Genomic DNA, 72,089 nt, shown 5'->3' on the forward strand with positions numbered 1-72,089 from the left:
CTGAATAAATTGTGGTATATGAATATTATGGAATATTATTGTTCTGTAAGAAATGACCAACAGGATGATTTCAGAAAGGCCTGGAGAGACTTACATGAACTGATACTGAGTGAAATGAGCAGAATCAGATCATTATATACTTCAACAACAATACTTTATGATGATCAATTCTGATGGACGTGGCTCTCTCCAACAATGAGATGAACCAAATTAGTTCCAATAGAGCAGTAATGAACTGAACCAGCTACACCCAGCAAAAGAACTCTGGGAGATGACTATGAACCACTACATAGAATTTCCAATCCCTCTAATTTTGTCCGCCTGCATTTTGGATTTCCTTCACAGGCTAAATGTACACTATTTCAAAGTCCAATTCTTTTTGTTCAGCAAAACAACTGTTTTGTTATGTATACATATAATGTATTTAATTTATACTCTAACATATTTAACATGTATTGGTCGACCTGCCATCTGGGTGGGGGGGAAGAGGGGAAAAATTGGAACAAATGGTTTGGCAATTGTCAATGTTGTAAAATTACCCATGCAAATATTTGGTAAATAAAAACTATTAAAAAAATAAAAATAAAGTATACCTTTATCTATCTCAGGACATATTAGGACCAAATGAGATCATTTGTGTAAAGTTCTTTGTTAACTGCATAGTAGTATGTAAGTGGGAGATATTTTTTAGAAATCTAATCTAAAAGAACCTGCCAAAATCATGGTATTAGAAGATCTTAAGTTGGAAAGAACTTTAGGATTCTCTAGTCAAGAGATGTCAAAAATGTGGCCCCAAATACTCACCAGGGCAGCTGAACCAGATCAAAATGTACTTCCTATCTCATGTTAATGTATGATGTATTCATGGAAAATAAATATACAAACATTTGATTCTACTTATGAACAATTAGTGGGCTCCATTTCTATTTCAGATAGACACCACTAGTTTAGCTCAATCTCTTCATTTTATAAATAAGGAATCAGAAGTCCAGTGTGAATAAGTGATTTGCTCTAAGTCATTCAGTTAGTAAGATCTGGGATTCAAAAGAAGATCTTCCCACTGCCAATTCCAAGTCTGTTTCCAATGTGGCACTCCAGGATTTACAGTGGAAAGAGACCTTAAATTATGACCTCTTCCTATTACTTCATTTCACAGTTGACACTGAAATTTAAAATAGATTGAGGTTTAAAATATATTATCAGATGATTTCCTTTACATTTTAAAAAAGAAAAAAACATAGCAATAGGTAAGCAGTCAGAGGAGTCGTTGCCTAGTTGTATCCAACTCCTTGTGAGTATGAACCATATTACTGAGAAGGTAAGGATACTGGAATGGTTTGCCATTTTCTTCTCCAAGGTCACACAACTAGTTAAATGTCTGGGACTAGATTTGAACTCAAGTTCTCCTTACTCCTAGCCCAGTTCTCCATTCACTGAGTCTATAAAGGAGAGATACCAACAAATATTTCCCAAAGAAAGAATTGTAAATCATTAGAATGCTCAAATTCAATTTTAAGGGAAATACAAATCAAAAAAGCCCTGACCCTTCATCCCCCACCCAACAAATTGCCAAAGATTATAAAAGATGAGAATAGTCAATGTTGGGGAAGTTATGGTAGAACTCTGAGTTGACCCAACTATTCCAAAAAAAGCTATTTGAAATTATGCTAAGATTATGATTAAAATGTCCATAACTTTGGATCCCAAGGATTCCACTTCTGAACATACACCCCCCTAAAAGATCAATGACAAAAAAGAAAATCTTCCAATACACCTAAATATTTAGAATTGCACTTTATAACAAAGAATTGTAAACAAAGTATATGGCCATTGATTGTGGAATGATTAAACAAATTGGTTACTTAAATGTATGGAATATTTCTGCTATATAAGAAATGATAACATGGTGAATACAATATACATGGAAAGACAAAATTATTTAAAGTAAAATAAGCAGAGCCTGGAAAAACAATATGCACAATAACTATATAAATGTAAATGGAAAGAATACCATGAAGTAATCAAAACAATAATGAGAAATAATAAAGAACAAGCTTAAGAAGAAATATGAGAATGTACCTTCCCCACTCTTTCTCTTCTCTGCAGATGTGCAAGGCTGAAAGAGAGATCCACAGGTATGAAACATTGTGTATGCTTTTCAAATTTTCCCAGTATACTGATTTTCCTGATTTTTTTTCTCTCTTTTTTTAAAATTTCTTTTTTATAAGGAACGGCTTTCTGGAAGGAAGTAAATAGATACAGAATATGGGGGAAATCTAAGTGATGTAAACACCAAAGATATCAATAAAAAAGCTGTTTTTAAAAGACATTATAATTATGATATTGGTTGATTAGATGTTATCCTTCATTCTAGAAGAGGACCAATATGACATCACTATAATGGGGTCAAGGTATAATGTGTTTAACTGTGGCAGACCAAATCAATTATGAGTTTGAAAGTCTGTACCACAGGTCCAATATTTGAAGTAGAGAAGTCTAAATTTGTGTATCCCATGTTTCTTTTGAGCTACTGCAATTGTGCTTTACTCAAAAAAAAAAAATAGCACCTTCTTTGATGTGAGCACTCCAGCAATCCTGGGCCAGTGGGACATCTCCTATGTCTCACAATTGATTTCAGAGTTCTTCAGCAAGACTTTAAGAGTGTCCTTGTATCACTTTTTTCTAACCTCCACCATATGAGTACTTGCTTTGTGAGAATTCTCCATAAAATAGTCTTTTAGGCAAATATACATTTGGCATTTGAACAACACAGCCAACCATTTGAAGTTGTACTCTCTGCAGTAGAATTTGAATCTTGGCAGTTCAGCTTGAGAAAAACCTCAATGAAAATACCTCGTCTTGCCAGGTGTTCTTCAGAATCTTCCTAAGACAATTCAAATGGAAGCAATTGAGTTTTCTGGCATGGCACTCGCACGCTATCCAGGTTTCATAGGCATATAACATGGTCAGCACACTGCTTCTGAAGACCTTCAGTTTGTAGGCAGTCTAATTAATATCTCTTCTTTCTCATACTTTCCTTGAGAACACTCCAAATACTGAACTAATTCTGACAATGCATACATCAACTTCAGCATCTATATATATGTGCCTAGAGAATATGCTGCCAAGGTAAGTAAATTTATCCACAGCATTAAAAATTTGTCCATTTGCCATTTCTCCATTCACCATCCATATTATGGATGGTGCATTGCTGGTTGGTGAATAATATTTTCTTGGTGTGGTCAAGCCAAAATTATCACAATGACAGAGAATTGATCCATATCTCTGTTGTGTCTCAGCCTCAGAGGCTCCATTGACTGCACAATCATCTGCAAAAAAAAAAAAAAATTCAAATGCTAACTCTCTTGGTCTTGCTTGTAGTCTTTCCAAGTTAAACAATTTGCAGTAGCTGACCTTGATGTGGTTTTCATCTTTACTGAAGGCAGATCTGACAGCATCACTGAAGACATCATGCTAAACAGCATGGGAACAAGCACACAGCCCTGATTCATTTCATTGATGACTGGGAAAGCACAAGAGAATTGTCCATTGTAGAGCACCCATGCAAGCATGCCATCATGAAATTGACATACAATACTGATGAACTTTTTGAAGCAACTAGAAAAGCATGGAAAGAAGTTACAAAGCAAAGTAAACAAAACAAGGAAAATGATGTATAATGACAATGTAATGCAAATGGGGAAAATTAATACTGAAATGTGAAATTATAATCACCAAACTTAGCTATAAAGAATTCAACAATAAGCATTTAATCACCTAAGTATCAGGCAGTGTTGCTAAAAGCTAAATTGAGATAACAAAGAAAAGCAAAAAAAAAAAAAAAAAAAAAAAAAAGTCCCTGGTTCAGTAGGGAAGGGGAATTAATACCCAAACAATTAACTCTATACAAACAAGATACACATAAGATAAATTGGGGATAATTAATAGAGGAAAGGCACTAGGCATTAAGGAGGATCAGGAAAGACATGATGTAGAAGGTGGGAGTTTAGTCAGTACTTGAAGGAAGCCAGAGAGACCAGGAGTTGAAGGAATACAAGCAATGGAGGAGAAAAAAAGATGAGAGCTTATCTTTTCATTTCTTTTGTATGAATATTATGATTATCAGACTTTTGTGATACATTGACTAGTTTTTACTGAATTTTATTTTCCCCCTTTTTTTTTCTTTATTATGTGTATGGGATAGGTGTATGGACAATACAATAGGAAAATGAAAAAAAAAATCAGTTGTTAAAAGGCAGGATTGGGGGTGGAAATCTGCAGATAGACGTAGCTAAATGTTGCAGTGGATAAAGCACTAGACTGGAGTCTGAGTTCAAATTCCATCTTAGACACTTATTAGCTGTGTGACCTGAGCAAGTCACAACCACTTAACCCTAGCATCTTTGCCAAGAAAACCCCAAATGAGGTCATAGAGTATCTGCAGATACATTTACCTCTTTGAGATGAAAGCAACAGAGTTAGAATAGATCTCTAAGGTTACTTCCAGCTCTATCATGAGTGAAATATTTGAAAAAAAATTAAGATTCCATGATTCTACCTTCATCAATTTATCCATATGTTACTTCCAAGCTGTTTTTTTTTTTTTCTTTTGGGGGGATCTTAAGACCTTTCTGAAATCAGAGGGAAAGTTTAAAATATAGAGTCTGCTGAAGTGAAAGAGGGGAAATTGAGGATGAGTTCTCTGAAACATAATAGTAATTGTTTTCTATTTTGCTATTCATTGTCCTGATTGTAACTAACTGATCTGTCCTATAATCCTTCTAACAATTTCACCTGCTTCCCTCTAGTGAGGGGAGGAAGGGACTGCAGGCACTTTTCAAAAATACATTCCAAAAATATTCTTCCCCAGATTCTACTGTACAATGTGATCATTTCTAATGATACATAGAAGCCTAAGCTATTTCCTTGAAATGAATCACATAATAGTATCTAAGGCTGATTTATTTTGGTGCTCAAAGTCGGATGAAGAAGTGTCATAAGGGGAACAATTTTTGGTAGGAAGAGCATTACACTTGATGTCAGAATGCAAGTTCATATATTCATATCCTGCTTTATACTAGCCCTGATATTCACCAAATGTGGCAGAGGGTACATTTCTGAACCTTTCTAGGTCTCCCTTTCTTCATCTGTAAAATAAGAGAAATAAGTTATACATTTTAAAACTCAGATTTGTTTTAATTATAGTTAGGGAGGCAATCCAATTGAGAGGATGGAATTTGGAGAGATGGGATCTGGATATTATAATTCTGCAATTACTACCTTTTTGAATTGAACTAGTTTTGCTGGGTCCTCGCTTCTTCATATGTAAAATGAAGAGAGACTAGATAACCTTGAAATTCAATCAGTCCACAACATTTATGATGGAGTTACTGTGTATCCAGACAGGAAAGGAAAATGCCCAGGCCCTTAAGAAGTTCAGATTTTAAATGGGAAAACAAGAAGCAACCATGTGCACACAAGATATTTACAATGCAAATTGGAATTTTAATGAATGGAACTGGGTAAGAGGGAGATGGAGAAGTGAGCAGAAAACTTCTTGAGAAAGTAGGAGGTGAACATAGAGGAAAGCATTCCACACAGTGTGTCAACAGATTTATGGAATACAAGGAACTGCAAAAAGGTCAGTTTCACTGTAGACTTCAAAGAAGGGAGAAATGTGTAAGAGTAAAAAAATCAGTGTGTACTTCAATGCTGTATGAAAAGGTATTCTGATGGAAGTGGATATCTTCAACATAAAGAAGATCCAACTCACTTCCAGTTGATCAATGATGGACAGAAATAACTACACCCAGAGAAGGAACACTGGGAAGTGAATGTAAATGGTTAGCACTACTGTCTATCTACCCAGGTTACTTATACCTTCGGAATCTAATACTTAATGTGCAACAAGAAAATGGTATTTACACACATATATTGTATCTAGGTTATATTGTAACACATGTAAAATGTATGGGATTACCTGTCATGGGGGGGAGTGGAGAGGATAATTTGGAAAAATGAATACAAGGGATAATATTATAAAAAAAATTACTCATGCATATATACTGTCCAAAAAAAATGTATCATTATAAAATTAATAAAAAAAAAATCAGTGTGTGAAGGATTTTACAAGCCAAATTGAAATATATTTGAACCTAGGGGCAGCTAGGTGGTGCAGTGGATATTGCACCAGCCTTGAATTTAGGAGGACCCGAGTTCAAATGTGATCTCAGACACTTAACACTTAAGTCACTTAACCCCAGGCTCAAAAAAAAAAAAAAAATAGAAATACTATATTTGAACCTGGAGATAAGGAGCCATTATGATAGTAATATAATGATACCTGGTGTTTTAGGAAAATCATTTTGGCAGCTGGAAGGAAGACAGCCTATAGTGGGGAAGGCAGGGAGACCAATCCAATATCTCAATACTTCACACATTAGGGCCTGCATCAGGGTAGTAGTTGCATGAGTGGTAAGAAGGGAATATATACATACATACATATGCAGATATGTATGTATTGTGATGTTATTATAAAGGTAGAAATAAGATTTGGGGAAAAGACTAGATATATTGGATGTATGGGAGAGGAATCAAGGATGACATCCATATTTTGACCTTGGGTAATGAGGAAGATGGTGGTATCTTAGTAATTCAATATATTGGATTACTTGCCATCTAGGGGAAGAGGTGGGGGGGAAAAGAGGGGGAAAACCTGGAACACAAGGTTTTGCAAGGGTGAATATTGAAAATTATCTATGCATGTTTTTAAAATAAAAAAGCTTTAATTAAAAAAAAGAAAATATTAGAAGTTCAGAAGAGGGCAAGGTTTGAGTAGAAAGATGATAAGCTTGATTTTGCGCATATTGAATTTTAAAGTGTCTGAAATGGTCTCCTTTTATCCAGGGAGGATAACTAGATAATAGCTATAATAGCTAACAGGGACAGTTGAATCAAGTGAGGGGTTTTTAAGAATGAGGGACATAGGGATGTATGTATATGTGTATGTGTTTAGATAAGAAGGAAGCAGCTAATTGACAAGGAGAAACTGAAGATTAGTGAAAGTTAGGGATAATAAAGGGATCTGTTAAGAGAAAATATGGGATTGGCCCAAAGATACAAGTAGAAGGGTTTTCTCTTGGCAGGCAAAAGGCAACTTTTTTATGGGAGACAGAGAAGATAGTGTCAGAAGACATTTTAATGATATGAGAAAGAAGGGAGTTCTTGATAAATGAACTATTTTTTGGTAAAATGTGAAGGTTCTCAGCTGAGAAAATGGAGTAGTACCATAGGAAGTTTGAAGGAGTATTAAAAAAAAATGTTTGCAAAAGATGCTATGGTGAATTGAATAGTGAAATATTAGGGTAGTATAAAATGATTGCTTTACTACAATGAGGGCCCAGTTGAGTATGAGTTAACACCATTTGTAGTAGGATCTAGGGAGCATGGTTTTATGAGTTCCCCCAATTCTATTCATCAGAACAGCAGATGATGGATAATACAAAGTTGGGGTTGGCAAGGCATGACTGGTGATAAAAAAAACAAACAAAAAAAAAAAAAAAAAACAGGACAAGGGACTTGAATATAGTGAATGGCAGAGAATTGAAGTGGGTATTACAAGGGGTCAAGCTTAGAAAAAGTGGAAAGTATGAAACTAGTACAGGATGATGATGTGGAAAAAACTAAAGAGTAGAAAGATGGAGGTCATAGTGAGATATAGAGCATAAAATTTTTAAGGCAAAGGGCAAGACAGAATGATAAAAGAATTTCAGATATCATGAATATGAAAGTGGAAACTTTTAGATAACATCCACAATCAAGGGAAGATTATGGGAAGTAATTGAATTAAGGACTGTCTTTTCCAACTCTTAAATCTGTGAGTCTAATTTACTTTACCATCAGTTCTCTTGTCTATAAAGTGGGAATGACATGAATCAACAAGTTATAGTGAAAAAAAGCAATGAATTTAGAACAAAGGACTTAATGTCACATTCCAGCTGTAATATTTTCCTTACCTTTATACTTAAGTTCTCTGGGACTCAGTTTCTTCAACTGTAAAAAAAAATTTTGGATGAGATGATCTCTCAAAAGTTCTTCCTACTCATGATATTCTATAATCCCAAACCATCTCCTGTAACATCATTTCCTATTTTAGATTCACGGATTCATTCACTAAAAGAATACTAGTTCAAAACAACTGAATTTTCTACCATTTTTCATAATGAAAAAAAGAAACTCATTTGATTTTAATGACTCTGACAAATGTAGAGAATATAATCAAAACTGTTTCCAAAAGTGTCGGTTTAATTTATGAGGAGACATTTTTGTAGGTACAATAAATCTGAATGATTTTATTACACATCTCATTTTAGAATCACTTTTACATTCCTAGACAAAGAAAGAAGTGATACAAATAAATATCAGCTGTAAAACCTAGAGTTCTAACTATTGACATATTCTTTGTCTAAAGGTAGCCAAAGAGAAGATTTAAGATCAGTATTAACTCCAAGGAGCCATAAGATTTCCCCAAGACAGTTCTCCTGTATGAAAGCAACTTTGATAGCATCTCTTTCTAGATCCATGAGACGTCTGGGACCAGGCTGAGAGGGAAGAGAAGGGCTGCTCTTCTTAAGACAGTACCAGCTGCCAGCCCTTGCAGAGTGCAGAAGAGCCAGGTCCAACCGTTTCTGTCCAGTTCCAAACATTTCTTTATGATTTTTACAAGTTGTAATAACCCATTTTGTGGGGGTTTTCCTATTATAAATGCTGAAAAGTTAAAAGTCACTGTTTAGGTTAAGTCTCTGCTTCACAAATGGAATCCTGGGGCAGGAAGGGATTCCCGAGTCAACAAAGAATCAACACTTCTCAGAAACTTGGCAACAAATCTACATTCAGTACAAGGATTAGAAAAGAAAGTGACAAGAACCTAAAGCTTGGTTTGTATGACACTCTAGTTCAACTGATTGTGGAAGGATGACTGATGAAATTCAAGCAGCATGCAGACATTTAAATAGAGAGTAATCCAATTAGATATAAGCATCCTTATGAAAGTGCTTCATTCCTTGATTTGTGATTTTGGGTTATGCATCCAAGGTGTCTAACATATAATTTACAAAATGAAAGCAGATAACAGACCATAACAAAAGATGGAAGATGTTAAACCATTCTGATGAATATGATGGATATGTGAACAGCTCAAATGTGTCTACCTACTCAGTAAAGAGTTTTCTTTAGAGCTTGGTAGATTCATTTCTAAATGGCTCTGGCTAGAAGATAATCCATATGATTCAGAATATGATATGCATGCCTGTCAGGCAAGCAGGCTGGCAGAGTTACCCATAGGTGTATTAGGAATGTGTCATAAGACCTTAAGTATTTTGGTCTAATTCAGAACAAAGCCCCTCAGCACACTAGCATCCTTAAAGACAGACTGTACTATCAATTTTGAGAGAAGAAAAGCACCAGAGGGAGGTTGCCTTAATGGCAACATTCACCTGCCAAACAAGTTTCTTTTTATTTCAATTATTTCCCTAATTCCATATGAGATAAGTGGAACTCAAAGCAATCAAGGCAAGACTCCATGTTCAGTTTCTGGGTCGTTTGTTTACATATTGGTCAAGAGTTCTGGGATTCACTTGTCAGCTCTTGGTCAGGTTGGTCATTTCAGTATAAATTACAAACTATAGCTTGTTCTGCAGTTTCCAATTCATATAATATTCCTGTCATAGGATATTTTCGGCTTAAATATCTTGACAAACTCAAGGAAAGTAGAGTAGAAGAAACAGACATATACAGCTGTAACCATCTCAGGCTGTACAACAACCTCATCATTTGGTTTCTATTTAAACAATAAAATCCTCTTTTGAGGCTTGGAAAATGGTTTAATTCCCAGAAAAGAGGCAGAAAGGCATAACTCAATAATGCTACTGAAGCTGATGAAAGAAAGAGCTCTTGGTCAAGGAATAATTGTTTCTGCAAAGTAGAAGGGAGATGTTATATACAGGTCTCTGTTTTTCAGAATGACAGACATTGCACATGGTTCCTCACTTTTTCAGAGATAAACAAAGATAGTCTTGTGGTTCTGATCCAGAAACATGCAATGGGAACTGAGCAGCAGAGTTAGAACATAACCCAAGGTCTGCTTGAGCAGCCATCTCATTGAGGCACCATTGCCAGCAAGGTACTCCAGCACAGCTGACCCAGAGACTACTGTCCCCCTTGCTTATGGAGTCAGATACCTACATTGTAGAGCTTTTCCAGCCTGAACAAAGTTACTTAGTGAGCATTTCATAAAGACAAAAGCAACACTCATACATTAGTGTATTTCTAGAAATGGGCAAATTTTCACATATAACAGAGATATAGGTGCATGTGTACGTATACACACACCCACACACACACACCCACACACACACACCCACACACACACACTTTTTGAGTGGAAGGAACAAAGTAACATTCATATGATGACCAAAATAAAACATAGCTCCAAATTTCAATGTACAACAAACTAAAACTTACAAATCAAACTAGTATTTGCAAACAGGTATTCTTCTGAGTATAGGCAGGTTATACATAGCAGTTCATCTACTTTAAACTCAGGCCTGGCCTGAGGAGTGAGCCTGCAATTCTGCTGTATAATAATGGTGGTCTGCCACTGCCCCAAACAATTTTGAAAAGATTATTTAGAGGCATAGTTCCTTTGCCCTAAGCTAGTTCCCAATGCCACAGCATGAAGTCTCATTATTCGTATAAGTCAGCCTGATTCTGTTCTCCTGTGGGGTTAGTAAAGAGTTAATGAATCTGTTCCATTATGGAAGAGAATGAGGCACAAAACCCCAGTACCCATCTCAATGAATTACTTTCCTTGGTCTTCAGGTGAACTCTAAATGTCTATTTTTTTCATTCCTTTATCCCTAATCCCATCACTGTTAGCAAAGGCAAAGTAAGGCATTCTTCCTCAAACAGAGAGGCCCAGACTCAGAGAAGGATCAGCTGTGTGTGGCAACATGATAGTGAATGAAGAGAAACTAAGGGACACTATTTGAAACTTTCATCAGTTTGTGAACTTATTCTTTGACAGTGACAACTGAGGTCTGAAAGAAGCTATTTCCTAAACCTACCAAGTAGGCAAAGGATATCTATCAATTTCTATTATTTCCATTGTCATATCTTTCAGGAGCAGAAATACATAAGACCCTAAGACACCACCCCCTTTTATCCAGCAGCTCTCAAGGGAGGCAAATATTTCTTAATGGGGATGGGGAAAGATCTATATTCCTGCCTATCTGGAATTTAAACCCAAATAAAGTTTTGGATTTCTCTAAACAGGGCATGCATTTAATCACATTTTTAAGTCTTATGCTTTTCAAACTCCCCTGTCATTTAGCCCTAACGGCTCCGGAGAGCTGATCCAGCTATATAGCAACTTCAACTCTGCTCCTTCTGTCCAACAGTAAAAGGAGCTCAGTGCAATAAATAGGTTGAAATTGAAGGAGAAGGGACCATCTCATTGCCACTAACAACTTTACTGTAACCCACATGCATTTCTGATTTACTAACTAAAATAATTTCCCCCAGCAGGCCGAATGTCAAATTATAAATCTCTTCCTCCCATGTTTCAGAACCCCCAGGACCAGCGCACTTGGACACAAGTCAGTTATTCAGCAAAGAGGCCCTCATAATTCCCTAGAAAGAAGGGGTTCTTGGTTTGGTCTAAAGGCGTCTCTGCAAGTTTTTTTCTGGTTTCTTCTCTCAGAAGGTAGCAGGGGCTTGCTCACACTTCGAGAGGAGTTACTGGTGTTACTTTGGAACCAGCCCCCGGGACTGTGGATAAAGCTGAGATGCAGGAGTTCCAGAGGAAGATGAAGAGGATCCTGACTTTCTTCCACTTTTAGGTCTGAAGAAAAAAAGAACAAGTACATTTTCATGTTCAAAGCTTTGTTCAGTATTAAATAAGCCCTTCTTTCTTTGTACACCATGTCAATTACAATCATCTTGATTATTCTCCAATAACCCCATTATAGTTTTCAAATTATTTTTTGAAGTAGTTGCCTAAGTGATAGGAACTATATGAACTTTGTAGCAGAATGACCTGCTTCAGCAGATCAGGAAAGATAATACATTCTTACAGCACTAGATTTAAGAGAATACCTAGGTTTGTTTCTCTGTGATGTGACCCCAAACAAATCATTTAACCCTGAGTCTCAAATGTCCTCCTTTGTAAAACAGGATCATGGGATTTAGACCTAAAGAACCTTATATGTTTTCTAGTCTATCTTTGCTCCTTTATTTTATAAATGAGGAGGCCCAAAGAGGTTATGAAGATAAGTACCCAAGATCACATAGATAAGAAATGGCAGAAGAGAGTTTCAAAACCAGGTCTTCTGCCTCTTTGGCTCTTTTCATTACAATATATTTCTACAATCTACTTCATAAGATTGTTACCAAAAAAGCCATTTTATAAAGGCTACACAAATGTGAGTTTTATTTAGGTACATGAAATATAACTGTGATCATAGGTATATTTTTACATGTTATCCTTATTCACTCTTGTCTAGATACTAAAGATTCAATAAATATCACTTACCTAGCCTTGGATTTTTTATTTGATGTGCTTTCAAAGGATGAGGCATCCACCTGTATTTCATCTTCATCCTGTAGAGCAGCCTCCAAAGCAGCTTGGACTTTGGGAGCTATAGCTGGACCCTCATAGTCTCTGGTTGTCCGGCTAGGCATATCCAGTTCTAGTAATACAATATTCTCTGCCTGGAAATGCACAGATAATGCCTAATTAGCTGACATAAAGAAATCACCCCAAACAAGAAGGAAGCTGGGATATGGTGGTGAACGCTGTCTACTTCCTAGATGGGGTCCCTAAAGGGGAAGTGGCAATGGGAAAGAGGCCCTACCACTTACAGTACATTTACAGTATAGAATAAAGAAAAATTCCATTTGGACAGGGAATGCAAAAAGTACTGAACTGGCTGTCAGGAGACCAGTGTTCTAGTATTGCCTTAAAAACTAACTTACTATGAGACCTTGAGCAAGTCCCTTCCCACCTCATAGCCTCAATTTCCCCATCTGAAAATGGCCTAGATGATTTATACTTAATTTTTTAATGAATGTTTAAAATAAATCAATTTTTAAAAAAAGAAATAAGAAAATTGACTGGATGGTCTATAAGGCTGCTTCTAACTCAATAGACCTAATGAGTTGGTTCTTTGTAGACAGTGAAACACTTCTTGCTCTCAATTTATAGTTCAGCACATGAGGATTTCTAAAGAATCAAACTCCTCTGATGGGGAGAGAAAAACAACAGTTCCTACCCTATAGCGTGCCTCTGGACGAATCATCATGGACATCCTCGCATGTTGGCTAAGTGGTCTCTTATAACCCACAGCTGAAACAGGCCGTTTCATCATCTGCTGATTACTGGTGGGAAAGAAATCAGTCACATCCTAGAAGTGGACCAAAAACCCTCTATGATGCCTAGAAATCAGGATGAAGTCTATTCAAATATCTATGCCTTCTCCAGACTGCTGTTATGAACTAGATCATGGGCAAATTTTATACTACTACATATAAAACCAGAACACAAGCAATTTCTTGGTTCCACTACTTCACCTGTATAGGTGCAAATTATTTAACACCACCAAACCTCATTTTCCTCATTTGTAAAATGGGGATACTTAAGACTATCTACCTCATGATGCTATTGAGAGGACAATGTTTTATAAACTGTAAAGCACTAAATGGAGGCAGAACTGCTTAATTTAACAGAGTTATTGAAAAAGGACTCGGGAAATATGGTTGCCAGTCATACCTCTGGTATGAATACTTTTGGCAAGTCACTTTCCCCACCTGCACCTTAGTTTAATCATCTGTAAAATAAGAGGGTTAGACTGATTCCCGAGACCCATTACAACTTTGCCTTTCTGTGAAACTTCTCTATGAATACAGTACTCTGGTTTTGTGATACTTAAGACAGAAATATATTTTGTCCAGAGATGAAATGAAGTAGGCTTTGTTCTTACTAGGTTTCTTCTTACCAAATTCCAATTCATTCAGATCACTCAAATTACTCTCTAAGAAAGGTGAATGGTAACTTACTCCAGTCGGGTTATGGGATGTAATTTCCAATGATCTTCCTCTTCATCAAAGAAGGATCTATTCATGATTTTGCCTTTCTCTTCCAGAGGAATGAAGTTTTCTATAATAAGATGCCTGTAAGAACACAGCCACATTTGAGTTATTTTCCTCAATAAAAAGAGAAGAATTTTCTAAGTCAGTCTTACATATATGCTTCTTACATGCAGCTAGTTTCTAGCTGTTAGGGTAGATTTTTTGCCGAACTAAATCTTTTGGCTGACAATACTGTTAATGCTAATTTGAATTACTAATTTTTAAGAGAGAGAGATTTCCTGAAATTTAGTTTACTCAACACAATTCACCTCTGGTATTATAAAACCTTTATTTTTTGAAGCCTTATTAATCTTCCCAACTCCCCTTTCTTTCTCAGGTGAAGAGCCATTCAATATGAGCAACTGCTTCTCCCATTCTCTTCATCTTAAAATCATTTTCCATCTTATCATTCATTTTCCCTTGTCCTTACCCGCCCCCCCCCCAATCATTCCCTCCAAGTCTCCTTTCTCTCTCTTGCCCTCATTTCCCTTCCTCTGGCTCACCCTCTCCTTTGACCCTCTCTTTCTTTCTTCAATACACTATCCTAATGTTGGAGGGGATGTGGGAAAAATGGGACACTGATACATTGTTGGTGGAATTGTGAATACATCCAAACATTCTGGAGAGCGATTTGGAACTATGTTCAAAAAGTTATCAAACTGTGCATACCCTTTGATCCAGCAGTGTTACTACTGGGCTTATATCCCAAAGAGATTTTAAAGAAGGGAAAGGGAGCTGTATGTGCAAGAATGTTTGTGGCAGCCCTCTTTGTAGTGGCCAGAAACTGGAAACTGAGTGGATGCCCATCAATTGGAAAATGGCTGAATAAATTGTGGTATATGAATATTACGGAATATTATTGTTCTGTAAGAAATGACCAACAAGATGATTTCAGAAAGGCCTGAAGTGACTCACATGAACTGATGCTGAGTGAAATGAGCAGGACTAGGAGATCATTATATATTTCAACAACAATACTATATGATGATCAATTGTGATGGTCATGGCTCTCTTCAACAATGAGATGAACCAAATCAGTTCCAAAAGAGCAGTAATGAATTGAACCAGCTACACCCAGCAAAAGAACTCTGGGAGATGACTATGAACCACTACATTGAATTCTCAATCTCTCTATTTTTTGTCTGCCTGCATTTTTTATTTCCTTCACAGGCTAAGTGTACACTATTTCAAAGTCTGATTCTTTTTGTACAGCAAAATAATTGTATGGACATGTACAGGTATATTGTATTTAACTTATGTGTCAACCTGCCATCTGTGGGAGGGAGTAGGGGAAGGAGGGAAAAAGTTGGAACAAAAGGTTTTGCAATTGTCAATGATAAAAAGTTACCCATGCATATATCTAGTAAATTAAAAGCTATATCATAATTTTTAAAAATAAATAAACCATCCTATACTTTTCTTCCCTTTCTCAACCAAATTTCTGGGATCAAGCTGCCTGTATTTGTTACCTTCATTTCCTCTCCTCACTCTTTCCTCAACTCCTTTGTCTTCTGGTTTCTGATTTCATGTCTCAACTGAAACTGTTCTCTCCAGTTAACAATTTTCTCTTAATTGACAAAACTGATGGTCTTTTCTCTGCCCTTATCTTTCTCAATATAATTGCTGCTCCTGACATTGTTAATCTCCTTCTCTTGGATATTCATTTCCTCTCTAATACATTGTTAGTGGAATTGGAAACCAATCCAACCATTCTGGAGAGCAAGTTGGAACTATGCCCAAAAAGGCTATCAAATTATGCATATCCTTTGATCCAGCAGTATCTCTACTGGGCCTATATCCCAAAGTGATAATTAAAGGGGAAAAGGACCCACATGTACAAAAATATTTGTAGCAGCCCTTTTTGCAGTGGCAAGGAACTGGAAACTGAGTGGATGCCCATCAGTTGGAGAATGGCTGAATAAGGTATGGTATATGAATATAATGGAATATTACTGTTCAATAAGAAATGATAAGCAGGCTGATTTCAGAAAAGCCTGGAAAGACTTACATAAACTGATGGTGAGTAAAGTGAGCAGAACCAAGAGAACAGTGTACATAGTAACAGCAAGATTATGTAATGATCAACTGTGATGGACTTAGCTCTTTTCAACAATAATTTCAAAAGACTTCTTTTTTCATGTTTTTTTTTGTTTCCCTTTTGATCTGATTTTTCTAGCTCAACAAGACAAACATGGATATGCTTAGAAGAATTGCACATTGTTTAATCTATACTAGATTGCTAGCTGTCTAGGAGAGGCAAGAGGGAGGAAAGGAAGGAGAAAAATTTGGAACAAAAGGTTCTGCAAAGGTGAATGTTGAAAACTATCTTTGCATGTATTTGGAAAAATAAAAAGCTATTATTAAAAAAAAATTAGTCATCATCTTTCACCTAGTTTATTGCAGTGCCCTCCTACTTGGTCTCTACTTTAAGATTCTCCCACTTCCAGTCCATCCACCACATATTGCCTAAGTGATCTTCTTTAACCACAGTAAACTTGAAATGACCCCTTAGTGCCTTCTGGATCAAATATAAACTCTTCTGTTTAGCTTAGAAAGCCCTTTACCATCTGGTCCCAAACTGCCTTCTTGTCCTGATTATATATTACTCACCCTCCCATACTCTGTAATCCCAGCAAACTGACCCTTTCCCTCTTCCTCACATACATAATCCATTTCCCATCTCCAAAACTTTACAATGGCTATCTTCTATTCTGAGATGCATCCTCACTTCCTCCTCAGAAAATCCCTTTCTTTTCCTTCCAAGATCTACTTTAAGCAAAATCTTCTCCCTGAAACCACTTTTTTTTTTTTTTTTTTTTGGCAAAGCAATTGCTCAGAATCACACAGCTCCTAAGTATTAAGTGTCTAAGGCCAGATTTGAACTAAAGTCCTTCTGACTACAGGGCAGTGCTCTATCCATTGTGTGACTTAGCAGGCCTAAAAAGCCTTTCTTGACTCTCCAACTGCTAGTGTATTCCCTCCCAAATTATCTTGTATCTAAATGTTTTATTTTTTATTCTATTTATGTTTACAAAGATGATTATTATCTCTTATTCTAGAAAATTCCCTGTAAATAGTTTGTTTAATTCATTATATATGCCCTCAGCAAAGTCCTGGCATATAGCAGGTAATTAAAAAATGCTTGCTGATAGACTGACTGTTTTGGTCATCCTTGCAAATTTTCTCTAGCGCTTCAAATTGGTTTTTATTTACTTAAATGTGTCAGTCTTTAATACTCCCAGAGGAAGAACAGGTTTTTGAGGGTAGGATTATTTCATTTTAATCTTTGTAACTGCAGTACCTAGGTACAACAACATGCACATAGTAAGAACTTAATAAACATCTGATTAATTCAATCAAATCAAATAAATAAGTGTCCTTAACCATGTTCAGAACCCCACGATGGGCACTGGGGAAGAAACAAAGGTTATTTAAGACACAAAAGCTGTCCTTATGAAATATTCATAAACCTCCAAATAATAATTTTTTTAAAGTTTAGTAGTGTGCTTTATGGTCTAGTTCTTAATATCTATTACCTCACTTCCCCACAATCACTTGGTATCCCCCATGTTGAACCTCCATTTTACAGATGTAGAAATTGGAGATCAGATAAATGATTTCTCCAAAGTTATGCAAATATTGTAACAAATTCAACAAATATTTAGTATGTATCTACTATGAGCACACCAAGGAGAACTAAGTGTTAAACCCAGAACTTCTAATTCCATTGCCAGTCAGTGCTCTTTTGACAATAGCTGAGATACTTTTATATAATCAAAAAGACTTGAGTAATTACCTAAATAGATAATTACTCAAGACTAAAAATGCAAGATTTCTATTTTGGTTTGTTTTTTCAAATAATATATTTAACTGACAGGATAGCAAAGTAACTCAAAGTAAAATCAATACAGAAAAGAGGCATTCTCATTTCCCCAATCTTATTCCCAAAAAAGAAGAAATTTTCTAGAGGTGTCTATGGAAAAATACATGTTTCCAGGGAACCTCATCTAGAGATGAAATGACCATCCTTTCAATGGAATTACAAGATTTCCCATCTATTTGGGTCATGTGTGGTTTTCTCTGATTTGCTTTTCACATTTATGTTTTGGCAATGGGTTGTACTAATTTTTTAAATGAAGGTAAAGGCAAGAGGCAGCTGTCACTATGGAGATTAGGTTTTTATTTTAATATGTATTTGACTATTAAATTAAGTAAAAAACTCCTTAAAAAAATCACGTAAGGCCCTCTACCATCTGGTATCTTTGTCTTGAAATTACTTCCTCTCAAGTAACCTGCATCCTAGCCATGCTAGCTCATTGGATGGCTCCCTATATCACTAACATGCTTTCCCACCCTAGGACCTAAGTTTAGACTAGTCTTCTATCTGGAACTCAACTTCCTCCACAGTCCCCACCTCAATCTATACAAATCCTGCCCAGTTCAAAGGTCCCCGAAGAGAAGTTGGATTTGTTTTAAGTAATTTAATTTGTGCGTAGTTGTGAAGAGGCTACATGGTTACTACTATTGGACAGTCTTCAAAAAAAGCAAGAGACCCAACCAACTCTCAGAAGCCCCAGCTCCACAAGTACATGAACATGTGCATAATAAGAAACATAACCTGTTTAAAAAAAAAAAAAAAACAAAAAAACAAATTTCTATTAGTATCACTGTCACTTCAATCCTGCTGCAAAAAGTAAGGAACTCAAAGTCTGAAAAGACCTTCAGTCTCCCTCTGAAGTAGAAACTTGTATTCAAGAGTCTCATACACCCTTCCTAATAGCTTTTTAATAGCTATGTGACTCAACAAATTATATTCTTGGAGCTTTAATTTCTACCACTCTAAAATGGTGATAATAATACTGTCTTCTTTATTAAAATTTAGGAAAAAGAACCACTAATCTCTGGATACTAGTTACAAATGACATTTCAACAGCTCTTTTACATGTTGTTTAATTTAATCTTCTCAACAACCTCTTAAGTGAAGGAAGGCAGTTATTATTTCTAATATATATGTAGATTAGGAAATTGAAAATCAGAGAATAAAGCTTTCTTGAAGCTCCACAACCAGTCAATAATCAATAAACATTTACTAAGTGCCTACTTTGTACTAAGTTAAACAGAGATATAAACAAAAGCAAAAGCTTGTCTCTGCCTTCAAGGAACCCACAATCTGATAGTGAAAACAACAATCAAACAACTATGTACAAATAAGTTGTACAAAGAATAATAAGGAAATAATAGAAAGAAGCCACTAAAATTAAGGGGGAGATATTGTGGAATAACAAACTTACTTGAGTTTCAATTCCCTGGTGAGTTCATTTTGAGTCTGTTCCAGCTCCTGACGCTCTTTGATATGCTCTTCTTGAAGGTCATGAATTTCTGCCTTTACAGCCTGGAGCTTAGAAAACAACTGGAACCAAAAAAAGAAATCAAAGTTAAAAGGAACATTTCTCTCATTCTTGAAAAATTTCAAACTTTTCTACTTTTCTCTCAACCTTTTTTAGCTTCTTGGTCTTGATGTCCACTTCTTGCTGTAAAGAGCTATAAGTCTCCTTCAGTTCCAATGTTTCTTCATCCCGACTTTCCATCTGTTGTTGAATTTCACGTTCTCGACGTTTCTAAGAAATAATACAAAAAAGATACTCTAAGCTCAGCTTCTTAAACTGTGGTTCACAACCTCCTATGGGGTCTTGTAACTAAATATGGAAGTCACAAAATTATGATTTATTACTAGTAAATGTTTGATTTGTATATCTATTTGATATACCTATATATCTAGCATCATATAAAAATTTCTACAATGAAAAAGGGTTGCAAACGGAAAAAATTGAAGCAACTCTGGTCTAGAGAATGGTTCTACTTATAGGATTCAGCTATAGATTACAACATACATCTCACATCTCTTGATGTAAATATCCAGAAAACAAGCCAAACCAAATGCAAAGTATACATTTTTTTCAACTAATAAGCATTTATTCTTTCTCCCTTTTATCTTTCCCTACTGGAAAATTAAAAACAACTTTTCCCCTCCTTCCTCCCACCTCCTTCCCTAGATGGCAGGTAGAACCATACATGTTAAATATGTTAAAGTATATATTAAATACAATATATGTATACAAAGTGATATACTTCTAATTTTAATTTCCTCTGGAAGAATTCAACATAAAAGATATTTGTTATATGCCTCAAACCAAGAAACAAATGTTTTAAATTACTACTTTTTTTCTTCAAATTTGTAATTACTTGCTCTGCAATTTCCTGTCGCTTCTGCTCAAGTATTTTTTGTTGTTCATTGGTATGGTCAACTATATTTTTTCCTCCAACGAGCAGCTTACTTTCCATGGCCTGAAAAAGAAATAGAAAGGCAAGGAAGAATTAGTCCTGCAAGTGACTTGAGAAAAATATTCTTCCTCCAATATATACTATTGAAATCTCTTCAAGTTAATCTCAACAATGGCTTATTAAATACTACATGTATAAAAAGCCTAATGCTAGATGCAGAGGTAAGTACAAAAATTAATTGATATATTGTGCCTGCTTTTATATATACCAGTATATTTATTATGGTTAATGTTTGGCTCTCCCTAAGCAGCACAAGATACAAGGTCAGCCTTAAGGGATGGAGGTCTTGGGGCATATTATTATTATTTTCAATCTCCATCCCATCACAACCATCCTAAAATTATGAGAAAGGTAGTTTCAGTTTTATTTTGGTGATAAGTGCTGGGGGAAAGAGGTTTTCTGATTTATAAATTGATGGCATATGTGTGAGACTCAAGCATTTGGGGCCTTTTTCTTTTCTTTTTTTCCTTTGCCAGCTAGGGAAACCACTTCTTTCTTCACAACCTGCTGTATCCCTGAATCACTGTCTACCTATATAAACAGTGAGAAGGCCTCAAAAACTAAGAATGATTCATATATTGTACCACATATATACTTTAATTATAGCCAATTATTTAACTATTTGGTGAAATGTTCCCTCGTATCTTAAGCTTTTCTTTTTTTTCCCCCCAAGCTAATGTTTTTCTTCATTCTTCATTTTAAAATTTGTCCCAACATTGTGATCTCAGAAGAGTAAAAGAGAGGTTTTCACACCTTATTCACTAAATTACAGGATCAATCTGGCAGTGACTTAAAGTTAGGAAAAACATATGTTGCATGGACAATAGCTTAGAGTTCCCATACCATCTGTAATGGTAACATAAATGTAATGTAACAGTACAAATATAGTAATGTAATAGTAAAATATATAGTAATGTAAATGTACCATCAGTCACACGTCATCACAAGTGCTCTGTATAAAGGATGTGCTACTGAAAAATTGTGTGGAAGCCATAATTATTAAAATCAAATAGGATTTGAAATGCTGAGATTATTTAGATACATCCTTTGGAGAATTACTTTGTAAAGTCAATAATCTTCCCTCCCCCAATTTAATTTTTCCATAAATTCAGATTTTCATTTTAAATTTAAAAACATAGTAGTTTAAAAAAGCTAGACATAGACCCTAAAGACACCCTAGTCTAGCCACATTTTACTTCTAGGTGAGGAAATGGAGATACCAATTAGTTAAATGACTGACCTAAGATCACACAAGTAACTTAGTGACAAAGGCAAGAACCCAGTTCTCTTTTATATATATATATATATATATATATATATATATATATATATATATATATAGTCTTCTGAAAATACATTCTTAATAAAGGCTATGTATCCTTTCATTAAGCAAATTTTTTAAAAACTCTGATCCATACCCCCTTTCCTAAAATCATCTAAGATATTTATTTTCTGGCACTTCTCCCTCTTTTTGGGGGAGGAGGAAGGGGAGAGAACCAGAGCAGGCTGTATTCAAACTACATGTCTAAATCAAACAGTGAATTTTGGAAAAAGTCCTTTGGGACAGTACCAGACCTTGATCTTGGCACCCAGCATTTCTGCAGCATCTTTCTCCCTTCTCAGATCCTCCATCTTTTTCTCCTTCTCCTTTAATAATCTCATCTTGTCTTCAGCTACCAAGGTGTGATCCTCTACAATGGCCTTCTTTTCAATCTCCAGTTTCTCTTGCTGCTCCCTCCAGTAGTCATCCTTATCCTCACCTTCATCCTCACCTTCTTCATCCTCTCCCTCTTCTTCCTCTTCTTCTTCCTCTCTGCCTCCAACCCCCTCTTGGCGTTTTTCTCTCTTTTTTCTTTTGCCAATGGAACGTTTTTCCAGCTGAGCCTTAAGCCGAGCAATCTCTTCTTGAAATTCTCGAAGAAGAGCATCCTTAGGATCCTCATTAACTCTTGGTTTATTCTTAATATTTTTGGCACGGTTGGCATATCTCAGTGTGGTGAGTGTTTCTTCTACATTATAAGAGGCAGGCCCAACATTGGCTACCATCACAGTTTTAGCATTGCCACCTAAGGAGTCTTGTAAGAGCCTTGTAAGTTTTGAGTCCCGATATGGAATGTGAGTGCTTTTGCCATCTACAAGAGCAGATATGACATTACCCAAAGCTGAAAGGGACAGGTTAATCTTGGTGGCTTCCTTCAACCTTTCCCCCTGAGCTCCCGTCTTGGCTTGGCGTTCACTGCCTGCAAGATCTACTAGATTCAGCTTCCCCACACGGATATGATTTTCTCCATCAAGCCCTACTTCACTGCACTCAATAGTGATAACAAAGATGGCATGGGATCGAGAACTGTGTTCATTCATGTTGGTAGCACCAACTGAACGGTTCTGATTTCCTACATTCATGACATGTTCTATTTCCTTGACACTCTTTGTAACAAAGGAAGATAGATCCTTCACATAGACACCAGTGTCTGGCCTCTCTTTTAATTCAAGCCTTTTTGTCTGGTCCTTTGATAGCAGATCTCGGATTTCTTCTTGATAAATTTCTAGGTAAGAGGCTCTGACAAGGTATTGCTGATTCTGAGATCTAGAAATGTGAGTAAAGATATGATCAAAGGAGTTAGGGATGACACCTCTTTTCTCAGGGTCACCACGAACTCCTTCCATCGTATAGGTTTTCCCAGTCCCTGTTTGGCCATAAGCAAAGATGGTTCCATTAAAACCCTGAAGGACAGAGTCTACCAGAGGTCTGAAAGTCTCATCATAAAGCTCAAACTGCTTGGAATTCCAGTCATAGACAGCATCAAATGTAAAAGTCTTGGGCATCTCATGGGTTGTTCCCCTGGGATTCTTGACTGACACCTGCCCTAGCTTCACATCCACATCAACAACTTTATCATATGAAGCAGCTTTTTCTTTGCCATTCAAAGGACGACATCGTACCACCACCCTGACTGACTCTGAGCTCTTCAACTTAGACATGGTGACAGGTCAGTGCGGGATGAATTTTAATGCCTGCTGATCCAATGTGGCTCAGGATGCTAAAATCCTAGGGGGAAAAAAAGAAAGCAGTTCTTAAGTTGCAGTTTCAATAAGTAATTGCATGTCACAAATCTGACAACTTTTCACTTCACAAAGCCATTGTAAATTAAATTTGATATCTTTAGAACTATATACATATATATATATACATAGATATATCTATATATATTAATATATAGATATATCTATATATATATATCTATATATCTATATCTATATCTATATGCATATATATATATATATATATATATATATATATATATATATATATATATATATATATATATTACGCCCAGGATATTAAATCTTCAGAGCAAAATATTAATGACAATTCATTTATTTTAAAGTTTGCAAAGCACTTTTTTCATAAGTCTGTAAGGTATAAGTAATATAAAAGAGGAGGAAACTAAGTCTTAGGAAGGATAATTTACCCATATTTATAGTTAAGTGACTGTTAAGTGACAGATTCAAAACCAGGTTTCTACTCTACAATTTACTTTCAACTACACCATGCTCTCTCTTCCACCAACATTATTAGTCAGTCGATCAACAAATATTTTTAAGTGCATACCATATGGACAAGTACTATGCTAAATGCTGGAGACACAAAAAGACAATTTCTATTCTCAATGAATTTACTTTCTAATATGAGAGACATATATAAGTATATTTTAAAATAAATATAATCCATAAAAATAAGCATAAAGAAATTAAGTACAGAGTAATTTGGGAGAGAGGATACCAACAGTTGGGAGAATTAGGAAAGGCTTCATTGTAAAAGGTGATGCTTACTGCTGGTGAAACTCTGAACTGATCTAGCCATTCTAGGAAAAAATATGGAACTATGCCCCCAAAATTATTACACTGTGTATGGTCTTTGACCTAGCACTACCACTACTAGGTCTATATTCCAAAGAGATCAGTAGAAAAGGACTCTACATGTACAAAATTATTTATAACAGTTCTCTTTATAGTAGCAAAGAATTGGAAACCAAGATGCACATCAACTGGGAAATAGCAGAACAAGTTATGATATATTACTGTGATGGAATATTACTGTGCAATAAGAAATTATGAAGGGAATAGTATCAAAGAAACCTGAGAAGACCTGTATGAATTGATACAGAATGAAGTGTATAGAACCAGAAAAAAACAATTTATATAGTAACAACCATCAACTCTGAAATTTAGGAATTCTTAATATACTACTGAAAAAAAATCACTCTATATCTATCTCTCTCCTTATTTCATGAATAAACTACTGGGGAAAAAACACATCTACAATCAGTGCTTCCATTTCTTTTACTCTTTTCTAATACTTATACAGTTTGTCCTTAGACCTTATATCACTCAAATGAAACTATTCTTTCAAAAGTTAGAAATGATTTCTTAACTGACAAATTTATTGGATTTTTTCTCAGTCCTCATCCTTCTTGTTCTTTCTGCAACTTTTGCCACTGTTGGTTACCCTTTTTGGATTCTCTCTCCTCTCTAAGTTTTTATAACATTGTTCTCTCCTAGCTGTCCTCCTACCTGTCTGGCCATTCCTTCTCAGTCTCCTTTGCTGGATCTTCTTCCAGGTCATACTACTAACTGTGGGTGTTCCCCAAGGCTCTGTACTAGTGTCTTTCTCTCTATACTATCTTACTTGATGATTTCATCATTTTCTATGTATTCAATTATCATCTCTGATTCCCAGATCTATTTATTCAGGTCTACCCTTTTTTTTTTTTTTACTTCTAGTCTCATATTAGCAACTATCTATCGGATATCTCAAACTGGATCTCACAGATATCACACACTAAACTGTCCAAAAGAGAACTCCTTATCTTTTTCCCTCAAATTCTTCTATCTTCCTGATCTCTCTAATGCTGTTGAGGTGTCATCCTTGACTCCTCACTTAAACTCACCCCATTTGTATAATCTGTTGCCAAATCTTATTGATTCCTACTTTCACAATACCCATCCTAATCCAACCACTTATCACCTAATGCCTGGATTTTTACAATGGCTGGCTGGTTGGTTCCAGTTTTAAATCTCTTCAGACTCTAGGTCATTTCCACCCAACTTCAAAGTGATATTTAAAGCATATGCCTGACCTTGTCATTCCCTTACTGGATAAAATCAGTGGCTCTCAATTAAGTACAGAATCAAATATAAAATGATCTGACTCACTTTTAAAGCTCTTCCTACCTTTCTACTATTCTTATCTTTTATTCCCTTCTTTGGACTCTGTGATCCAGTGACACAGGCCTTCTCCTTCATCCTCACAAGTGATATTCCATCTCTGAACTCTTGAGAATTTTTATTGCTCTCTTTCATGCTCTTAAAAGAATGTTCTTCTTTATTGACTCTGCTTCCATACTTCTCTGGATTCCTTCTGTGTGTGTGTGTGTGTGTGTGTGTGTGTGTGTGTGTGTGTGTTTTAATTGATTACAGTGTGTTTTATACACCTTTAATAAAAATCCAAGAAACAAAGGGAGATCAATAAAGAAAACAAGAGCTTCCCCCATGGCAACAAACAAAATTGAAACAACAATCACATGAATTTCATAAGCTGGGCAGACTAGTCCCAAGAAGTGAGAGTCTCTCTTACAAGTGAACCATCATCTCAAAAGAGCCCTTGTATCATGATCTCTCTCTCTCTCTCTCTCTCTCTCTCTCTCTCTCTCTCTCTCATGATTCTGCTTCCTTGCTTCCCTCAAGATTGAGCTCAAATCTCACCTTCTATAAACGACCTTTCCCAGTCCCCCTTACAGCCAGTTCCTTTCCTGTAAAATTATCTGTACCTGTCACATATTAGACATTTAATAAATGTGTGATGACTAAGTCAAAATAGTTGTACAAAGCATTTTCATCACAAAAACTCTTATGAGGTAGGAAATGTGTGGATTATTATGCAGATGAGGGTATGACTTGCCCAAAGATACAGCTAGTGATAAGGGACAGAACCAATATTTGTGACTTCCAGTTCTGTATCCATTCCAGGCTCTCTTTGGAGTGTTGAGTTATATAATCTGACATAGTCCCCTAATACTAAGTATCAAGAAGCAGCTCAAAACATAGTTCTTGTCATGGAATTTGGGAGCCAAGAAGGGTCTTAGAAATCATATAGTCCACGCCCTTTATGTTAGAGATAAGAAAACCAAGGCTGAGCGCAATGAAATGACCTGCCTAAAACTATGCCCAAAGGACCATTAAACTGTGCATCCCCTTTGACTCAACAGTGTCTCTACAAGGTCTGTATCCTAAAAAGTTCATAAAAAAAAAGAGAAAAGGACCCACTTGTAGCAGCCCCTTTTGTAGTGGCAAGGAACTGGAAACTGAGTGGATGCCCATCAGTAGGGGAATGCCTAAATACATTATGATAAATGAATGTAATTGAATATTATTGTTTTATAAGAAAAGATGAGCAGGATGATTTCAGATAGGCCTGGAGAGAACTTGCATGCTAAGTGAAGTGAGTAGAACCAAGAGAACATTGGACATAGCAACATTAAGATTATGTGATGATCAATTGTGATGGGCTTGGCTCTTTTCAACAATGAGATGATTCAGACCACTTCCAATAGACTTGTGATGGAGAGAGCCATCTGCATCCAGAAAGAGGACTTTGGGGACTGAATTTGATTACAAGATAGTATTTTCATCTTTTCTGTTGTTTGCTAGTTTTTTCTCACTTTTTCCTTTTTGAGCTGAATGCATGTGCATTCAGACATGTGCAGCATGATAAATGTGGAAATGTTTATAAGAATGGCACATGTTTAACCCTATATTGGATTACTTGTTGTCTAAGGGAAGGGGGTAGGGAGAAAGGAAGGAAAAAAATTTGAAACACAAGGTTTTGCAAGAGTAAATGTTGAAAACTATCTTTGCATGTATTCTGAAATTAAAAGGCTATTTTTTAAAAAAGAAGAAATGACCTGCCATAAGTTCACCCAACTAACAAGCAGTCTCTCTATTTCTGCTCATTCATTATTTGACATTAGTCCAAGGCAATCCCAATAAACTTTGGATAGAAAAACATCATCTGTATCTAAAAGAAAACTGTGTGGATACTGAAATATAAATCAACACATGCTATGTTCACTTTTTTTTCTTCTTTTTTCTCTTGTGGTTTTTCCCTTTTATTCTGATTTTTCTCTCCCAACATGATTCTTAAGGAAATATGATAAAAAAATTAAAATTAAAAAGGAATGAATTTTTTAAAAGTGAATGTACATGTTTAACCAGAAAATAAATAAATAGTGTACTTGGAAATTTAAAAAAAAAAAACAGACTCTTAAAATGTCTTCTTTAATTACTAAGTTTCATTTACATTTTATAATGCATGATTCCTAAAGCCATAGGAATAAAAAAAATTCTCTTTATCCATTTGTACCTTTTCAGAGTCATCACAACCATAATCTTTCTAACTCAGTCCTCTGAATCAGCTGTGAGGTCAAAGACTATATCATGGAAACAAATGAGCTAAAAAAAGATAAAGAAGAAAGAGACATAGTAGTCCTCCTGCAGAATCAAGCACTTGAAAAAGCCTTATCTGGTCAAAGTTTTATTCAACTTTTATCTAATTTCTAATGAAGCCAGCAGCTATCACAAGCAGATTTTTTTAAAGCACTCCAAATATTGAAACACAATATTCTATCATATGCCTTATTTATCCTCATCATTAATCTTCCATTAAAGACCTTCTCACGTCAACTGAGGCAAAGAAGCTTTTAGTTTCTCAAAGGTAATGTCATCAGAGCACAGGTTCTAATAAATAGATTCTACCAAGCTAGAAAGAGCTTGAGTTAAGGTATAAACTTTTTTGCAAAATTTAAAGGCAATATACATCAGTGGTAAGGAGGAAGAGGAGAAAAAGAGAAGTATTTTGGTTATGATAAATCTACACCCCCACAACAATGAAATCTTTGAAATATAATATTACTATGTTTCATAAATCTATGATTATGTCCATGACAACTCCCCCTTTGAACAAAGTATATTACAATCCCTCTACATTGGTGAAGACATTCAAGCAGCAAGGCATCCAAGAATGAGAAGGAAAACATACCAGGGAGCACATACCAGATAAACTAAATTACTATCACCTCAGATTCAAATGGAGAGGGCTCAGGTGCTCTAAACCCCAAAATCTTGGAAATAACAATGCCTCCAAGACTACTAGCCCTGCTTTCAAATATGTGATGGCACATGGCCATCACTGAAGGAAACAATTACTGTGGAAAAGGGGCTTACTTTCCTCCACAACACCAACTTCTGACTAACTGTTATCAATGGGAATGTAAACACAAGAACTCCAGGATGGAAGCGCTGACCCCAATACTGGTCTGACTTCCAACCCTACAGCTATCAACCCAGGAAACAACTCTTGCGGAAATTCAGCCTAGAAACTGATTCTACAGATAGATGCTGGCCCCCTGCCTTATCAATTAATCAATACTACTGAACTCCCCAAAAAGAAAGTTTTTGCCCCCAAGGTCTTGCGCACTGTCACATAATACATTAGAAATGAATATGATTTAGTAAAAATGACATTAAAGAAGATACATTACATTGCTATCTATTTTGCCCTTGTGTCTGAGAACCATGGGAGTTTTTCTACCTAACTTACAGCTATTATGTTTATATAGATTAACACCTCATTAGAATATGAATCCCTCAAGAGCAAAAATAGTCTTACTTTTTTTAAGGGTTTTTTTCAATTATAAAGCATTATTTTTTTCTCCTTCCCACTAGCCCCAGTCCCTGGTGGAAAAAAACAAAACAAAACAAAACAAAACAAAAAAAAAAAAACAAACAACTTTTGTAACAAGTAAGCAGAGCCAAGTAAAATTTCCATATTGGCCACATCCAAAAAAGCTTCTCTTTCTGCATATTAGTCCATCATATCTGTCATGAAGTAGGTTAATTTTCTATTTGTATTCATAGCATTTAGTGGAGCACATAGTAAATCCTTAATAAATGCTTTTTTATTCATTCATTCATGATTTTGGGGACGATAAGTTAATCACATCCTTACCTTGCTTTTAATGGTATACCTCTTTCAAACTAAAGTTGGTCCTCAGATCACATACACTCAACCAAAGGAACACAGTATTCAGAGTTGGAAGGGCCCCTTAGTGAATATTTAGTTTAACTCTCATTTGCAGATGAAAAAAAAATAAGATCAGAAAGGTTACTTGCTCAAAGTAATATAGGGATTAAGTATCTGTTTCTGAACCCTGTACTATCAGTCCATTCCAGCAATCTATAAACAGAAAGGAAAATTCACACACAAAAAAATTAGTCTGCTGATCATGCATAAGAAATAGGCTATTACATATTTAACTTGTATGGGATTGCTTGCTGTTTGAAGGAAGAGGAGAGAAGGGGAGGGGAAGAGAGAGAGAGCACAAAAACTTGGAACACATGGTTTTATGAAGGTGGATGTTGGGGACTATCTTTTCATGTATTTGTAAAAATAAAATGCTATTTAAAAAAAGAAATAGGCATATTCTAATTAACATAACTTGTATGGGATTGCTTGCTGTTTGAAGGAAGAGGAGAGAAGGGGAGGGGAAGAGAGAGAGAGCACAAAAACTTGGAACACATGGTTTTATGAAGGTGGATGTTGGGGACTATCTTTTCATGTATTTGTAAAAATAAAATGCTATTTAAAAAAAGAAATAGGCATATTCTAATTAACATAAGGGAAAGCCCAAGATCTAAAACGAAACACCTAGAGACATAAAGAAGCAAAGGGAAGAATATACATGGGTATAATTCACCAAGCCAATATGATGGTCTTCAAGTAAGAAAAGGGAAGAGGAGTAACAATTGTTTTTTTTCTCTATTACTCACTAGAGCAGACAATGTAATTCGTTTTATAGAGAACAGGTTAGCTCTCATTCATCTGTCTCTGATGCTACTTACAAAGGGAATCTGAAGGCTGGCCAGTGAGTCATCAGGAAGGTGTACAGGAACAGATTACAACACCTTCCCTAAAAGGGCAAAACTGGAAGGATAAATTTAGTCTAGTCCAAGTGCTCCTCCCTAATCAATAATGACTTCCCTTTCTGGGACCTTTCATAACATTTTGTTTTTGAAATTCTCTAATATAGTTATCATGTTACAAAATATAGTTATTGGTCAACTTGCCATCTGGGGGAAGGAGGGGGGAGGGGAAAGTTGGAATAAAAGGTTTTGCAATTGTCAATGCTGTAAATTAAAAGCTATAATAATAAAAATATATATTTTTTTTGGTTGATGTCTTTAACCTCTAATAAATCATATGCTTGCTCTGAGGCCAAAAAGCATATTTTATCTAAACTTTGTATCTCTCTTAGTGCCAAACACAGTCCTCTGCACAAAGCAGACACTAATGAAAATAATAGAACCAGTCAAAGAATAAGCAACTCTGAGAATCAGTCTGTCTCCATACCACAACAAGGCATCAGAAAAGGACTTCAATGGAAAATTATTATGAATAGTTCTCATTTCTAGGATATAAGAAGAACTGATTCAAATTTATAAGAAGAGACAATTTCCACTTAACAAAGGATATGAAAAGGCATTTTTCAAAGGAAAAAATTCAAGCTACCAATAGCAATATGAAAAATGAAAGAACAGAAACTAAAACTGACCACTGTATGACCAAACTTTCACTTTAAGAAGAGATGAGAATGTACCTTTCATCATAGAAGATGAATGAACAATTTTTATTTGTAAAAACAAAATCAATGTATGTAAAATTAAAAGGAAATGGTTAACAAGGAGTGGAAATCTTTGTGGCAAGTTTCTTTAATAAAGAGCTCACTTCCAAAATATGCAAGGAACTGATTCACATTTATTTAAAAAAAAAAAAAAAAAAAAAGAGCCATTCCCCAATTGAGAAATGTTAAAAGATACGTAGAGGCCTTTTCAAAGAAAGAAATCCAAATTATCAATAGTCCAATGAAAAGGTACCCTAAAATCACTAACAAAGAAATTTAAAGTAACTCTGAGGTGCCTCTTTGTACCCATCATGTCAACAATGTCAACAAGCATTTAAAGCTCTTACTATGTGACAGACATTGGCTAGGGATACAATGAAAGGGGGTAAAATGGTTCTCAAGAAGTTCACAGTCTAGTAGTGCAGTCAACAGGCAAACAATTACATATAAAATATAATATGCTGAATAAACTAGACATGATTAGCAGAGGAAAGCCAATAGTACTAAAAAGGATGAAGGTGGGATTTTAGCCAAAACTTGAAGGAAACCAAGTGAGGGAGATGAGAAGAAAGAGGACTTTAGACATAATGAACAATCAGTAAAAAATGTGAGGAGTTGAGAAATGGAATATCTTGGGCAAGAATAGCAAGGAGTCCAATGTCACTGATCAAAGATTACAATGAGGGAAAGGAGGAGAAATGTAGTGTCAACTCTGAAGTCAGTCCACAAATTTAATTCTTTTCTAGAATCACTAAATAAATCTGAATCGGTCCTATGCTACTGACCTATTTCAAGATCAACAAATAACTTCCTAGCACTACTTTCTCTTGGTTATCCTCAAAGGATAGGTTTTCTAAAAAAAAAAAAAAAAAAAAAAAAAGTCCTGATTTTTTTCTCTCCCTTATTTTATGACATTCTTGTTTTTTCTATTAGGTTTAATTACAGTGGGCCAAATGTTTAAAAGGTCTCATACCACTACTAGAAAGTAAGCAAAATATAGGAAATAAGAAGACTGGTAAGATAAGAAGGAACCAAGTTACAAATGGTTATGTCAACTTTATTGATCTAAGAGGTGAGAGGGGGCCATGGAAGTTTACTGAATGGAGGATGACATGGCTAGACCTATATTTTAGGAAGATCAATTTAACAGTTGAGCATGGGACAGATGGAAGTGGGAAATAACTTGAGACAGGATGACCAGCCAAAAGGCGGTTATAATAATCCAAGTATGAGGTGATAAGAAACTGTACCAGAATGGTAGCAGTATCAAAAGAGATGTTATGAAGATAGAATTTATATGACTTGGCAACAAATTGGATATGAGGGGTGAGTGTGAGAGAGAAGGAAGGGTGACCCTTTGATATAATGATATCACTGCCAGGACTAAATCCTCCAAAGAGATCAAAGAAAAGAGGAAAATAATTCATGTATATAAAAATATTTACAGCAGCTCTTTGTGTAGTGGCAAGGAAGTAGAAATTAAAAAGCTGCTCATCAATTGGTGAATGGCTACACAAATTATGGAATGAATATACTGAAATAATATTAGAAATGATGAAATAGATGATTTCATAGAAACCTGGGAAGACTTGTATGAACTGATACTAAATGACAGAAACAGTAGAACAAATTTATACAACATTATAAAAATAAACCACTTTGAAAGATCTTGAATCTTTACCAATGGCATGATTAATCATGATTCTGGAGGCCTTGAGGTAAGCTCAAGATCCAGATTTGAACATGGCTAATTTAGGAATTTGTTTTGCTCAACCATGCATATTTGTCATATTATTTATTTTTTCTAAAAGTCAAGGAGAGAGAAAAAATGCACATTAATTTTTTAAAAGTAAAATAAAAAACTTTTGAAAAAATTGTTACTATCAGTAATTCAGATTCCCATACTACTTTATGGTTACAATGAGTTTTATATATATCTATTATCTTTATGATCCTTTCAAACTCTAAGGTAGTTTAAGAATAACTAAAATTTACATAAGTACTTTTAGATATGCATTCACAGAGACAGGTAATGTTAAATATTATCATCTCTACTTTACTGCTGAGAAAACAGAGACGCAAGGATGCAAATTACTCTTTACCCCAAGTTCCCATGAGAGAAGCAGTGTAATACAGTGGTAAGGGTCTAAAGTCAGCAGAAGTAGATTCAAATTCCATTTTAAGTATTTACTTCTTTTTTAACCTTCAACAACTCATAACCTCCCTGGGACTCAATTTTCTCTTCTCTAAGATTAGAGAGAAAATGTAGTTGGTTAGATTAGATAATCCCAAGCATGTTGAAGCTGCTGATCTATATTCCTACATGGATAAAACTAGCATTTAAATTCAGGTTTTGTAATAATCCTCAGGAATGACCCTGTAGGGTACTGGACCTACATATACTGGAACACTTTAGGGACAGGTTATACTAACACATTGGGACACATGATGCCTGATTAATAAGCATGAAAGAATTCCCACTGTACATAGATAGCTCCCTGAATAGTCTCAACTCTGAAGTCAGTCACAAATTCAATTCTTTTTTAGAATTGCTGAGTAAGCCTAAATTAGTCCTATACTGATATATTTTAAGATCAGCAAATAATTTCCTGTCATTTCTTTCTCAAAGGATGGATTTCCTAAAAAGGTATCCTGATGTTATCTCTCCCTTACTTTCTGACATTCTTGTTTCTTCTCTTATGTCAAATTAATTACACTGTGCTAAATCTTTAAAAAGATTTTATGCCAATCTCAGGAAGTAAAGGAAACAAAAACACTTCCAACAGTTATCACTCTCAGTCTAAATTACTTGCCCATTGGAACTTCAATTATTTTGATGCTAGTATCCACATTCAAAGTGTGTAATATCAAGGTAAAGAAAAAAAAAAAACAACAACAACAACAACAAACTTTTCCCAGCTTCAACTTTTGCTCTTGTTCAGCATGTAAGCTAACAAAATCAGTTGGAAATATGTAAACATTTTTAACTCAGTCACATTCAACTATTTTTTCCCCCCTGAGGCTAGGGTTAAGTGACTTGCCCAAGGGTCACACAGCTAGGAAGTGTTAAGTGAATGAGATCACAGGGCTGGTGCTCTATCCACTGCGCCACCTAGCTGCCCCCACATTCAACTATTAAACTCTGGGGTTTTTTTTGTTTTTTTGTTTTTTTATTTAGAATTTTTTTTCCACAGTATATATGCATGAGTAATTTTTTTTTATAATATTATCCCTTGTATTCATTTTTCCAAATTATCCCCCCCCTATTTTCACTCCCTCCCCCCCCCATGACAGGCAATCCCATGCATTTTACATGTTATTAAACTCTGTTTTACAAATTAATAAAATACATCAGATCAGGGGTTCTTGATCTTTTTTTTTTTTTTTGTCAGAGACCCCAATGGTAGTCTTGAAAAATCTATAGATCTCTTCTCAGAATAATACTTTTAAAGGTATAACAAAATATATAAGATTACAAAGAAAATAAATTATAATAAAAATACAGAATTAAAATAAAAGTTATCAAAAGTTTATTAAAAGTTCATCAAAATTATTAAATTCTATTTAAAAATTTTTAAATTAGTTCATATCACTAGATTAAGATCACCTCCTCTAGGGATATTGTTAGACTATGGCAATACCCTGCTAACTAATTTTCCTAATTTCTCCTTTCTGAAACCTAAAAATTATTGCAACACTTGGATTTAAAGATAAAGCAACTACCTATTAATAAGACCCAAGGCAGCATTTCCTAGGCCTCACAAGGGAGATTCTCATGGGAAGTTCTTGTTTCTATTCTAGTCATAATCACATCATTATCATGTTTTCACAACATACTTAAATTGTTCCTAAATATCTTGGGTTTTTCCTCCATGTTTGTTATGCTTATGCTGAACCTGAACAATTCCTAGTCCTGCTTCTATGTACACTGTGGCTGCTAATGAGTTTAAGCTATATCAAGAAATTCTCAATATTAAGTAAAACAAATCATTTTGATTTGCATGTGTATGACTGCTATATAAAAACTTTTTTGGGGAAAAAAAAGTGTGGCACAGAGGGAAAAAAACAATTGTCAGAGAAACAAGATATCTGTCTTATACTCCTGGATCATTAATTCAGTGTGACCTTGGCCAAATCATTCCACATATCTGGCTCAGTTTCCCCAAGTATAAAACTAAAAGGCTGGTTTAAATGGTAACGAAGGCCTCCTTTTACCTCTAAAATTATAACACAAATTTTGTGAAATCTTGTAAACAACAATCTAGTGATTGCAACTCCAAAATGATTGCGGGGTGGCAGTCGTTACAGACAAGTAATAAAACTATAATTTCCAAGTTTTAAACCAAGCTTGACATACTGGGGGAAAGGAAATTTCATTAAAGATAAAAGCCATGTCTTTGTATCTTCTCAGAGGCAAGCACAGTGTCCATAAAGAGTGGGAGTGTATTAAATGAATGAATATTGAATAAATAATATTACAGAAGGGAATCAAATCAGATTCTCACTCCCTCAGAACACTGAATATTTGAGCAAGAAGGGTCCTTAGAATATAGAACGTTAGTCCCCAGTACAAACAATAGTATTTGAGCTCAAATAAGCAGAACTTGGGAAGGCAGAATGTTTCTTCTGAAAGAAACTTCTAAAGGTTATACACAAAAATATAACTAGCTAAGCGCCTGCCCTGCATTCAAATAGCTCACTTCATTTGATTGAATGAACAAACAAACAATGAAAGCATTTATATGGAAACAAAAAGAAACCCTCTTTTATATCTACTTCTGAAATACTGTACATTCATAAAAAATGAAAGGCTAGAGAAAACCTCTGATTCAGAACTGGTATAGGCTCAGGGTCTCACTCCCTCTACTAATCAACTGCACTGAGAAAGCCATTCATATAGCACTGACAGATGCGACTACTCCTAACACACCAACTCTGGGAAGGAATGAAAAAGTAAATAATTTACCTTCTTAACCAAAATTCTTCTCTGACCAAAGCCACTTCATTTTATTTAGATTACAAATCAATTGGGTCTGGAGCAGCATCTAAATCTGTATTTATATAGCACTCTGCACACAGTTGGCATTGAAACATATAATGAGTAATAAATGATCATCTGAATCACAGAATGTCAAAGCTGGAAAAGTGTATAGAACACGGAATGTTAGAAAACAATGTTAGGAGCTAGAAGAGACTTTAGAAAACAGAACACAAAATATTAGCTTGAAAAGACATTGTGGTCATCTCCTCCAAGGCAATTTCCCTAGAGTAATAAAAGAAAGAGATCCACAAACATTAAATGATTTGTACCAAATAACAGTTTGTCAACAACAGGGTTAAAACTAAACTAAAAAAATCAGATCTTCTCATTCTTAGTACACTGCTTTACTATATCAAATACCTCTGTAATAAGGATAATCCTAAAATCCCAAATTTACACCATTTTTTTCCCAAATTCTGCCTTCTCACTTGTTATGGTACCCCAAAGTATTTGTAAGCCATAAATTATTACATGAATGTGAACCAATATAATTTAAAACATAATGTTAGTAACATATATTAAACAAGTTTTCTTAAAGAGAAATTGTTTACCAAAGCTAGTTGCTTTATATATTTCTTTCAATAAACTAGTGCCCCTAAAAAAAAGATAGTATAGATTTTTCACATATACATATATTTGTATATGTACATATACATATATATATATACACACACATATGCACATACATATATACAGATACATCCAAATGCAAAATTATGATAAATTGGCATTTTATCACTTTTTGAAATGATAATGAAATGATATGATAAATGATAATACCTTAAATGGGAGCAAAATAGCTTTTTTTTTTAATTCCCTGAAATGAAGCTCATCAAAACTAGTATCCTACTGTGTAATATTCCCACAGCAATATCCTTAGGTCTAATTCTGATTCCTCTATTTACTAGACAGCTCTGATGTTGAACATCTCTGAACCTCAATTTTCCTATCTACAAAATGAAGAGAATACCTCTTACCTATAGTATCTCAAAGGTCTAATGTGAGAATCAAATGAAATTAGGGTTATAAAGCTCTCCACACTCTTAAAGCACTACCTGCTAGTTATCATTACTGGGTCTCCAACTACCATGAATCTCTTTCACTATGTCCAATGTATTATTTAACATCTGTCATTTAAAAACCAGTATTCCAACACAAATTTCATCTATACCATAAGAAAAGACTTCCCTCTTTCTGTCTGAAAGACAAATCATAACCATATTTTTTCTTGTTTTGGTTTGAGTTTTTAAATTTTTTTAAATTCAATTTTACTTTATTTTCAGTTCCAAGTTCAGTTCCAAACTGCAAATTCCTCTAAGTCTTCCTTCTATATCCATTGTCTAATACCACCAAATCACTTACAATAAATAAGCCAACATGTACATGACTAAATACAGAACACTATCATTAACTTGTTCCAAATTAGTCTAACAAAGTAAAGACAAATTAAGTATTGCAATCAGAGTGGGAGGCTTAAAAAAAAAAAAAAAAATTTTAAGCAGCAGCGCAGATGTGCACTGGAGATGAGCTAAGCTGATTAGAACACATTTTAACTGCCAAGAAAATATGCTTTCTTAGCCCCACCCAAGAAAGTCTGGGGGGAAAAAAATTAAGTCACTAATGAAGAAAATTTCTTTATCAATAAAATAAAAAGGTTGTCAGCAAAAGTCCTAGAAAAAAGATAATTAAAAATGCTTTCTGCCTCAAGGAAGGATAATGGGACCATGAGACCAGAATTTTGTCTATATTATCAAGACATGATCTATGTAGCTGTCTTTGTTTTTTTTTCTATGTCACAACAAAGAATTCAGTATGGAGAGGGTGAGGTGGGATAGGAAATGACTTCAATGAAGAGACAAAAGGTATTAATAAAGCTTATCTTTAAAATAAAATATTTTTAAATGAAAGAGATGGAAACAGTCTGTAAACATATGACATATAGGTCAAGATCCAAAGTAATAACCCCTTAGGGCGTTTAGGAAAAACTGAGGGACTAAGAACAAATAATTTGCTTACAATTGCACAATCAGCCACTGATAGTGACAATCAGACTTTGATAGTGATAAGGCTTTGGTGCTTTGGTTTTGATGTTACAATATTGAAATAACAAATATCACCCCAACAACAACAACAACAACAAAAAATTTGTGAGTAATTTATATAATAGTACTTACTACAGCATTTATCAACTCTGACTATTCACTGAAAGCACAAACACTGAAGCTAGTCACATTATAAGACAAAACTTGCTAGAAAAGGCCTTGATGCCGGAAAAGATTGAAGGCAAAAGTAAAAGGAGACTATAGAGGTGACATGAACATGAGTTTGGACACCCTTCAGGAGATAGTGGAGGTCAGAAGAGTCTGCCCTGCTTTCACAATATGATTCAACAACAAAAATCTTATACCTTCCTCTAAGAAAGGAAAACAGCATATTCTTTCAAAAATTCAAACAGTGATTTATTGTCAACAAATGTTCAGGACACTGTGCTAAGCTCTTTATGGATACAAAATTTAGGTAAGATACCCTCATGGAGCTGACAACAAAGAATATCAGATGGAGTCAGAAGCCTTGGATCCTTGGCTCTATGATTTATTTAGCTATGTAACCCTGGCAATTCAATTTTCCTCTGTCACTATGATCATCCATAAAATGAGAAGAGCTATTAAATCTCTAAGGTCCCTTCCAGCTCTATCAAAATTCCCTGTAAGAGAGAACTTTTTTCCACTAAAAACTCCCTCCAGTGACTCACTGTGTTCAGGAAATGACCCATAATTTCTCAAAGGCCATTATGCCAACAGAACACAAGTTCTAAAAAGTCTTACCAAGCTAGAAAAGCAATAAACTATATCTCTGTCATAAGTGGGTAATTAATGGGAGGGCCTAATGTACAATCCAAGTCTTCCAATGACCACTAAACACAAGTGTTGATGGAAATAATCTATTTCTATAAATCATTGAAGGTTTAATAGATGCTTTCCTGATAATAGCTTGATAAGGTATATAACATGAATGATAAACTTTTGTGGTCTACATCAGATCATGAAATATTATTATCTAACAGGAGTTCTTAACCAATTTTTGTGTCTTGGACCCTTTTGGCAGTCTGGTGAAACACTATAGACCCTTTTAACAATAATATTTATAGATGCATAAATGAAATATGGAGATCACAACGAAAATCAATTATTTTAAAATCTAATTGTTTTGAAAACATTTTTATAGACCAAGGTTAAGAAACCCTGCATTAAGGCCTGGGTCTATAATGATTGGGGTTTTTTCGGTATTGATGATGGGGATAATTTATCAGCATTTCAGAGCATCAAACTAGGAATAGTTCGCCCTGTGTTAAAATGGATGTCCTATTCCCTCAAGCCTATCACCAATCCACCTTTACCAGAAAAACTAAAGAATTCCCTCACATATAACACAAATAGTTTTTTTTATTAATTTATTTAAAATATAATTTTTCAAAATAAGCATTTGAAGTGAATTATCAAAGAAACAGAAAGGACTTTGGCCACATACTATATACCCTAAATACAATTACATCTGTGAACTATGCTAAAATAATTTGAGGTTATGGATAGAAAGAGCAGACTACTTAAAGGGTCTTCTAGGAATTTTGGCTGACCACAACAACTTTTCAGAGAATTCCCAAGACAAAAACTATGAAACCTTAGAAATACTATTGGGAAGACTAGAATAGAGCTAATTTGGCAGGAAAAGATTGGCTGTTTGTGTCACCAGTGATTCATCTCTTCCCTTTCTCTCTCTTAGATCTGGCAATCTCCTTTTAATATTCATGATGCCAAAAAGCCATGGTCAAAGCAATGACTCCAACAGTAACAGAAAGAAAACTCTGCCTCCCCAAAGAATAGTAGGGCATTCAATAGTGGGGACCAGCATTTCCTCCTTAGGCTCCATATAGAAGATTTCACTCCATTCTCAGTCTAATTCAAAATTTTCTTATTATAAATTAAGAGAGACAATATTTCATTGAATTCCAGAATTTAAAGAGACCAGAAAGGTCATCTAGTATTACTTCCCTGTGAAGCATGAATACTTTTAAAACATCTCTAGTCTGAAGTCAATGAGGCTCTGCTTGAATATCTCCTGTAATGAGTTCTATTTCCCAAGATAGGCTATTCCATTGTTGGTCAGCTCTAATTGTTAGGAAGATCTTCTTTTTATTAAAACCAAATCTGCCTTCCCATAAATTCTATCTGCTAATAATAATTCTACTGAAAGCAAGCATATTAAATCTTTTCTTTTTTTTCAGTATTTGTAAAATATATTTATTGAATTTTATTCTTCAAGAGTTCATTTTTCAAAGCTGATATTTTAAATGTAAGCTTTCTTCTCTGTTCCAAGTTACAAAAAAAGAACAGAAAGCTTGAGATAATATGCCATCAAATGTCAAAATAAAGTCAATTTCATTAAAATATGTGGTAGTGAAGCAACCTGCCTAATAACCAAACTTCTACTTTGAATAATTTTTGACTCTTGGAATTCTTTTATTTACCTCAAAATAGTCAGTGGCTGACTTTAACATTTTATCTTTAAAAATTCTTTTTTTTTTTTTTAACATTATCCCTTGTATTCATTTTTCCAAATTATCCCCTCCCTCCCTCTACTCCCTCCCCTTGATGACAAGCAATCCCATACATTTTACATGTGCTACAATATAACTTAGATACAATATATGTGTGTAAATACCATTTTCTTGTTGCACATTAAGTTAAATCTTTTAACATTTGATGATCTTTGTTTCCAACTTTGTTGGCAAAAATGGCAGAAGGAAAAATTTAAATGGTTTACAAAGGATTCCAGATGATGCTGTCAGTTTAAAGAAATCCTCATCTTTAATGTCCATCAGATCAATTATCCAAAGAAACCCAACACTGAATTTGCATAAATAATCTATTTAAAACATAATAAACTTAATTGCCCTTTCATATGACAGTCCTTCATAGAATTAAAGAGAATAATTTGTGTTCCTTAAACTTTCCCTTCTCCAAGTTCATTGTCTCTAGATTCCTAAACATTCCTCATATTACATCATTTTAAGACACTTTTCTTCTCCATTTTTCTCGTCATCTTTCTCTAGACCTCCATAGACTTTCTCTAGACCTAGAGGTTTAGACTTCTAGACCTCAAATACAATATTCCAATTCGATAAATATTAAACACTTGTTCTGACCCAGGCATCGTATAGAGCAGAAGGAATATAAAGATGAATAGTGGTAGTCACTGCTCTCAAGGAACTTACTTTCTATTTCAGAACTAGTTTGATATTTGACAATGTCACCATCATCCACCTCCTTTATTCTGGCCATTATTAAATCAAATTAGGTTTTTTGACTAATATATCATACTTATTGGTTTACATTGAACTTGCAGTCAACCTCAAACCCTAATGTTTGTTTGTTTTTCACATGAGCTGCTACCTAAATAGACATCATTCCCCTAATCTATAATCATATTAGATGATTTCAGGAAAACCACTAATTACATTTATAATTTTGCAAGTAGGGAAACTGAAATGCAGAAAGAAACACCTTTCCCAAGGAGGCAGTACAATATAATAGAAAGAATACTGGACTTGTAATCCAAAGACCTGAATCCGAATCCTGCTTTTGACCCTTACTAGCCACATGACCCATTAACTTTTGAGTCTTTTCTCATGGATAAGATAGGAATAATACTTACTTTGCAGAGTTGCTGTGAAGATCAAATGAGATAGTGCCTGTAAAACATTTTGCAGACCTTAAAATGCTATATAAATGTCAGTTATCATGATTACAAGGAAAGCTTGAAAGAACACTTTTTATTTTTAAATATGGGTAATTAGTGGGAGGGCTAATGTACAATCTGAGTCTTCCAATGGCCACTAAACAAGTGTTGATGGGAATAATCTATTTCTATAACCCTTTTAAGGTTTAAAAGTGCTTTCCCTATAATAGCTTAATTAGGTATATAACATAACCAGTGTAGTATTATCTCCATTTTAAAAATAAGAAGTGATGCTCTGAGAAAATGAACCACTTGTTTAATGTCATAGTTAAATATAAATATGTCCTACTGTCGTATAGTTAGTATGGTAGAGAGAGGGTTCAAATTCAGTTCCTTTCAACCCAAACACAGCATTCGTTTGACCACAGGATACCTTACAAAAGGGCTGCTGGCTCTGGTTCTCATTCAGACATATTGAGGGTGCACCAGCAGGGAACTGATGCTAAGGAACAAAACCAGTAAAGCGCTAACCGTTGGTCACCCATCTGCTCCTTGCCACTAAGTGCTCCCTAGTCTGCGGTGCGTCTGTCATCTGCAGCACCTTCTTTGCAGTAACTCCTTGCATTTATATGTGCTGTTACATCAACTGCTCGCCTGTGAGCATGGCATTGTTAGCCCTGCTTGGTAGAGGGAAGACTGAGGCTCCCAAGGTCAGAAAGCTGGCGGAACAGAACCAGATCCAGAGCCCGCCAAGCCCGGCCAGGACTCTCCCCACGTGACTGCATTTTCTCCTCTCCTGAACGTTTGGGGGAAGCCGATGTCCCGCCTCAGCTAAGGGAGCCCAAGCGTTTTCTGTCCCGATCCCGCCATTGTGACCAGGCTGGTGATCCCCCCACCCCCTCCACAGGCATCCATTCCCGCCTGGACAGCTCCCTCTCTGTCCGGCCTCTCCCAGCCTCCTCCGGGCCCCGGCCCCCCTCCCCGCCAGGCCAGCTCGGGCCCAGCCCCGGCCTCCGACGGCGAGCCGACTTCGGGCAGATTCCCCGCCACGAGAGGGTCCTGGCCCTGGAGGGCTTTTCCCCCGCCCCGGGGCAGGCAGGCAGGACCCGCAGGTCTGCTCCGGGATGGATGCTCGGCGCCTCCTCCCGCTCCTCGGCCCTGAGGGAGCTTCCTCGGGGCAGCGGCCCCAGCCCCGGGTCAGGAGGGAGACAGGCCGAGGCCGTGGGGCCGAGGAGAGGCCTCCAGGGGACTGACTCACCTGAGGCCGAAGCCAGGGGCCGAAGCCGGACCAAGCTGCTGCGGTGGCAGCGGCGGCGGCCGGTCGCTGGGCTCAGCCATTCCCCGCTGCCCCGGATGGGGAGAGACGGCAGAGGCGCACTTCCTTAGCAACCCGTCTCCTCGGCCCACTTCCTTAGCAACGAGCCGCAGGCTCCCGCAGCTATTTCAACAACTTTATTGGTCGCCGGCGTGGACAAAGTTGCATCCGCCGAGGGGGCTCAGCTCGCTAGCCTGGGCCCTGATGTCCCCACCCTGGGCTTGGGGGAAATAATCTCCCCCCTTCCTTTTTCTTCTCCATCCTCCCCCTCCTCTCCCTCCTCTTCTTTTTCCTCCCATTCCTCCTTCTCTCCCCCTCCTCTCGCTGTTCTCCTCTCTCCCTCCTCTTGCGGTTCCCTCACTGCGCCGATTCTCGGGCAAGCCCCCCCAGCCAGCCCTGGGAGCCAATGCACAGGGGTGCGAGGGGCAGAAGGGGCACCTGCCCCGCCGCGCCACGGGCGCGCTGTGCGACAGCGCCCCTGCTCTCTCTGCGCGCCTTTCCCACTTCTGTAAAGCTGAGGGTTAAATTTAAGGATAACCCACGTTTCTGTTCTCAGAACGAGGGTTTGGGTTTTTGCTTTCTTAATGGTTGGGGGAGGGGAGAGGGAGGGAGAGAGAAGTCAGATCCAAAAATTAAATGTTTTTAAAAGAAAAATCGTGAGCCACTCCAAAAGTGAGGTTTGATCACAACTATATAACCCTGTGAGCTAGGAAAACTAACATTATTCCTGTTTTACAGAGGAGGAAGCAGATGCAAAATGGCAAAACTCCTACAGAGAGTTCTAACAAAGCTTAGACCAAAACCCCAGATCCCCTAACTTCTACAGAGAAGCCTTTCGATTCTTACAGGGGACTTAGTACTTTTTTTTTTTTGGAGACAATTGGGGTTAAGTGACTTGCTCAGTCACACAGTGAGGAAGTGTTAAGTGTCTGAGGTCAGATTTGAACTCAGGTCCTCCTGACTTCAGGGCTCATGCTCTAACCACTGCACCAAGTTTTATTACAAATTGTCTTTTCCTTTCTCTTAGGACTCCACATAGTGCTTTCATGTATAATATATGAAAAGCATAAATCTTAAAGTGATATATATGTATGCATATATGTCAGAGATTATTGTTATTGTTGTTGTTAGACACCTCTCAGATTGGTTAAAATGACAGGAAAAGACAATGATGAATGTTGGAGGGGCTGTGGGAAAATTGGGACACTGATGCATTGTTGGTGGAGTTGTGAAAGAATCCAGCCATTCTGGAGAGCAATTTGGAATTATGCCCAAAAAGTTGTCAAACTGTGCATACCCTTTGACCCAGCAGCGCTACTACTGGGCTTATATCCCAAAGAAATACTAAAGAGGGGAAAGGGACCTGTATGTGCCAAGAATGTTTGTGGCAGCTCTTTTTGTTGTAGCTAGAAACTGGAAAATGAATGGATGTCCATCAGTTGGAGAATGGTTGGGTAAATTATGGTATATGAAGGTTATGGAATATTATTGCTTTGTAAGAAATGACCAGCAGGATGATTTCATAAACATCTGGAAAGACTTACATGAACTGATCCTGAGTGAAATGAACAGAACCAAGAGAACATTGTACACAATAACAAGATTATGTGATGATCAACTGTGATGGTTCTTTTCAGTAATGAGGTGATTCAGGCCACTTCCAATGGACTAGTGATGGGAGAAATAAGAGCCATCTGCATCCAGAGAAAGGACTGTGGGGACTGAGTATGGATCACAACATAGTATTTTCACTCTTTTTGTTGTTATTTGCTTACATTTTGTTTTCTTTCTCTTTTTTTCCTTTTTGATCTAATTTTTCTTATGCGGCATGATAATTGTGGAAATATGTATAGGATTGCATATATTTAGCATTGGATTACTTGCAGTTTAGGGAAGGGGGGGTGGGGAGGGAGAGAAAAAAATTGGAACAAGATTTTGCAAAGGTGAATGTTGAAGATTATCTATGCATATGTTTTGAAAATAAAAAGCTTTAATAAAAATTTAAATTATTAATTTTTTTATAAAATCCTTAGTGTCATAACTGGAGTTTAGAACACAACATAAACTCTTAGAGGTGAAGAGACCTTTGAAATGTTTACTCAGAACATCATTTTACAGAGGAAATTGAGGACTAGGGCTAGAGAAATGCAGGGACTTAGCCAAAAATCACAAAGGATAACAGCTTTCCTGGGAGTCCCACTCTTCATGGTCCCTTTCCACTATATCACTACCTACCTTATAGTGAAAAATTGTTGTGAGGAAAGTGCTTTGTGAACTTTAAAACATGATGAATTTTTGTTTTATTTTAACACAGATCTTCAGAGTGTACCAGGCATATTGTTCAGTTGGATCTAACCCTTCGCACCTTAGTTGGGGTTTTCTTGACTAAGATACTGGAGTAGTTTGCTATTTCCTTCTTCAGCTCATTTTACAAATAAAAAAACTGAGGCAAACAAGTTAACTGGCTTGCCCCGGGATCACTTGCCCAGCTAGCAAGTGTCTGAAGCTGGATTTAAACTCAAGTAGTCTTCTTGACTCCAGGCTCATCTTACTGCTTTTACACCATTCATATCAGAAGCTGACAAAGCAGCCCCATGGAAAAGAGGGAGGGGCATATTTGGAAATGAATACAATTTAAAAAGAAAACATATCAATGAAAATGAGACAAATGTTTTAAACTGTAACAGGCTGTAGAAATGTCAAGATAGTAATAAGAACAATAACTCACACTTCCTCACAGCTGCTCAGTGGATACCAATGTTATCATGGATACCAGTGTTGTTTTTCAGTAGTTTCAATTGTATCTGACTTTCTATTATCCCCATTTTACTGGCGAGGAAACAGATGAAAAGACTTGACCTTTATTCTATAATAACTGGCAGAAAATCATGGGATTATAGATTTAGGATTTGAGAGGATCTTGAAGATCATCTGCCTAACCACTTCATTTTACAAAAGGAAACTGAGTCCCAGAGAGGAAAAACGACTTTATCTTCTAATTTGTACTAACTCTAATAATTACTTCTCCACATTATTTTCCACTGTCCACAAAGCCTTTCCTCCTTCCTCCATCACCCTTTTGTCTTGGTGGGGGAGGTAGTTAAAGTCCTTCTCCTCTTACCTAACTTCCCAGTATCCCCAAGACACTCTGCCCCCCAGACTTGCAAACCTCCTTGGGGGCTCAAATCTTATCAATTGTGTCTCACTCTCTAAGGCTTGCCAGAGAAAGACAGAGATAGAAAAGTGATAGATTCAGTCAATCCAAGGTGTTAATGGCTGATAACCTGCTTAACAGTATTATTTCTGCTTGAGGGAATTTGTAGGTCAGTATTAAAGAGACTAAATCCCTAACTGTGAAATTTTAATATGAGAGAGAGATTTTGAAACCAGAGATTTTCCACACATTCCAAACTTGATATTTTCTTCTGAGGCACAATCTATTTTTTCCTGTCCCCTTCCCTCATTCTCTTGTAACAAAAATATAGCAAGAATTCACTTAGAGCAGCTGAGACAGATCCTTCTAACAGCACATGCAACATTTCATATCTATAATCCTACATTTCTCAAACAAAATGAAGAAGATACATTTAAAAATCCCAATACTTTTCTGGAATCAACATTGAGTTTTGTCTTTCCATTTTCATTGTTTGAACCTGTACACATGTCACTTTCAATTTGTACTTACTTCACCCATCATTAGTTCAGAGAAATCTTTTTTTCTCTGAATTTCTCAAATTCATCACTTTCTTATGTAACATTGCATTATAGCCATACCACAATTCCTTCAGCCATTCCCTAATAGGATATCCACTAGGATATCAATAATCTATTGATAGGGGGCAGCTAGGGGGCGCAGTGGATAGAGCACCAGCCTTGAATTCAGGAGGACCAGAGTTCAAATCTGATCTCAGACACTTAACACTTCCTACCCGTGTGACCCTGGCAAGTCACTTAACCCCAGCCTCAGGGGGGGAAAAAAAATAATCCATTGATTATTAAGCTCAGTCTTACTATTTGAATATACCCACATTCTTGTGACAATTACTTGATCCCAAGGGAGGTCACTATTGGAATGTTCTTTTCTAAACCAATGTCTAGTTCTCTTTTTGCCACATATGGGCTCAGAGAGTGGAAGAACAAAGACTAAGCCATTAAGATCTCTTTTTTAATATTCCATTTTCTTTATAAAGCCTTCAAAGACCCCCCTAATGTGGAAATTTGTTGTTTTTCAGTCATATTGCACTCTTCATTGCCTTTTTGGGGTTTTCTTGGCAAAGATATTGGACTGGTTTGTTATTTCCTTCTCTAACTCTTTTCACATATGAGAAAACTGGATAAGTAACTTGCCCAAAGTCTATACAGCTACTAAGAATCTAAGGCTGGATTTGAACTCAGGTCTTCATGACTCCAGGTGTGGTGATCTATTTACTTAGCTGCCCCAAAAGGTAGGAATTAGGACTTCTGAATTCTAGTCCTCTGTCACCAATTTGCTGCATGACTTTGGCTGTCTCTCTAGGCCTCAGTTTCCCCACTTATGAAAAAGCTGGCATGGGCTAGAGGGTCTCTAGAATTCCTTCCAGTGTTGACGTTCAATATTGTGTGCTCTAAGGTCCTTTTCCTCTGTTACATTCTAGTTCTACTTTGAAGTCCAAAAGTCTGGTGAGATATAAAAAATATAGACCTTTGTGGCAAAAGATGAGAGCAGTGTTATTGACTTAAAAAAAAAAAAAAAAAGCAACTATAATGACAATTCAATATCACTGAAAAAGGTGGAGGGTTAAAGGAGATTAGAAAAAATGCTTCTAAACAAATGATTACTAAATAAGGAACTATCAAAAAAATTGCATCTCAAAGCATCTTTAAAAATGAAATAAAATGCTCACATTAATGGAAATTGGAGGGTAGCCCAAGACCCCAGTTTCCTGCTTGATGGGTATATTCTGGCAAATTGCCAGATATTCATCTAGCAGGAGAAGTCGGCTATCTCTAATGAAGGTTCTAGTAGGAAGCAAATCCAACTAATGGCTTCCATTTTCACAACTTAGATACTTCCCTCAGAAATTCTCTCAGAAAAGTGACTGTTAATTTTTCTTGCCACACTAACTTACATAGTTAGAGGAGGATAAATATGAATTCTGCAGGGTTGTTTGCCTTTTATTGGCCTAATGCCTGGATGCAACCCAGTTGGTGAAAAAAAAAATTCTGTTTCAACTGCACAGGTTCAATCAAATGTTTCTGTAGACACTCCACAGGGCATTTTCACTTGTTGTCCCCCATGCTTGAAATGCTCTCCCAACTCATCTTCACCTCCTAATTTCCCCAGCTTCCTTCAAGTCCTTGCTAAAACCCCTCCCATCTCCTAGAGGATCTGGAAGCTTTTCCAGATCCACCTTAATTCTATTGCATTCCTTCTGTGAATTATTTGGTATTTATTTTCTATATACCTTGTTTATACATATTTGTTTACCTGTTGCCTCCCCAATTTAGGCTAGTGGCTCTCTGAGAGCAGAAACTGATTTTTGCCTTTCTTGGTATCTCCAGATCTAAGCACAGTGCCTGGCAAATAGTAGGCATTTAATACATGTTTGATGTTAATTGATCCTGCTTTATGCAGAAACAAAGCCCATATTCTTGTGGTATGATCCTATAAAAACAGTATAAGGAACATTGATGTCCACAATGAGCTGGGACTAGTTATGAATGTCAAGGAAAAAATTTTAAAAGGCTCTTTACTGCAAGGAATTGGAAATTGAGGGGATGGCCATCATTTGGGGAATGGCTGAATAAGGTATGGTATATGAATATAATGGAATATTACTGTTCTGTAAAAAATGATGAGCAAAGTGATTTCAGAAAAGCCTGGAAAGACCTACATGAACTAATGAATGAAAGGCAATTTCAATAGACTTGTGATGGAAAGAGCCAGAAAGATGATTATGGACATTGAATGTGGATCACAGCATGGTATTTTCACCTTTTTGTTATTGTAATTTGCTCTGTTTTTATGTTTTTTTTTCTTTTGGTCGGATTTTTCTTGTGCATCACGACAAAAAGAAATATGTTTAGAAGAATTGCACATGCTTAACCTATATGAGATTATTTGCTATGTTGAGGAGATGAAAAAGAGAGGAAGAAAAATTTAGAACACAATGTTTTGCAAAGGGAATGTTGAACGCTATCCTTGCATATATTTGGAAAAAAGAAAAAGAAAAAAGAAGCCAAAGACAAACTAGACACATTAAATAAAGGAAATTTTAGTTTTCAAAAAAAAAGGCTCTTTAATAGCAATGCTGGGGGAAAAAAAGATTTTATGATCAGAAAAAAAGATGAGATGAGAACACAATAAAGGAAGAGAGAAAAAGAAGGCAGAGCTATTCAGCTCTTTTATTTCTGTTTTCTCTGATACATCATAATATTCTTCTGATGCTTCATCATGACTCAGAGGTGACCTATGGTTGTCAAAAACTATCTGATTGCTACCTTGAGGAATGAGGGGAGGGATAGAGAAAAAAATAGAAATCAAAATCTTATAAAAAGTAAATGTCAAAAGCCAATAAATAAACATTTTTAAAAGACCAAAAAGCCATCTTAATAGAACACATGCTCAACATGTCCAAAATTGAACTCATTATCTTTTCTTCTTTCCAACTTTCCTGTCACTGTGAAGACACCATCACCCATCTAGTCACTAGGCTTACAATAAGGCGCCATTTTTAACTCATTGTTTTCTCTCATTACCCATGTTCAATCTGGTGCCAAATCATAAGGATTATATTTTTGTAACAGTTCATATATGCTTCCTTCTTGCCTCTAACACTGTAACCACTATTTCAGAATCTTATCACTTCATACCTGGAATATTGCAATAGTCAAATTATTGGTTGGTATCCTGGTCTCAGGTCTTCCTCATTCTAGTCCATCCTCCATTCAGCTATGAAAGTGATCTTCCTAAAAAGTAGATATAACCATGCCACTTCTCTGTGAACTCCAGGATCTTCATGCCAGGATCAAATATAAAACCATCTATTTGATTTTTGAAGCCCTTCCCAACCTAGCCCCTTTCTGCCTTTTAAGTATTTCTCTCCACATACTCGGTGATCTAGTGACACTGGATCTTTTTGCTCTTTCCTCTACCAGGAACAGCTAGGTGGTACAGTGGATAGAGTGCTAGGCCTGGAGTCAGGAAGATTCATCTTCCTGAGTTCAAATCTGGCCTGGGCCATTTACTAGCTGTGTGGCCCTGGGCAAGTCACTTAATTTTGTTTGCCTTGGTTTCTCCATCCATGAAATGACCTAGAGAGAAAATGACAAACCACTCCAATATCTTTGCCAAGAAAATTCCAAATGGGGTCATAAGGAATTGGACAGGACTGATAAAAATTAATAACAAGTACAAGATTCTTCATCTCCCAAATCTCTGCATTTTCATTGCTGTCCCCTGTCCTGGAATGCTTTCTCCTCATCTCTACTTCTTGGCTTGCCTGGCCTCCTTCAGTTCTCAGTTAAAATCCTACCTTCTTCAAGAATTCTGTCCCTTAATGCCAATGTCTTCCCTCTGAGATTATCTCCAATGGAGTCTGTATATATCTTATATAATCATAATTGTTTATATGTTGTCTCTGGATTAGATTGTGAGCTCCTTGTATTCCCAAGTCTGAACACAGTGCCTAACAATAGTAGGAATTTAATAAATGCTTCTTGACTTTAAGACCTAGTAAGATCTGAAAGGCCTTGTCCTTAGAAAGGCTTCCTGAAAAGACCTACATGAATGATACTGGGTGAAGTGAGCAAAATCAGGAGAACATTATACACAATAACAAAATTATGTGATAATCAGTTGTGATGGACTTGGTTTTTCTCAACAATTTGGTGGTTCAAAACAATTCCAATAGACTTGGGACAGAAAATGCCAGTCACATTTAGAGAGAACTATGGAGACTGAATTGGATCAAAGCATAGTATTTTCATCTTTTTGTTTATTTGTTTGTTTTTTCCTTTCTCATGTTTTTTCCCTTTTAATCTGATTTTTCTTGCACAGCATGGCAAATGTGGAAATATATTTAAAAGAATTGTACAATGATAAATGTGGAAATATGTATAAAAGAATTGCACATGTTTAACAGATATTTGGTTACTTGCTGTCAGGGGGTGGAGGGAGAGGGAAAAATTTGGAACACAAAGTTTTGCAAGGGTGAATGTTTAAAACTACCTTTGCATAAAATGCATGAAAACCATCTTTATTTTGAAAATAAAAAGCTATTATCAAAAAAAAATAAATTTAAATTTTAGAAAATTAATTACTTTTAAAAATAATAGCACATATTTAACCTATATCAGAAAGTTTGCTCTCTTGGGAGAGGAGAGATGAGGGAGAAAGAGAAAAATTTGAAATGCAAAAAGTTTTACAAAAATGAATGTTGAAAACTCTATATGTATTTGGAAAAATGAAATACTATTGAGAAAAAAGAAAGGCTTAGAGTACAACATGATATGACTATTGCCCACCAAACATTACATTGAGGAGGGTTATCATCAAATTAACTGCAGAGTTATAAAATTTTCAGTCACAGAAAACCTCTAAGACCTTTCTCTTACATCATAGAGAGACTGAGTGATGTGCTGGAAAGAAGTGCTCATACCAATGAACACAAATCATTCAAGTATTGAAATAATTCTTTACTAAGAAGAATAGTCTTTATAATGAAAAAAACAAAACAAAAATAGTAGAGTTGACAACCCAAAATAAGTAAAGAAATGATAAAACCTATCTCACTGGGCTCAAGTACTGACAAACTTCAACACAAAGCACTGAAATAATTGAAAATTCTGAAGGCTGAATCACTATTGATGATTTTTAAGATATAAGGTCGTCAAAAAGCAGCCTCCAACAGGCATCCAGGGCATTACATTTTGGAATCTTGATTATATTTTTTATAATAGCTTTTTATTTTTCAAACACATGCAAGATAATTTTCAACATTCACCCTTGCAAAAACCTTGAGTTCCAATTTTTTCTTCCACATCCCTACTTATCTGCTCCCCTAAAAAGCAAGCAATTCAATCTAAGTTAAACATGTACAATTCATCTAAACATATTTCCACATTTATCATGCTGCACAAGAAAAATCAAATCATGTGGAGAAGAAAGGAATTTGTGTTCAAAAAAGAACTGGAATTCATAATTGAATACCAGATAGATAATTTTGATTATATTAAGTTAAAAAGTTTTTGTACAAAGAAAACTAATACAGATAAGATCAAAAGGGAAGCAATTAATTGGGAAATCATTTTTACATTTAATGGTTTACATTTAAGGCCTCATTTCCAAAATATATAGACTCAATTATGAGAATTCAAGCCATTTTCCAATTGATAAATGATCAAAGGATAGGAACAGATAATTTTCAGATGAAGACATTAAAACCATTTCTAATCACATGGGAAAGTGTTCTAAATCACTATTAATCAGAGAAATGCAAATTAAGACAACTGAGGTACTACTACACATCTCTCAGATTGTCTAAGATATCAGGAAAAGATATTATTTCATCCCTGACTTCACACACTGGAAGTATCCTCCATCCCTGCAGTTTCCTTCTTGATTGGATAGCTTCTCCCAAAATTTCAGCTTTAAGAAGAATGCCTAATCCAGCCATGTCTTCAATCTTCTGCATCCTATAGTCCTGACTCTCCCAGGACTTTCTTTAATTTACCATCTCCTTGCTATTTTTCAACTTCCTTTTATGTGTTATCTTCCTCTATTGGAAATGCTCATTAAAGGCAGGGATAGCCTTTCAGAAGACTTGGAGAGACTTATATGAACTGATGTTAAGTGAAGTGAATAGAACCAAGAGAACATTATACACAGCAACAGCAATATTATGTGATGATCAACTGTGATGGACTTGGCTCTTTTCAACAATGAGATGATTCAAGGCAATTCCAATAGACTGCAGATCCAATAGATCTACAACCAGAGACAGGACTTTGGGGATTGAATGTGAATCAAAACATAGTATTTTCAACCTTTTTGGTTGTTGTATGTTACTTTTTTTTTCTTTCCCTTTTTTTCCTTTTTCACCTGATTTTTCTTGTGCAGCAAGATGAGTGTGAAAATATATATAGAAAAAATTGCACATATTTAACGTATTGTATTACTTGCTGTCTAGGGGAGGGAGTGGGGAAAGGGAGGGAGAAAAATTTGGAACACAAGATTTTGCAAGGGTGAATGTTGAAAACTATCTTTACATATATTTTGAAAACAAAAAACTATTAAAAAAAAAAAAAAAAGAAGAGAAAAAAAGACAGGGACTGTTTTACTTTTCAGTTGTGTTTGTGTTCCCAGCTCTTAGTACAGTTCCGGGACATGGTGAGTACTTAACAAATGCTTAATGATTGATTACTTGAGAATAGAAGATATTCCAAACCTGTGCAAATGTCCTGGTTTTCAAAAACAGAAAGAAACTAAATTCTCCATGCTATAAATTAATTGGTCAATGTCAAGTTGTAGGAGAACAGTGTAGAGATGAATTTGTTCACCAAAGAGCCAAGCTAGGAAAAAGAAGAAAAAGTGACTAGTGCAGAGAGAATGGCCTAAAATAGAATTGAGTGCTTAGGTCTGTCCATGCAAAGTGTAATGCCTCAATTAGATGGATTACTATTGGGATGGGCCAAGTAAGTTGGTCAGTTACTGAGCTGGCTCCTCACCAGACTGGGTACTATTGGACCTTTAGTTTAAGCTTGGCAGAAGCTTTTCCTTTTTGACTGTCTAAGGCCTCAGCACTGAGGGTGGGTAACCTCCAAATAGCAGATAGGAGAGATGTAGCCTTTCTTGTTCAGCAACTCCTGGCCCAGATCAGAATTCCCTCAGTGAGAAACCCCACCCTTGCAGAAATTACCCCAGTTAAACACAACAGATTCCTGTTGGGTCTTGTGCAGATAAGTGGCTAAAGACAAAGATATAGAGGAAGTCTGTAACCTGAGGCAAGTTCATAGTCTTTGAAGGCTTTCTCACAAGCACAAGAAATTTCGGCTTTCTGAAACATGGACTACTTCTTTTACATCACAAAGGGCTTTGACTGCAATAACCTTCACTGAGTCTATATCCCAAAGAATTCCTGAAAAGGAGAAAGGACCCATATGTTCAAAAATATTTTTAGCAGTTACTTTTGTGATGACAAAGAATTGGAAATTCTTTGGGGTGGAGGATGCCCATTAATTGGGGAATAGTTAAACAAGTTGTATTATATAAATGTAATGAATGCTATTGGATTCTGTTGAACTCTATCGAAATGATGAGCAGGTGAATTTCAGAAAAACTTAGAAAGACTTACATGAATTGATGCTAAGTGAAGTGAGAACCAGAAGAACATTGTACACAGTAACAGCAAAATTGTGTGATGATCAATAATGATAGACTTAGCTCTTTCTCAACAATACAATTAATCCAAGACAATTTCTTAAGATTTGTGATAGAAAATACCAATTATATCTAAAAAAAGAACTATGGAGACTGAATGTAGATCAAAGCATAATATTTTCAAGTTTTAAATTTGTTTTTTGTTTTTGCTTTTTTGTGGTTTTTCCCTTTTTTCTGATTCTTCTTTTACAACATTACTAATATGGATATGTTTAGCATGATTATACATGTATAACCTATATCAGATTGCTGTTTTGGGGAGGAGGGTAAGAAGGGAGAGAAAAAAATTGGAACTCAAAATCTTACAAAATTGAATGTTGAAAACTATCTTTACATGTAATTGTGGGAGAAAGGGGAATAACATACTATTAAGTAAAAAAGAAAAGAAATTTCTTTGCTTTTTGCATTTCAGTGTTTTTTAATTTTTAATTTTTTGAGCACTCCTCACTTTCCTTCCAATCTTCTTCAGCTTTGTTAAGTGTATAAAGGACATACTTTTACACTTAAAAGCACTTAAAAACTTGATAGAGTAATAGTATCATTTGAAAAACTAATGCAATCTTTTTTGTTTTTGTTTTCTTTTTTTGCTAAAGCAATTGGGGTTAAATGACTTGCCCAGGGTCACACATCCAAGAAAGCTAAGTGTCTTAGAATAGATTTGAACTGAGATCTCTCTGACTTCAGAGCTGGTGCTCTATCCACTATACCACCTAGCTACAACAAACTAATGCAATCTTGAATTACATGGAAAGAATGTCTTATCTAGAATGAAGAAAGGCACATTCCTAGTCAGGACATAACTGAAACATTACATTCAATTCTGGGCATTTTAGGAGGGACTTTGACAAGTTGGAGAATGTCCAGAATGATGAAGAGAATAGAGCCTATACTATATAAGAACTAGTTAGAAGAATGTAGTTCTTTAGCCCAGAGAGGAGAAAACATCGCAAACATAATTATCTTTGTGAATCTAAAAGACTCTCATATTAAAAACTCTCAGGTGAAGAACAATCAGATTTGTACTTAGTCATGAAATATAGATCTAGGAGAAATTTATGGAAGTTGCAGAAGAGCAGATTTACATTTAATAGAAACATCATCTTTTTAACAATTTGTTATTGAGTCATTTTCAGTCTTATTTGACTTTTCATAACCCTTTTGGGTTTTCTTGGTAAGGATACTATTTTCCATTTCCTTCTCCAGGTCATTTTACAGATGATGAAACTGAGGCAAACAAGATAAAGTGTCACAGCTACTAAGTATCTGAGGCCAGATTGGAACTCAGGAAGATGAGTCTCAAGGCCTATTCACTGTACCACCTAGCTTCCCCTAACAATTAAAGATCTTTAAAAGTGAACAAGGCTGCTTCAGGAAGTACATGAATTTTCCCTCACTGGAGATCTCAAGAAGAGAGTGTATGGCCACTTTGAGGGGAGGTTATAAAGAGAATTCTTCATATAAACTAGATGTCCTCTGAGATTCCATCAAAATCTGTTATAGGGATGCTTAAAGTTCTCAAATTCTACTAATTCTTTAATGTTCTAATATAGAAATGATCTTAGGTTCTCAAAGACCAGTAAAACACAAATTCTGGTTAAATCTCATCAAGATGGAAAGACTCAAGATATGGTTCTGTATGTCAGTCATTCAAGGACCAGTTTAGATAATCCTACTTAGTTTAGCCAAGCTAAACTTAATTGAAAGTCATCCGGTGATTAATTTTTTTTCAATCATGACAACTCAGGAAGAGCTTCTACTCAGGTGAAAAGGGAGCTATAATCTCTAGCTTCTTAAACTGTGTGTCATCACCTCATATGGAGGTCTTATAACTGAATTACAATTTATTATTAGTAAATGTTTGATTTATATGCCTAATTTATATACCTTTATACCCAGAATCATGTAAAAATTTCTCCTGTGAAAAGGAGTTTAAGAAGCCCTGTTATAAGGGTTTTAAGAGGGAAGGTTCCCAATGATGAAATTATAATTCTTTTGAATTAAACATGTACTTTGGCAAGGAATTAGAAATTGAGTGGATGTCCATCAGATGAGAAATAGCTGGAATAGTATTGTTCTATAAAAAATAATGAGCAGGCTGATTTCAGAAAAGCTGGAAAGGCTTACATGAATTAATGCTGCATGAAGTAAACAGAACCAGGAGAACACTGAACACATTAACAAGAAGATTATATGATGATCAACTGTGATGGACTTGACTCTTTTCAACAATGAAATGAGCCATGATAATTCCTATAGACTTAAGATGAAAAATGCCATCTGCATTCAGCAAGAGAACTATAGCATCCTTATCCAGAAAGAGAACTATAGAGACTGAATATGGATTGAAGCATAGTGTTTTCACCTTTTTTTTTTTTAGTTGTTTGATTTTCTTCTTTCTCATGAATTTTTTTTCTTTTGGTCTGATTATTGCACCACATGATAAATATGAGATTAAGTTGAAAAGGATTGTATATATTTAACCTACATCAAGTTGCTTGCTTTCCTTGGAGGAAAGGGAAGAAGGAAAAAAATTGGAACATAAAGTCTTATTAAAATGAATGTTGAAAACTATCTATCTATATATGTGGGAAAAATAGAATGTTATCAAGAGAAAAATTAAGCAAGTGCTAGAAATAAAAGATTATCCTAAATGCTGAGAGAATATAAAAGTGAGTGAGGTACCATTCTAGCAAAAGTTCTGATTAAGTCTCACCAAGATGGAAAGATTCAAGTTATGGGTCCTATATGTCAATCATCCAAGAAGCAGTTTAGATAGTCCTATTTGATTTAGCCAAACTCATTGACCCTTACCTAACACCATATACCAAGATAAAGGTCAAAATGGGTTCATGAATTAGACATAAAGAGTGATATTATAAGCAAATTAAAAGAACATAGGATAATTTACCTCTGAAATCTGTGGAAAAGGAAGGAATTTGTGGCCAAAGAAGAACTAAAATTCATCACTGAACAAAAAATAGATAATTTTGATTATATTAAGTCAAAAAGTTTTGTACAAACAAAACCTATACAGACAAGATTCATTAGAAGGGAAGCAATAAACTGGGAAAACATTTTTACAGTTAAAGGTTCTGATAAAGGCCTCATTTCCAAATAAATAGAGAATTAACTCTAATTTATAAGAATTCAAACCATTCTCCAATTGTTAAATGGTCAAGGGATATGAACAGACCATTTTTAGATGAAGAAATTAAAACCATATCTAATCATATGAAAAGGTGTTCTAAACCACTATCAGAGAAATGCAAATTAAGACAAACTCTGAGTTACTACTCTATACCTCTCAGATTGGCTAAGATGACAGGAAAAGATAGTGATGAATGTTGGCCTGGATGTGGGAAAACTGGGACACTGATACATTGTTGGTGGAGTTGTGAAGTGATCCAGTCATTCTGGAGAGCAGCTTGCAACTACATCCAAAGGGCTATCAAAATGTGCATATCCTTTGATCCAGCAGTGTTACTACAGGGCTTATATCCCAAAGAGATCCCGAAGAAGGGAAAGGGAGCTGTATGTGCAAAAATGTTTGTGGCAAGAATTTTGTAGTGGCAAGAAGCTGGAAATTGAATGGATACCCATCAGTTGAAGAATGGTTGGGTAAATTGTGGTATATGAATGAATGGAATTCCATAACATGGAATATTATTGTTCTGTAAGAAATGACCAGCAGGATGAATACAGAGAGGCCTGGAGAGACTTACATGAACTGATGCAAAGTGAAATGAGCAGAATCAGGAGATCATTGTACACAGCAATAACAAGCTTATATGAGGATCAATTCTGAGGGACAAGGCTCTTTTTAACAATGAGATGATTCAGGCCAGTTCCAATGATCTTGTGATGAAGTGGGAACTGTGTGTGGATCACAAAGTAGCATTTTCACTCTTTTTGTTGTTGTTTGCTTGCATTTTATTTTCTTTCTCATTTTTCCCTTTTGATTTGATTTTTCTTGTGCAGTAAGATAATTGTATAAATATGTATGCATATATTAGATTTAACATATATTTTTAACATATATTGGATTACTTCCTATCTAGGGAAGAAGGTGGCAGGAAGGTGAGGGAAAATTGGAACACAAGGTTTTGTAGAGGTTAATGTTGAAAAATTATCCATGCATATGTTTTTTATTATATATTATTTTTAAATTTATTTTAACATTTTTTTGACAGTACATATGCATGGTTAATTTTTTACAACATTATCCCTTGCACTCCCTTCTGTGCTGAATTTTCACCTCCTTCCCTTCACCCCCTCCCCTAGATGGCAGGCATTCTTATCCATGTTAAATATGTTATAGTATATCCTAGATACAATATATGTGTGCAGAACTGAATTTTTTTGTTGTTGTTTCACATGAAGAATTGGATTCAGAAGGTAAAAATATCCTGGGAAGAGAAACAAAAATGCAAACAGTTTACACTCATTTCCCAATGTTCCTTCTCTGGGTGTAGCTGATTCTGTCCATCATTGATCAATTGGATCTGAATTAGATCTTCTCTATGTTGAAGATATCTACTTCCATCAGAATACATCCTCATACAGTATCATTGTTGAAGTGTATAATGATCTCCTAGTTCTGCTCGTTTCACTCAGCATCAGTTGATGTAATTCTCTCCAAGCCTCTCTGTATTCATCCTACTGATCATTTCTTACAGAACAATAATATTCCATAACCTTCATATACCATAGTTTACCCAACCATTCTCCAATCGATGGGCATCCATTCATCTTCCAGTTTCTAGACACTACAAAAAGGGCTGCCACAAACATTTTGGCACATACAGGTCCCTTTCCCTTCTTTAGTATTTCTTTGGGATATAAGCCCAATAGTAGCACTGCTGGATCAAAGGGTATGCATAGTTTGATAACTTTTGGGGCATAATTTCAGATTGCTCTCCAGAATGGTTGGATTCTTTCACACTCCACCAACAATCATGCATATGTTTTGAAAATTAAAAAGCTTTAATTTTAAAAAGGGAAAAATACATCACAGAGCAAAAAAAAATTAAATTAAATTATTAAGCCAAACTGAACTTCCAGATACTTAAAATCTATCTAGAAAAACAGAACTATGTGTGTTCAAGTTAGATGACAGCAAAATAAATTGCAGAAAAGGATGAGATAATGAGACATTTAACTGCAAAAATTCAACTGCATGAGATCATCTTCCTATGAGATATAAAAGATTCTTTTAAGAATATGAAAAGAAGTCACACAGGATGAAGCTCAACAAACCATACTTCCAGATTGTTAAAAAGAGAATCCAGTGCACCCAGGAGACAGACAAATCCCACTAAAATGAGCAAAAGAGTATAGAGTTGAAGAAAGGGAAGCTATAAACCAACAACAAGCAAGCAAACCACATAGAGTAGGAACAATGGAAACAAAAGCAGAGATAATATCCACCAACAAAGGAGACAGGACTCTGGAATCTTGGCTGCTTGGGGCATTTGGGAATGAGGCATGTTGGGACAGAAGCTGCTTATTTTTCTTATTATAGCTTTTTATTGACAGAACATATGCCTAGGTAATTTTTTACATTATCCCTTGCACTCACTTCTGTTCCGACTTTTCCCTTCTCTCCCTCCACCTCCTCCTCTAGACAGTAGGCAGTCTTATACATGTTAAATATGTTATAGTATATCCTAGATACAATATATGTGTGCATATCCGTACAGTTCTCTTGTTGCACAAGAAGAATTGGATTCAGAAGGTGAAAATAACCTGGGAAGAAAAACAAAAATGCAAGTAGTCCACATTCATTTCCCAGTGTTCCTTCTCTGGGTGTGGCTGATTCTGTCCATCATTGATCAATTGGAACTGAATTAGATCTTCTCTGTGTCAAAGATATCCACTTCCATCAGAATACATTCTTATACGGTATTGTTTAAGTGTATAATAATCTCCTGGTTCTGATCATTTCACTCAGCATTAGTTCATGTAAATCTCTCCAAGCCTCTCTGTATTCATCCTACTGATCATCTTACAGAACAATAATATTTCATAACATTCATATACCATAGTTTACCCAACCATTCTCCAATTGATGGGCATCCATTCATTTTCCAATTTCTAGCCACTACAAAAAGGGCTTCCACAAACATTTTGGCACACACAGGACCCTTTCCCTTCTTTAGTATTTCTTTGGGATATAAGCCCAGTAGTAGCACTGCTGGATCAAAGGGCATGCATAGTTTGATAACTTTTTGGGCATAGTTCCAGATTGCTCTCCAGAATGGTTGGATTCGTTCACAACTCCACCAGCAATGCATCAATGTTCCAGTTATCTCATATCCCCTCCAACATTCACCATTATTTTTTCCTGTCATCTTAGCCAATCTGACAGGAGTGTAATAGTATCTCAGAGTTGTCTTAATTTGCATTTCTCTGATCAATAGTGATTTGGAACACTCTTTCATATGAGTGGAAATAGTTTCAATTTCATCATCTGAAAATTGTCTGTTTATATCCTTTGACCATTTATCAATTGGAGAATGGCTTGATTTCTTATAAATTAGAGTCAATTCTCTCTATATTTTGGAAATGAGGCCTTTATCTGAACCTTTAACTGTAAAAATGTTTTCCCAGTTTATTGAGAAGCTGCTTATTTTGCACACCCCCTCACTACCACTACCACCACTCACATATACACACAAATATGCACATGTAACTACTACAGATTTATTTCCTTTCTCCCCTTGAGTTCTTTCACTAGAATCTAAGCCTTTTTCTCTGGGTATGGTGAAGATCTATGTACCTCTCTTTGTTTTAGACATCTACTTTTTAATTTGAAGCATTATAGATTATATTATATACACACATATGTTACATATTAAACAACAGGCCTTTGCTGCTATAGTAAGTGGAGAATAACAACAACAAAAGAGTGGGAGATTTTTAGAGACTACTTAGGAGACCATTCTTCACAGGATAGACATTTCTTGACTTGTAAAATTTCAAAATAAGAAACAATCTTTAAGATTATTTAATACAACTTCCTCATTTTATAATAACCCATGGCCTAGACTAGAACCATAGCTCTAAACTCAATACTCACCAGATTTGATCTTAGGGACTTCCTTCTAAAATCTCATGCATCTAGGGTTTCCCCTGGGAAAATATCAGAATCAGATTTATATCTAGAGTTCCATGTTAAAAGAAAAAGGATTCGCATATACCATGTAAGTGCTCAGACTAACAAAACACATATAAGACTATCTTGGAAGCAAAATTAAGGATTTGGAGCCAACTACAATCTTTTTTCATTTCAGATGGGCTGCCATTTACCTAGGCAACCCTCCAGACATACCTTGGGTAGGATCTCCTTGCAAGGAAAAAAAAAATTAGAACTTTTAGGAAATTCAGAAACCCTCACCCAAATCCCTATCTCTTCTGATTTACTATTACTATGGAAGGTATCAATATCCCTTCAATCATCCAGATTTCCAACCTTGATGTCAGGGATTATTTCTCTCTTGATCACTCCATACATTCAATTAAGCTGCCAAGTTTTATAATTTCTGTCTCCATAGCATCTCTCAATTATGTTTCATTCTCTCCAGTCACAAAGCCACTTCCCAAATTCAGGCCCCTGTCACCCTTCACATAAATTCTTGTAAGAGGCTTCTCCCTGCCACCTGTCTCCCCCATTCCAACCCATTCTACATCCATACATCAAAAGTGATTTTCCTAAAACATCTGACCATATTAACTCTTCACCATTTAACAAAATCCAATGGCTTCCTACTACATCCAAGACCAAAAACAAAATTCTTTGTCACTTAAAACTCTTCACAACCTAGCCCCTTCCTACTTTTCCAGTTTTCTTACATTCTACATTTTCTGTACATTCCATGATCCACCTCATATTGGCCAACTTGCTGTTCCTTACCAGTGACGCTGTCTCCCATTCTCTGTTTGGTTTTTATCCATGCTCTCCATCTTTACTTCTGACTTTTTGAATACCTGGCTTCCTTTAAGATTCAAGTCAAATGTCACCTCTCCCAAGAGATCTTTTCCTGTCCCCTCAGCTACTAGTGACATCCCCTCTATCCAGTCTGTATTTAACTTATATGTTCTGCTTTACATGTAGAATATGTGTTTCCCATTTAAACTGTGAATATCTACATGGAACCTTTCCCAGAGAAAGAGCTATTGCTGAGCTTGAAGCATACTTTTTTAAAAAAAATTTTTATTTTTCTTGAGATTTTATTGTTGTGGACAGCTAGGTGGTGCAGTGGATAGAGCACCAGCCCTGACATCAGGACCTGAATTAAAATCTGGTCTCAGACACTTAACACTTCCTAGCTGTGTGACCCTGGGCAAGTCACTTAACCCCAATTGCTTCAGCAGAGAGAGAGACACACACACACACACACACACACACACACACACACACACACACACAAGAGAGAGAGAGAGAGAGAGAGAGAGAGAGAGAGAGAGAGAGAGAGAGAGAGAGAGAGAGAGAGAGAGAGAGATTGTTATGTCTATGTTTTCTTTCACAACAAAACTATTATGGAAATGTTTTGCATGACTACACTTGTATAACCTATATCAAATTGCTTGGCTTTTCAGTGGGGAATGGGAGTGAGCCTTAAGGGAGAGAATCTGGAACTCAAATTTTTAAAAGTGAATATTTAAAAATTGTTTTTACAAGTAACTGAGAGGAAAATAAAATATAGAATAAAAAAAGAAATTCTTTTAAAGAATAAAAGGAAGAGGGTTACCAAGCTATCTTACTTTTTCTCCTCTGATAACTAGACTATCTGAGTCACTAAGTACTGTAGTTTAAGAGAATTTTTTTTAGGTTCTAAAGCAACAAAACTGCTAGTTTCCTTGGTTACTGTGCCCTAAGTGTGTGGAGAGGTGGGGAGGGAGTGGTATTACCTCAAGCTTATACATACAAGCTCAACTCCTTCCCATTAAATGGTAGTTACACAAAATACTGTCACAAACAGTGAATAGCAAGCAAACTCATTTGTCCAAGTAGATAGCAAACAGAAATTGGAGAAGTTCTACATATTGGAATTGACCAGAAAATACACAGGAATGAATGAGTTCTTTAGATGGAAATCAGCTAAGTTATCACTCAAGTAAGAAAGGTCCTGATCTCACAGAAGGAAGGGGAAATTCCCTGAAGTTTCTAGGGAAGCAAGCTGGAAACCAAAGATATGTTGAGGAGCTAGCCTCCCATTACATATCTGAAAAAGTCTTTTTCTTTCTCTTCCCTACCGCTTAGTAACACAGTCATGCAGGCTTGCCTATTCTTTCCCACAAATTAGGAGTCATACCTAAGCAGCAGCAAGTAAAACACTCTGGACTTGAATCTCAGATTATTTGACTTCCTCATGTGAATGTGAACTCCTTAAAGGTAGGGACTGTTATGATTTTTTTTTGTGTGTATACCTAGGGCTTAGCACAATGGTTGGCACATAGTAAGTGCTTGCTTCAATAACTGATAAACATCAAGCTGAGAATTTTCATGAATTCATTGATTCCATAATCATTTTTGGAATGTTTGCTTTCTGAAAGTTCTGGTCTGGGATTGATCTTCCGAGCCATGAGCAGAGAGTTTTTTTTTTGTTTGTTTGTTTTGTTTTTGTTTTTAATGGTTATATGTTAGGTTTTAATTTAAACCACCACAAATACACCATGAATTTACTTTTCCATTGCCATTTGGGTCAACTTACAATTGATTGTTCTGAGATCATGAGGTTCCATGATTCTCAGCCATAAAAATACCATAAGAAGAATACTTCGTTATGAGGAGCTTTGGCAACTGTGAATTGCTTAGGGTCACTAAAACATTGTACAAATTTGCCAAATGTAATGTGATCCAGTTCATTGTCCATGACTATTTGTCATCATCTGAATGATATATGCTTTTCATCCACTTTGTTTTTCTACTGTGAATGGTTAAAGCCATCTACTTCAAATGATTATGAATTTTGTTGAGACTTTCGGTGTTCACGCGGCTTTTTGAAGTAGTCTTGCATTATCTTTTTTTAATTTTTTATTAATTTTATAATTATAAATTTTTTGACAGTACATATGCATGAGTAATTTTTTTATAACATTATCCCTTGTATTCATTTTCCTACATTTACCCCTCCCTCCCTCTACTCCCTCTCCTAGAGGCAATCCCATACATTTTACATGTGTTACAATATAACCTAGATACAATATATGTGTGTAAATACCATTTTCTTGTTGCACATTAAGTATTAGCTTCCGAAGGTATAAGTAACCTGGATAGATAGACAGTAGTGCTAACAATTTACATTCACTTCCCAGTGTTCCTTCTCTGGGTGTAGCTACCTCTGTCCATCATTGATCAACTGGAAGTGAGTTGGATCTTCTTTATGTTGAAGATTTCCACTTCCATCAGAATACATCCTCATACAGTATTGTTGTTGAAGTGTATAGTGATGTTCTGGTTCAAGCAGAGAGTTTTGAAAGATTTCAAGAGGGTACAAAGTGATTCCATTTACAAGGTCCAGGTTAGTGACCCAAGTGCCAGGTACCAATTAGGATTCTTCAGAGGTTGTATTCTTAACTATGGAAATTTTGCTCCCGGGGCAGCTAGATGGCACAGTGGATAGAGCACCAGTCCTGAATTCAGGAGGACCCGAGTTCAAATCTGGTCTCAGACATTTAACACTTCCTAGCTGTGTGACCCTGGGCAAGTCACTTAACCCCAGCCTCAAAAAAAAAAAAAAAAAAAAAAAAAAAATTTTGCTCCCTCATAACACTTACCCTTACTGTTTCATCTATAGCCAAAGGCAGCAATCCAGATAAGGTGAGAAAAAGCTTCCTGATTAAATATTTCCTTTGTCTACATTCTCCAGAAAGCTGAGAATTTTCTTGTGATGCCATCCTCTGAGTACTTGGGAGGCTATATGGAATTTAATTAGGTATTGGGTATTTACTCATTAATAAACATCCTCTCATAATGGTCCTGGCAGACTCGGGGGAGAAAGGCCTTTTGACACATATCTCCTTCCTTACTATGTAACAGCAGATCATATAAATAGTTTAGATTTAATTTAAACAGACTCTATATCAGAAAAAACAAACAAACAACAGGATCTGGTGTTTTCTCTAAACTTACCTGTCCTGGAAAGATCCATTTCCATGAAATATATGGATTTCTATATTTGGACTGATCAAACTGGCAATTAAAAAAAAAAAAGATGTTTTGATAATAAATACACATGGTAGATACAAAATTGAATTTAGTGACTAAAATGAATCTATTGAGAGAAGAGATAAAAATTGACAAAATATTCTACTGTGTATCTATGTAGGGAGAAAAGAGGGGAAGGGGAGCAGCAGTCCTGGAAAATCAGTGTGAAGGCATGAAAGAGTGGAATGAGTTTGGGACTAAGAGAATCCAGAGATCCACATTCCAGGAGTCCCAGCTGTGGTTTAGTGGCCATTTAATTACTCTTTACTCCTTCTAGCCACAAAGCATGCACAATAATATGTCTGGACAAGGGAAGCAGGAGTCCAGGGTCCTAATCTCAACTCTGTCACTATCTGAATGACCTTAAGCAAGTCATTTCTCCCAGGGCCTCAGTTTTCTTATCTGTAAAAAGACAGGCTTGTTCTTATCTGTAAAAAGACTGTCTAGCTTATCTCTGAGTGGGATGATAGGTGGGAAAGCAAGTGAAGGTTTACTGAGTGCTTCCCTCAAAACAACCCTGTGGGATAGATAGTGCATGTCTTCTCACCCTTTCTGGACTAATGCAAAAATAGACACAGGGAGGGGGAAGGGGCTGCAGTTAGCAAGCCATGAGGTGTCGCAGGAATGTGAGGAGGGGTTATTGTTTTGGTTACTCCTCCAGCACAATCACCATGCCTCATTGGCGTCCATGCGTGAATGGTCTGTTTTATAAAACGGGCTCCCAGAGAGCTGGAGCCAGATCTTTTTTTGCTGAGTTTTAGACTGATTCTGGCACCGTTTGCAGCTGCATCTGCACAGAAAGGCTGCATGAGTATTCAAGGCACTCACTCCAGGACAAGGTCTTGGTGACTATTGACTCCCATCCTGGCTGCAGAGGCTCAAGTGTACACTGAGCAAGCATCAGTAAATAGAGACTTAATAAATGAGCAGCTGATGACTAGCTCATCCTCCACAGCTACACGATATTGAAGAAATTAAAAAAAAAAAAAATGCCTAAGAGAGGCTACGCAAGGTAGTAGAAAGAAATTTGGATATGCAGCCAGGAGAACTCCCTACTTTGTCAACTGACTGTGTGACCTTGGGCAATAATAATAATCTCTGACATTTGTAGAGTCTTTAAAGTCTGAAGAACACTTTAGATATTTTTATTGCATTTGACCCTCACAATAGCCCTATGATGTAGGGACCAGAGGCGTGACTTGCCTCATTTCATGGATAAGAAAAATGAGGGTGACTCATCCATAATCACACAGCTAGTGAGTATCAAGGGCAGCGCCTAAACCCAGGGCGTTGACCTCCAAGTCACTCTTCTCCCACACTCTTTATCCTCCTTTATCCTCTCATCCTGTTTGCTCCTTGCTAAAATGGGAATAATTGTTCTTTTTCTACCCAGAGGCAGCAAGATGGCACAGTGAATAACAACAAGATGGACCTGGAATTCAGAAGATCTTAATTAAAACCTAATCTCAGACACTTTCTATTTGTGTGACCCTGGCAAATCATTTAATCTCTGTCTGCCTCAGTTTCCTCATTTGTAAAATGGAGATAATAATAGCACCTATCCAACCTTGGGTTGTTTAGAGAATAAAATATTCCTTTATAATAATATATGAAAACTCCTTGCAAATCTTAAAGTACCATGTAAATAAATACTGTAATTATTACTACCTCTCCAGGAGTGTTGAGAAAAAAAAGCATTTTGTAAATCTCAAAGTGTTATGGAAATGTGAATTACTTACTAAATGAGCCATCTTTTGACAATTCCCAAGCAGTTCCCCAATAGAGAGAGAAGAGGGGTATAAGACAAGAATAGGGGGAGATGAGAGTTTAATGACTTACTAAATGAGAGGCACCTTACCTCTCAGTGAATGTAATATAGGAATAATAACTATCATTTATATAAAACTTTAAAATTTCCAAAGCATTTTACAAATAGTTCATTATATCTTGGGTAGGGGAGGTGCTATTACTATTCCCAGTTTACAGTTGAGGAAACTGAGTCCAACAGAGGTTAAGTATCTTATCCCTGGGTCTTAGTTCTTAGTGTCTGAAGTCCTATTTGCACACAGGTCTTTTAGGGCAGGTAGGTGGTGCCATAGTGCACAGAGCAGTAGGATGAATTAAGACTTCCTGAATTCACATCTGGCTTCAGAAATTTACTAGTTATGTGACCCTGGTCAAGTCACTTCACCCTGTTTGCCCCAGTTTCTTTATCTGTAAAATGATCTGGAGAAGGAAATGGCAAACCACTTCAGTATCTTTGTCAAGAAAACCCCAAATGGACCAGAGACCTCAGTAAGACTTACTCCTTACTGTTTCAAAGTCTGACCCCTTCTACTATAGCACACTTGGGGGCTTTACTTTGTCTCTTTCACTTTTCTCAATGTTCAAAGAGACCCTGAAAGATCTGCTCCTTATAGAAGTATTCAAAATGTGTTGTGAGAACGCCTGAGAGTCCCAGAAATTCGGGAGATCCACAAGTTCAAAATTATTTCCACAATAAGACATGTTGTTTTTTGCCTTTTTTGTACCCTCAGTCTGGCACAGAGTAGGAAATTTATTGATTGATTGATTTAATTCCTAAAATGACAAATTAAGTAATAGAACCCACATAGGTATTTGAATGTAATGGAATACTATTATTCCATAAGAAATAATGAGCAGAATCAGGAGATCATTGTACACACCTAATATTATACGACAATCAATTCTGATGGACTCTTTCCAGCAATGAGATGATTGAGACCAGTTTCAATGATCTCATGATGAAGAGAGCCATCTACATTCAGAGGACTGCAAAATCTGAGTGTGGATCATAACATAACATTCTCACTCTTTTTGTTGCTTTTTGTTTTCTTATTGATTTTCTTTCCTTTTTGATTTGATCTTGTGCAGCAAGATAATTATACAAATATGCATACATATATTAGATTTAACCTATATTTTAACATGTGTAACATATATTGGATTACTTACCATCTAGGGGAGGGGGTGGGGGGAAAGAGGAGAAAAATTGGAACACAGGCTATGCAAGGATCAATGTTGAAAAATTATCCATGCACATGTTTTGAAAATAAAAAACTTTAATAAATAAATTTAAAAAAAAAAAAGAAGAAGAAATGATGAGCAGGCTAATTTCAGAAAAGCCTGGAAAGACTTACATGAAATGATACTTAGTAAAGTGAGCACAACCAGGAGAACATTGGACACAGTACCAACAAGATTGTGTGACAACTAACTATGACAGACTTAGCTCTTCTCAGCAATACAGTGATCCAAGACCCAATAGAGTTGAGATAGAAAATATCATCTGTATCCAGAAGAAGAATTATGGAGACTGAATGTAGAACAAAGCACAATATTTTCACTTTTTTGTTTTTTCTTTCTCATGGTTTTTCCTTTTTGTTTTTTTCTTTCACAATATGGCCAATATAAAAATATGATTGAAATAATTGTACACGTATAACCTAAAAAAGAAAAGAAAAAGAAAATCTCATGAAGAGTTGGATCAGATAGAGATGACTAAACAATGATGCTCTGCCTCTGAAGCCAGCACTGTATTCATTACACCACTTCACTTTCTCAGATTCTAAGTGACACATATTAGCCATGTCACATTGATCAGTTCATTGAACTTCTCAGTACACCAGGAAACTCTCTGGGATTCTCCATTTCAGATGAGTAACTAAGATAGGTTGGAGGGAGTTTTCCTACCCAAACTCCACTTCCTTATTCCCACACTTTGTTACAGTTCCACTAAAACTGGTCTCAGCTAACAAGGTGCTCAATCCAATTTGGGCCCCTCATAAACTGAGGCCAGTTCTCTACGAAAACACAAACCAACACCTCCTCCAACTCTTACAATCCAAAAGTGACTGCAGTATTTGAATTGGAATCAAACAGTTTCCTTTACAAATCCTCCCAGGGGGAGCTCTTATCCCTGAAAAGAACTCACTCATGCAAGCCATCAATGAGATGAATTAATATTATCTAATTAAAGTTAGAGAATGGAGTAATGGATAAAAAGTTACTCTGGGAGTCAGAAAGGTCTGAGTTCAAGTCCTGCTACTGAACATATTAGCTTTGTGGTCCTGGGCAAATAATCACTTAATCTCTTGTGACCTCACTCAATAATAATTCAAGTTATAGAACCTGGTAAAGTGAGTTTCTTACCTGGAGTTTGCTATACCAGTGAAATCATAGGGCCATATCCTCCAAGTTGGAGTTAACAATGTATTATTGTGAAGTGAATTGTCTTGGGAAGCTCCCTGGATGAAGTCTTTAAGCAGAGGCTGGGTGACCATTAGTTAAGGATATTCTAGAGAGTGTCAACCAGATTGGAACCAGCTTCTACTCTGTAGCTGGCTGGAGACAAACAAATAAAGCAGGTCAGAGACAAGAGAGTCAGGACACAAACAGAAGTTTAGTTCATTTCAGAGTGAGAAGAAGGATGTTTCCAAATGCAGCCCCTCTAGTCTCATCTCTTCCTAAGAAGGAGGGCTTAACATACCACAAGTGGACTGGAGTATGACATAACCATTTTTAGGTCTTGAGTTACTGCTCTCATGGGCTCTATGGGAATAGTAATAGTATTCTCGAAGAAGATAGCCACCCTGTGGGGCATCGTACCAGAGTTCTGAGACAGGAATAGGAATACCGTACCTGCCTGTGATAAAGAACAGAGATTGTAAATATGTGATGAATGACCCTGGGAAATGAAGGTCAGTGAACACCTGGTGCTGATCCAGGCAACACACTTTGCTATAGAATGATATCTTATTCTGAGTGCACAGGATTATTGATACGCCAGGTTCAGGACATAGCCCAGACTGGGTCTCCCAAATGGCCACTCTGACTCCCAGATTCGAGAGGTCTGTAAATTCTTAGTCATGGAATCATAGAATGTGCAAGACCCAAAGGTTATATATTGCAGAGCTAGAAGTAACACACAAGCTCTTCATTTAGTTCCATCTTTTGCCTTTAGGATTCTGAATCCCATTTTGCAGATGATGAAACTGAGGCTCAGTATTATTTTAAAGCAGTAGAGAACAGACTAGGATATGTGTTGTCTCCACCTAGCTCAGTCCTCCCTCTGCTATATTTGCTGCTTCTTATGACCTCAGCCCTTATTTGATAAGGGAGGGAGATCCAGAAAGGTTGAGACACACTACCGTGTGGCAGATAAAAGCTGGGATCTCTAAGTAGGTGACCTAGGTTTGTTATGTTTCTGCTACTAATGAGCTGTATAACGTGGGGGTGCACCTCTCAGTTAACTTACCGTAAACTTTAGGGAGATAGAATAGATAGTCCCTAAAATCCCTTGGTTTAGAATATTCTATGAAAAATATTTTACTAATGCTTTCTGTTTCTACGTCATCATCACCATCATCATTTTTTCTTGTAACAACAGCAACAAATGGCAAAAATGTGATCATGCCTTACAAAGAATGCAAAACTGTCTCTGTGGCCCTCTCTGAAAGGAAGAGGTAGATGTCTTTCTCTGTATAGATAGAGACTATACCTCTTAAATAGGTATAGTCAAGCTGGCTGCTTTACTTTGGTGAGTTGGTGGGCTAATTTAGTTTGCCCCTTCAGAGATTTATTCTCTTCTCCTCTTTTTTTCTCTCTCCCCCCAACATTGTAAATAGACTTAATTCCTAATTGGCTTTTACCTCAAAGAGAACATAGATCTATAATTTGTGGATTTTCATGGGGCTTATTTCAGCTTTGAAGTGACACAAAGAATGTTACAACTATAAACTGATGCAATCTTTAAGTAGGCTGAGACTTCTGATGTCCTAGAGAAACTCAAAAGGCTGAAGACTTCAGTTATTTTTGATTACTTTGTTGAGTTACCTCCCTTAACTCCTCCAGTTCTTTTCTTCATCTGACAAAGAATGGGTGAGACTAGATGGAGAGAGAAGCACTACAAAGTGATACCTATTCTAATCCCTCCTCTTTCTCCCTGACTTTGGGCAAGATATTGGGCAAGTCAATAAGTACTTAATAATCACCAGTTATGTGCTAGGTACTGTACTAAGTAAACACTGGGGGTGCACAAGAAAGACAGTCCTTGTTTTCAAGGAACCCACAGCCTAATAAGG

The 72,089-nt window shown here is 36.1% G+C and overlaps 1 protein-coding gene across 4 annotated transcripts; it reads right to left on the reverse strand.

Moving 5' to 3' along the window:
- Nucleotides 1–4,946: 4,946 nt before the first annotated feature.
- On the reverse strand, nt 4,947–43,431 carry KIF3B (kinesin family member 3B). Of its 4 annotated transcripts, XR_012486759.1 has the most exons (11): nt 43,301–43,414; nt 22,102–23,575; nt 20,428–20,529; nt 19,680–19,802; nt 19,476–19,594; nt 14,113–14,226; nt 13,329–13,434; nt 12,590–12,768; nt 11,781–11,899; nt 8,016–8,052; nt 4,947–5,147 (listed from the first exon to the last, which is right to left on the reverse strand). XR_012486759.1 is itself a non-coding variant. In XM_074292761.1 (10 exons), the coding sequence occupies exons 3-10, from the start codon at nt 23,506–23,508 to the stop codon at nt 11,803–11,805; spliced, it is 2,247 nt and encodes a 748-aa protein (XP_074148862.1). In that variant the 5' UTR covers nt 23,509–23,575; nt 42,019–42,055; nt 43,301–43,431; the 3' UTR covers nt 8,322–11,802. The 4 variants fall into 4 exon arrangements, 3 of the variants coding, with proteins under 3 accessions (XP_074148862.1, XP_074148863.1, XP_074148864.1); XM_074292761.1 differs by lacking the exons at nt 4,947–5,147; nt 8,016–8,052 and adding an exon at nt 42,019–42,055 and having other exon boundaries at nt 8,322–11,899; nt 43,301–43,431; XM_074292762.1 differs by lacking the exons at nt 4,947–5,147; nt 8,016–8,052 and having other exon boundaries at nt 8,322–11,899.
- Between the last annotated feature and the right edge of the window lie 28,658 nt (nt 43,432–72,089).

The sequence above is a fragment of the Sminthopsis crassicaudata genome, chromosome 2, assembly GCF_048593235.1.
Source record: "Sminthopsis crassicaudata isolate SCR6 chromosome 2, ASM4859323v1, whole genome shotgun sequence".
Classification (NCBI taxonomy): Eukaryota; Metazoa; Chordata; class Mammalia; order Dasyuromorphia; family Dasyuridae; genus Sminthopsis; species Sminthopsis crassicaudata.

Bases quoted from the DNA above. Each gene is read 5' to 3' on its own strand.
- KIF3B (XM_074292761.1), bottom strand. From the start codon at position 23,508: ATGTCTAAGTTGAAGAGCTCAGAGTCAGTCAGGGTGGTGGTACGATGT. The intron at 14,227-19,475 runs GTAAGTTTGTTA...GTGTTCTTACAG, and splicing joins ACCAGGGAATTGAAACTCAA to GCATCTTATTATAGAAAACT. The intron at 11,900-12,589 runs GTAAGTGATATT...TTTTTTCTTCAG, and splicing joins AATAAAAAATCCAAGGCTAG to ACCTAAAAGTGGAAGAAAGT.